Here is a 72,089-nt window from a genome sequence, read left to right on the forward strand (position 1 = left end):
AGTTACAGTGTAAGTGAAAATAAAAGAGAAGGGTAGAAGAAGGAAAGGAAATTACTGTCAGATTGTAGGCAAGAATTTGGAGGGGTATGGAAAGATGTAGTTGATTATCATTGTAATATACAGGAAGTTAGAATAGCCATCATAATTGTGGGAAAGGAAGAAGTAGGAAGGAAAGTGAGGGAGGAAGAAGAATAAAGGAGGAAAGAGGGGAAGGGAAGATTTCAAGTGGGGTGATTGCAGTGACATCTATATGCTTGCTTCATCCTCACCAATTTAGCCCCATGGGTTTGTATATTGACCTCTCAGTCCCTTGCAGCTGTGGAAAAAAACAGAATACCATTATGTATACCAGTCTTGCTTATATTCAGCTGTCAAGTCTTACAAGTACTCTCTGTAGTTGATATTTACACAAAGCCTAAATTCCCTGATCCATTGGTCGAGGGTATCCCTGTTCCTCCTCCAGAGGTCACTGTAGTGATGCCCACATTGTTCACCAGTGTGGGGGATACCAATAGCACTGGTTACAGCCTGGCCTAAACAATCTAAAGCTTCTGACTTATATTGGGTGCCAGAATAGGCCCCTTGCAACAGCTGGCACCGTGGTTCTTCACTAGGATCCAATAAAACTCTTGGACTCCTGGACACCTCATCTCTGTGCTCTAAATCTGACACCTTCCCCATAAATGCCTGCCATGTCTGTCATGGATCTAAAGCAATGGAGAATGATGCTTCCAGTCATCTCATTTACTGGAAAGGCAAGCACACTGTTGAGAATGTTGTATCCCACTTACCATCGCCCAAACACAGTATTCAGCAGTATGCACTACCAAGCACCAGTTTGCATGATGGTAAGAGGAATGCAACAGTGGTAAGCAAAGTAAATACAAGATTATTGGATGTACAGGCAGTTGTGTACATGTGTTAGACAAAGGTGAAGGCCATGGGAGTCCAGATAGCAGAAATACACTTACAGGGGTATACTACACAATATAGCGACAGTCATACATTTGAGAATAAATGTGATAATGCATAAATAAATGAATACATAACTGATACAATACTAGTGCCTCAGCCCTCATACATGTAATTAATATCAGCTACACCATGTCAAGTGTTATTGAGTGTGACTATAATGGGAAGTGAAACAACAGTAAATATGTAAGGATTATACTGTATTTGAACCCAGAACCATGTGTATGACAGTCCCAGACTTACACCTGTTGCCACAAGAAGGTTGAGAAAGCACTTGTCTATGTTTGAGTTCATTGCTATAAAATGCAATGTCACAACAGTAAAACAAATGTTGCACACCCTGTACTAGAACTCAAGACCATATGTCCTTCAGCTTTACACTTTATTTCAGTGGCAGTAGGTATGTTGCATGACATTCCCTATTTTACTAATCATTCTTAAGGTCTCACTGTCAACCATCACACAACATCACTTAACAGGTTTGCGCAATGCCCAATAGTATTAATTAAAGGCATCTAGTTTTTGTCTGGGTCCTGTCTGTCCAGTTGTCCAGATTGCACTAATCAGCACATTGTGCAGCCAGTGCCCCCCCCAAAAAATAAAATAAAAAGGAGAGGTACTTGAAATGAGGAAAAACAATATATGACATACAGACTAGCAAATGTTAGTACACATGAGATATTTCTAAATAGGTCTGGATTAGACCTCTCACTGTATTGCACCTTCAGAGCACAGGATGAATGGCTTATTCCTGTTTGACACACAAACACTTTTGCAGCAAAGAACTTAAATCAATATGCATACAACCAACTGCAACAGAATCTATACTGATATCAAACTATACACGTGTTATTTGTATATGTATTAGTTTTGGATGTAGTGCACCTAGTGATCACACAACCTGTAATGATTATTGCTTGCAAATATACAGTTATGCCTTACATTTCTGTGTTTGTTGACTATTCTTCATTTATATGACCAGTAATCTGACACATGCAGTGTGTAAAACATTCTATAGCATTGGCCTTAAAATGTGTGAGGATATTAAGTGGAAATAATATAATATGTAGTTTCCAACAATGAAGGGCAGGTTGAATGTTGGAACACTACCTGTGACTTGTGTGCTGCTTACTAACATTTCCAACATTGCATCTAACACTTTGTAGATCTAACCTGACACGCCCAGTGGAAGTAAGGCAGCCTGCAGTGATGCTGTGTTTTCCTTCTCCCAACCACTAACCAGTTACACTTGCAATCAATTAAAAACAAATACTGAGGGAGTGCCTGCACTATGTTTACATCTCCTACATGGATCCAACTTTCTGGGAATCAGCAATTTTATTGAGTTCACACTTCATATGCATATTTACCATGCTAACAGCCCTGAATCTACAGCATAAAGGCAACCATGTAGCTAGGCAAACTGATGGTGGGGACACTTATTTATGTTGGAAAGACTGCACATAACATTATTTCTTCAGGATATATCTCTACATAGAAATACTGCACTTCAGAAGGTATGCTTCCATTTTGTCAGCTGCATACTGCATATGTTGGAATGTATTTAAGAGATATCTGAAGCACAGACTTTTACACTTTTATCTGTATGCATTAGTTAGAAATGTACTGATGGTACGGGCATATTTGCCAAGTCATTTCAGAGGTATACATGACTGCCAATACATGAAAATGGAACGATGTGTGATAAATATGTACAAATATTTCAGGGACAGTTCCTTTGATGGGACCTTTAGCATTTCAAAGAGGGTTTGTTAGCAAATTGTGTCATTTTCCTGTTCACTTTGGGGGAATTCATAGGTGAGTTAATGTTATGGCACAATCAAGGATATGCTGCTCTATTAGTGTGATATAAGGATATGCCACTCATTCTTATTATTATACAATACACTCCCAGTTCAAGACTCTAAATGCAGCAGTTGACATTGTTCTGTCTGTGTAGACTCTTTTCCATAGCTGCATTCTAAAAGTTTTGGAATGTGCAGGACAAACCAGCAGAGAGGCTACATGGATGCTTTATAGCTTATTGAATAGATAAACCATGTTGGATTGATTAGCATGCAGTTCAGCTGCTTATGCTCTAATTAGCATGCCACAGTGTTTACCTTGGTTGCACAGAGATGCATACCACTACATGGCACTTATTGAATCTAAAACTTTCCACGGCTGTGTGTGCGTTATGCCACGATGTGCACATGGTGAAAAATGGCAGCAGAGGCTTTATTGAAACTCCCTGAGTAATTATACCAATATTGGCCTCTGTGGTACAGCATTAATCAGTTCTCTTTTTGGATACAACCACACTGTGCATCCTACCTTCCAAGCACTTCACAACCTGTTTCACTAATTTATAGTCTATATCCATTCTCTTAAAATTCTCTAGCATTCTCATTGAAGGCACATAATCAGGGCCTTGCCAGAGTCCACATAGAATGTTTCAACCAGATTGGCCTTATCTCAGCAATCACCTGGATATAGCTTTGCATCAGATCATCCTGGCTTGACCACCTTGCTGAAAACCTATCCTACTGATTATTCTGAAATGTATTTTTGACTAGACATCTTTTTGACTATTAACTGAAAGTGTCCCAACATGATGAAGCAGAAATAAAACAAATACCAGTAAATATCTGCTGAAAGGTAGAACAAAGACCACCAGGAGTAAAAAGTAGTCTTTAGTGAACACCCACCTTTAATATTCGCTTTCATCACAAAAGAGACTTTTTCAGAATACAACCAATACAACAGAAGACTCTTTTAAATACATACAGGTTCATTCAATTAAACTGTCATCATCCCTAATTAAAAAAGCATTTAAACAACCATTTAAAAAAATAAGACATATAAGTATAACTACTTTTGTCTAACCACACATCTTAAAAATACTACCACATACACTAATAAACAATAAATAAAGGCTTTAAACCAATCCTATTTTGTGACTTTTAACTTCCTACTTTTCAAAAAGCACGTAAAACTAATCTAATGTCTCTTGCCATGATCCAAGTACATTTACTTTACCTGAAAGGAAGGAAAGTCAGGAGAGCTAGACAAAGATTAGCAGTTGAAAAACACAACAGTACAGAACAATATGCTGTTAATTATCTGCACAGAGGCATTTGGAAAGCAACACAGCAGAACACTATATAGTGTGTGTGTGATACAGGAAACTATTACAGCTATCATAATTGTGGGAAAGTTCAGTTGATTTGAAACCTCAGCTCTACAACTCGATGAGTGATGACATTGTTCCGTCCAATGTGCAAGACAAGAATGTCAAGCTCAGGGTAGATGGAACACTTCTCTTCCAACTGCAGGAGTCCACCGCAATGCATACCTCTTCTTTCAATCCAGTGCGCATTCACTCAAACTGCTGATACCGCACTGTCTCATGACCTCCTTCAGTGTCAGCAGTCTGCCTTACCTCTGCCTTTTCCCTTTACATGTGTCCATTCAGCAATGAACATAAGGAATCAAAGTGGGAACTAATCTAATGTCGCTTGCCATGACCTAAATATAGTTACTTTACTTGAAAGGAGGGAGAGTGACAGGAGAGCTACACAAAGATTAGCAGTTAAAAAACACAACAGTACAGAACAATATGATGCTAATTATCTGCACAGAGGCATTTGGAAATCCACACAGCAGAACACTATATAGTGAGTGTGTGATACAGGAAACTATTACAGCTATGGCATTCAGTTGCAGTAATTCATAAAAATATGAGTCATATAACAACAATGGATACATTCATCTGTATCTTACACTAGAAATAATGGTAAAAATGAAAGAAAGAAACTGGGGCGGTACTTCTGTATGACTCCACATAGGCAGAAACAAAAATCTGGTATGTGCATTCATCAATGTGATAACGACTTTTAATAATGTGAATAATAGGGGCAGCTGCTGAAAGTTTTACCTGACAAATGATAAAAACTCAGTGTTATACTGTGACTGCAGATATTGTAAATTAATAATGTGATAATGGCTTACATTTCGTTACTGCAAGGTTCTGTATGCTCAGATAAAGGTGATAACTGCTGCACATAGCCTGTTGTGTAGACATTCATTACATTCCTGGTGCAGGTGTAATGTAAAACTGAGTAATTACCATCCGTTAAGAAAAGACCTGAGTAATTCAATAAAAGTAGCATAGCAGTTGTATATTACTGAGCCCTTCCTCTCACCTAAACAGTATATACAAATACAAGAAGTCAAAAATATTGCCCTATGTACTGAGTTGATCAGTGCCAGAACTAGTATAAAAGCAGTAATAAAATTTATATAACATTTAAATCACTGAGCCCTTCCTGTCACCTAAACTGTACAGACCAATGACAGAGCCAGAAGTATTGCCCAACAGTTTTGGTTAATCCATGCCAGAATTACTGTGCTCAATGTGAATGCTACAATGATAAATGCTTACATTCCCTAAGACAGCAGTTAATCTTTCAGTGAGAGCATCCCTCACATTAGTTTTGATTTTTTTTACTGAATACAATTGCTTTTTATATGACTATCATACATTCAATAAACATATCACACAGACACAGCTTCCCATAACATGTTACTCCAACTTATTCCCCTTGTGTTAGCATACATTTTTCTGAAGGATATGAAGTCTGAAACATAAATGTATGTCTTTATTTTGTGACTTCAGTCCTCAGATCATCTCAGTAATTTTCCAGAAAATATTTAATTTTATGAGGAACTTATCAAAAATATGAGGCAAAAATCTGGACATCTCTGACTCTCAAGAGCAGCTCCATCTGTGGTGACCCCCTCCCCCACAGCAGCCTCCTCCCCAAGCCATTACAATTTTCACTACTTGGCTATTTCTCTCCAGTTACCATAAACACTGGTCAAACCTGTTAGTGTACATACTGCTTTCCTATTTACTTCTACAATGATTACAAATATTGAAATAAAATAGCACAAACACTAATAGTCATTTGCTAAATAAACAATACAGTCTGACAGTGAAAACAGACAGCACAATCAGTAAACTTCTCTGTCCTTGAAAGTCACATTCAAATGGCATAAAACCCACATTCAAAAAAATGCATCTGGCCAGTGGAGGATTTTTAGGGCCATGCATACATGTATGTGTTCTTTGATTCATCTTCCTGATTGTATTAGATTATATTCCTTGTATAATACAACACCGTTTGTTAAAATTTGTTTTAAATTTGTAGCTTTGAACATTCTTCCAGTAAACAATGAAACAAAACTTTTGAGCCAATAATGACAAAGTTTCCCATTTCATAAAATTTGAACCATAAAAAGCCAGTCAGATAGCTGTCATTACAAGCCACCAATATCAGTCAATATGCACAATCTCTGCAGAAGTAAAAGTCATCTGAATAATTCCATACAAAAGAGATCTGTTCCTAATGAAAAGTTTGCTACTGACAAATAAGCACAATCTCTGCAGAAATAAAAGTCATCTGAATATTTCCATACAAAAGAGATCTGTCCCTAATGACAAGGTTGCTACTGACAAATATTACATTTCAGTATGTTTCATACACAAATTCAATGACTTGCCCATGAGGAATAAATTGCTTATGTAACATTAAAAAAAATGGTAAGCTGGTAATATTACAATAGGGAATGACTGACAAACTGAAAAGTTCATAGGTACGAGGAATCTCATACAAAGTAGAACAGACTCAGGAGTGCAGAACCCCTGCTCTCCTTAAACACCAAATAATCAGCAATCAAAAGGCCACTGCAATACCAGAACTCCATCCAGACAGTGTGGTCTGTGACGTCCGCGCACTGTCCCAGTAATCAAGGAGCTTCAATCCTCACCACTAGCACCAGCGAGGGTAGTGCACATCGGGAAGCATAACAAGTACACACACAGTAAAGTTCAATTTCCCTTAAGAGCACACAGAGATCACAGTCAGTCTGGGACTGGTTTCTCCCTTTCTCTCCAAATCCCCAATAAGCTCCCCACTGGCACAGCTGTAGGGTACAGATCTCAGACTAGTGGTCAAGCTAAAACCTACAGCACCTTCTCTGTCCAACCAGTACTTCGTGTTCATGCCCAAATAGCTGACACACACACACACACACACACACACACACACACACACACACACACACACACACACTTTAAGATATGATTTATATACAAGCACACAGACACTCCTGGAGAAGGCTGGCACATGTTTTCCAGCTATGCCCCTTTCTGCCCAGTCCATAAGGTAGTACTCCACTGCCACCAACCACTATTTATCAGCTACTAATAAGGCACTTACCAAAGAGTGTCCAATTTTACTGTGCAATAGTATTATCCAATTAGTGTGACGAACAGCAAGACTATTGAAGTGACGTTGTACAGTATCACCAAATACATGCAAGTACTCTAGAGCTTAAATTATCTCTACACAAAACAGCCACAGTTGAAAGGTTTAAAAAATATTTAATAATAATAATAATAATAATAATAATAATAAAAACACAAGACAATACTTATTACTTCAACACAATGACATTACAGAGTTTAGAGGTCACAGGAAACTTTAAACTAAGTAGGATACTCTGACATGAATATAGAAAACAGCTAGACTAATCTGGCTAGTTCTATCTATCGCTAAGAGAAATCGTTGTTCTAAATAAATTTGTTCTAAATAAATACCTTACTTACAGAGCAAGTGCTGGTGAGTGGATGTTCTTCAGACAAAATCCAAAATCTCAAATCTTTCTCGCTGAGAAAGTTTTAAATTGATAAACACTCATTACTGTGGAGTCATTTCTCATTACATAATTTTTAACACTTCTTTAATTCCCAGGCTAACAGAAACTCAAAATTTGCATTTCTTAGTAAGCTGCACCTGGTCAGGAAGCAACAGCAATAAAAGACATTATGCAAGTAAAACTTTAGTAATTCTCTGTTAAATCCAGACAATAGAAAGAATTTCCTGGCCCAGACACCCTGTCTCCGAACTTCGGATCAAACAGTCATACAATGCTTGACTTATCAGCTTTCTTCCAGCAGAGTGCACTGTGGTTACATTTTTGAAGCTCAGTACAACATAACATAACATATAGTTCTCTTTACATTTGTAAACCAAACCTGTGGATTACATTAATATTTACAAATAACATGGAATTATCTACAAAATTCTATCTAGCTGGCTTGGCAGCTTTCACATGGCCCACAGTTTTCTGCTCCAAATGCAATTATGCTATTAACACTGCTTTCAAATTCTACATCACAAAGAGTGACTGCTATTTGCTAAACAAGGCAGTTAGTTGCACACTGAAAACAGACTTAGCATGAGCAACAGTGAACTTGTTTTCCCTTGAAGCTCACAATTCCATGAAAATGCAGTAAAACTCATAATCCTTTGAAAATGCACTGAACCTCACAATTCCCTAAAATAAACTGAAAAATCAAACTGGCAAAGGGACTTAGAACATTGCTAGAATAACAGGATTTGTTTTAGCATGCATTTTATGAAGGTGAGGTCTGAAACTCATATGTAATTATTTAATTACTTCAATCCATGAATTGCCAGAAAATCACAACTTGTATGAGGAACAGGCCAAAAATATGAGGTAAAAATCTGGACATTTGAGAGGTATGCATAGGTCTCAACCTCTTAGTGCAAGAAATCTGGACAAAGCTGAACATAATGGAGATACAATCCCACAAAAATAGGGATAGATTTTGAATATTGTTTTTTTTTAACTTAGAAAGATGCTAGAATAACAGGATTTGTGTTAGCATGCATTTTATGAAGGATATAAAGCCTGAAACTCATATGCCATTATTCAGTAACTTCAATCCTCCATGAACTGCCAGAAAACCACAAATTCTAATGAGGAATTTGCAAAATATATGAGGCAAAAATATGGTCACACCTACACCTATTCTCTACTCTCACACAGAAACACACACACAAACACACATCTTCTTTCTCATACAGCAACACACACACTTTATCTCTCATATGAACAGATTGGCTACCTACTAGCCTATGTTGCCCAGTGCTGGATGGACTAGGAAGGACTTCATCCCCATGCCCTCCTCAAATTCATTGTCTGTTGTACCAGGGGTTATCCTCATTTCTATCATTTTCATCACCACCTTATCCCTACCACCTCCTGACCTTTCATGCTCTCTTTCATACTCCTCTTTTCATCTTATTATTCACTAGGTCATATGAATATGGGGAGATTCTTCAAGATTGGAGACATGCACTTATTAAACGTGTCTTTAAGGGAAAGGGGAGAAGGATAAACCCAGAATCATATAGACCCTTAACTCTACTTTCATGTTATGGAAAAATAATAGCGAAGGTAATACTGGATAAGTTAGTCAGAAATGGATAGTTTGGGACTTGAAACCATATATCAGCATGCATATGCTGAAAATAGATCTATTACCACCTGTAACATGATGTTCTATAACAATATAATAACAGCTATGAATGAAAAATTGTGCTGTGATGTAATTTATATAGATTTAATGTCAGCATTTGACAGGGTCATACACAAAACACTGATCAATAAATTAGTACAACTAGGTATTGATGTACTGTTGATAAGATGGATAACTGCATGGCTTACAAATAGGACATGGCAAGTATCACACAACAACTGGACAGATGAAATCCTTGGTTATAGTCAAGATGTCCCACAGGGCTCTGTCCTAGGCCCATACTTGTTTAGATTGTATCTTTCAGACCTTACGTTTTCATCCGAGGTGTTCTACAGTCTAAATGCTGACGACCTGAAATTGGGTAAACTGATTACAAGTGTTACAGATAAGGCATGTCTGCAAAATAATTTGACTAAATTACCACTTGGGTACAGGAGAATAATATGTTGATAAATACATCAAAAACTAAGCATATGAAATTTGGGAGACATAAACTGAAAGATGAATATGTAATACAGCACACAGTGATTAAAACTGTAGACTAATTTAAGGACCTGGATATATGGGTAGAGTCAGCTATGAGTTTTTCTAATCATATCAACCAATTGGCTAATGATAGTTACAGAACTATAGGTTGTATAAAAAGATTTATAAAGTTTAGGAAATCAAACATAACGAAGTCATTGTTTGTTAGTTACGTTAGACCCAAACTTGAGTATGGAATAACAATATGGAAACCCTATAGAAAAACAAACATGAATAAACAGGAAAGAGTTCAGCGGAAATATACCAAGGGCATCCATGGATGTGATAGTCTAAGTTATTATGAAAGACTAAAATATCTGAACTTGTACAATGTCTCTTACAGATATTTAAGAGGAGATTTTATTCAGGTATATAGGGCATTTACGGACAGCTACCTTTGGGAATGTTTGGTGTTATCAAAAAGTACCAGAGAATCATCAGATAACCTATGTAGAATATTCTATAAGAATGAGAAGTGTACTAATTGGTTTTCTGACAGAGTAGCTGATGCTTGGAACACACTATCAAATTACATTAAAGCAAGTACTAGTTTAGATATTTTTAAGAACAGCCTGGACATTTATTATGGGAACAAATGTTTTGGTAGAAGGGCATTAATGCCCATGCTTAAAATATTTGTATGTATGTATGTAACAAAACCCATAAAGTACCATCCACCAGCTTTCTCTGAGCCACATTAATTGCAGATGTAAAATATAATCTAAAGCCCCAAACCACCTGAACCCTTCTCTGACCACAGTCCATCTTTTCTGTGTGTCTGTTGGGATTTTTTTGGATATCCTCCAACACCTTTTCTTGTAGTGTATTGTGAATAGACCTCCCTGTATGTATAGTGTGAGCTTTGTACAATTATGCACTGCATCACTTCTTCCTCAAGCTATGCATTTTGCTCCACCCACCTACTATAAAGTATATTCTGCATCTTCTCCCCTTACTCAGTTTATTTTCCTTCACCATACTATACACCTGCAACCTCAAGTCTTCCCTCCCCACCTCTTGAGAGAATTAAATTTCCTCCCCTTCTTTCTGTAGTTGCAAAGCACGCATTCTCTCACACACACACACAGACAAAACAGATAAAAAGTGTGCATGTGTGTATGTCTATTTCTCTATTTCTTGTTTTACACTCACTAAACAGCTGTTTAGCAAGTGTAAAATAACATAATTGATCACTCTTTTACTCTCATATATGCATACACTCTCAGGGTCCTAGTGCTACCCCCTGCCCCCCCCTTTTTTTAAGCTTCTGTATATGCATACATTACTAGATGCAAATGTATGGATGGCACATCTGAAGAAAGACATATACAATGAGGTATAATGACATCTAAATGTTCTGAATGTTTATCCTATAAATTAATTTAATCAGATTATGCTGTTAATTAAACAGAACATATAGTATGCCTTCATAGAAATTGTCTGCATATGAGCATCAGAAAGATCCAAAAAAAATGATAATCTCTAAATCACTTTCACTCAAAAATGTGGAGCCTCATTTTGCTGGAGTCTGCTGTATATGATAACATTATGGTGCACTGTTCAGTGTTTTGTTCCAGGACCACGAGGAATCCTCCCAAAAACCTTACTGATTTGAGTGGTTGCTCAAAAATCCGAAATACTTATTAAAAAAGTTAAGCTGCATACAGGACATAATTAAAACAAAATAACTCATTCAAGGTAAAGTTAAAGGAAAGAAAGCATGAAGACATTGAAGATCAGGCAAGGAAACTAAAAGGGCAGCAGGGACAAGTGAAGGTTGTGTGTCCAAGGATGCCTGAAACAAATTAGAACACCTGAAAGAAGTTGCTGATATTTCAGAAATGCAGTACTAGCACTGATTTCTGTAACTGCAAGATTGCGGCTTTGAAAATCAATGCCAGTGTTGCGGTTGTGCTAATGGTTGAAGCACTGTGTGTGGTAATTTAAATATTGCAAGGTGTTTGCTTGATACAAGTGATAAGAGGTAATTTGCTACATTTTTTTTTCTGCTGGTAATGCCTTTGGTCAGTCCTGGCAGGATCTGCATTTTATAAGGGAGAACTTTCGTGTTGGCATCAGGATTAATGGTGCTGCTATCTAGTTGCTGCTAAATGCAAGCACTTTTGGCAGTCAGCTTAATGAATAAAAATGTGTACAAACTGTTGGAAATATCTGGACCATGCTTCTAATAATTTATAAAATTTTACTTCTTTAAATGTAAACTGCTTGTATGCCATAGAAAACCACAAAACAAAGTAAAATGTAAAGTAGCAAGCACTTTATTTGTATTTTGAATAGATGGGCTAAAATGTTCAGGATGAAACACTTGCAAAATAAAATGTTGATGGTATTCCGTGGTTGTCCTTTAACATATTGTTTATGTGCTACATTTACTGAAAACACTGGAAAGGAAAAATCTTAACAAAACCATGTGTACCGATCTTTTTATTGCACTTTATAGTCTTAGTGAATCTTTGCAAAAGAAGAAAACTGTGCCAGAATTCAAAGTAAACCTATGAAGAGTTCTGGCAAACTGCACAAGTAGAATAGATGGTAACAGATATGATGAAGCATGTGAGTGGTGGCTTGGATTGCAAGAATCCAACTGGCTACCACCACTCACTTCATGCAACCCATAGAGAATCAGATAGCTGTGATCACAAGAAAAATGCAATAAAGACTAAAAAAAAATCCAAACATATTCTTTTCTTAGAAAGAATACAGGCACATCTCATTCGGAGATTTTGAGAGCAAGTGTTGCTGTGGCAGCAGTATACTGGGAGGTAGGGTCACAGTCTGGACTGATCATAACTACTACAAAAAATACTAACTGAACACAAACCAAAACCAGGAGACGCACTTTACTAGACAAAATTACTAGCACGCTGAAGTTTGTAATGGAATGAAAGATCAGCTTCAAAAATTAGGAAATAATTATAAGCTTTATCGCAAAAAAAAATCACAAATGACAGTTCTGGATTGCAGTGAATGCAACTTTACATAACAGCCATACAAGGTATTAGTACTGCAAGCTGATTTTCTAAAAAAAAGTCCAATATGAGCATCACATAATTCCATGTTGAAACCTAAGTTAAGAAGGTAACTGTTAAAGGTCAGTAACTTTTTCAAATTACTTTGCAACAGTGGAGCTAAAATAGAAGTGTGGAAGGCACTTGGGTGCAACATCATTCAATTCCTATAATCTCACAGCGCTCTCAGATTTAAGCACAGGTGTGATGGTAGTCAGAGTTAATGTGTTAACTAAACTTATAAATGTATTTCTAAATGTTAAACAAATACTTTCTATAAGATCATTTAATTAAATTATAAACAATATAATTGGTAACTTTAAGATTATACAAGTTAAGATTTTTATTTGTTCAACCTTGCTTAATATGTGCATTGCTGGGTTAACTGAATGTCAGATTTTAAGTAATATCCTAATTAGAAGTGTTAAAGTGCTGGTGATTTTGTTTTCCTTGTTCCTGTGTAACATAATCCTTTCACAGGTCATTTATGAAGGAAGTAATACTTAAATAAAGCTTTAAAACAAAAAAAAATCCATTCTGTCAGAATGCTGGCTTCTTCTCACCTTAAGCTCTTCTGATAAAAATCTATGTTTGTGAAAACAGAAAGGAACTTTTTCACAAAAAGGAACTTTCTTTTTTGTGTTTTTCAAGTATATATGTGAAAAATGTACTCAAAACAACACCTTTTTTTCCTTAGAAGAGAAGAATTGGTAAGACAAAAGCTATAGTAATGGTTTATACTGAGATGTTGCTGACATATAATTTTCTTATATTTTGCATGTTAATTGCTTATGCTGTAGTGTTAACTATGCATATTAACTGTACATATTAACTGAAAAGTACAGTTAGATATTTGTTACTGACTACAACAGCTTAAAAAACTAAGAATGAGAAACCTACAGTGGAAATTAACAGCTGCTGTGTATTGTAAGTTGTCACATGCATTTTCACATGCTGTAGTCAAATTCTGATGTCAAGATGTGAAGATTAGATCAGAATAGCAGTTCACAATGGCTAAAAATATGCATTTGAATTAAACAAGCAGGAATTTGTTTCATATATAGTCAATATTGCTTGTAATACTAGAATTAAAAAGAGTAAATATCTTATGAATAATATGCAAATGACAAGTAATGAAATATTTGATATGTCAGATTAATAATAGAGCAGTATCAGTAAGTTAAGAAATATATACATGTACTATATAACAGAGAGCTGATGATTAAATAGCTCTTTGATGGGATATTTTAGAAATACAAGCTGTATAGAGTAAGGTAGAATGTAAGTGGGAAAATAAGACAGAAAAATATATTCAAATAAACTGTTTTTAAGAAAGATGTCTTTTACATATAACTGCATATGACAGAAATGTGAATGTACAAGATCTCATATAATTTACATGGAAAATCATTTAAAATATTTGAAAATCTGAATGCTGAAATTTGAAGGTTGGCCATGTGAACCTTGAAGCTTTTTACATGTATGCTATTAGATTCACTAAGACTACATGAAATAACTCATTTCATAAGTTAAATCTGAAATTTGAGTATTTCATTGCTGAATCAGTACATCCATTTTGATAGAAAGTAAAGTAGATTTCTCAATATATTTGAATCTATCGAGGGAAAATTGGATTTGAATTGAACACACTGATTTTTGAATACAATATGGACTGCAAATATTTTCTTGATTCCATAGAAATAGCAAGACATTCTCTTTCACCTCAGTAATGCACATATTTTTATGAAGTAGTTTAATAAGCTAAAGGATTTTAAATATTTTCATATTTGTAATGTTGTAACACAATTTTGAAATATAGACATTTGTACTTTAAAAATTAATTCAGAGCTTTTTGTTAGATTTATAACATATGTATGTAACTTTTAGCATGCTAAATATATACATGCATTGATTTCCCTTTTGACTTATATTTTAGTATGCTACGATTGCCTGTCACCTCTAAGTTTACAGATGTATTTATCTCTTCAGGTTCCACTCTGTTAGGCTTATTTATTTAGAGATTTAGTTATAATAATGTTGAATGAGCGATTAATTTAGGAATATTTAATGAGTAATTTATAGTACTATTACATAAACAAATAAATAGTACACTTTCTGTTAGACTATTTAATATTTGTGATTAATAGAAGAGGATTATTAAATGTTTACATAATAATGGAGAAACGTTTTAAATGGCAAAATATATAACTAAATTAATAGTCTCTTATTATTTTTGACTTGTATATAATAGCTTTTGGCTATTTTTTGATGATTTTTTTTTTAGGTATTGGTAGGTAGAACAATAGTACAGTAGCTTGTCTGTTGAATAGTCAAACTAGGAACTTTGGTATCCATGGTAGGTTATGTTTTATTAGCGGGTCTATATCCCTTCAGTGAACGCTTAAACTCATTAACCCCCGAGCACTCACTGAGGTGGTAGCAATCCTTGTACATTACATCCGAGGTTGCCTAGGAGTGCAGTTAAGTTTAGAATCACAATGTAACTCCACTGCTGAAAACTAAATTGGAAAGGTACCTGAATGTTGCCAATTACCTTCTCTACTTAATTTTTGCAGTGGAGTTAATTATGGTTTAGATAGAATGTCTTAGAGAAAACAGCTTGATGTGCTCCCTTTTTATGATTCTGATAGGTCATAGCTAGCTGATTTTCTCTGCTTTTTTATTGATTGCAAAAAGTAAAAGAAACTGAAAAAAATGTCTTTATATTTGTGTGTGTGTGTGTGTGTGTGTGTGTGTGTGTGTGTGTGTGTGTGTGTGTGTGTGTGTGTGTGTCAGTGAGAGAGGGAAGAGAGCAAAGAGTGAAAGCAAATGATCCCTGGCTGCAGCAGCAGCTATATACAGTTATGCAAATGTGTATAAATTCAACTTGTGCAAAGCATTGGCGTCCTGCATATACAGCACAAGTGAGCAAGTGATTCTGCTGTTTTAGGACAAGTAACTATAATATGCATTCTTTCTTCTGACTGCCTTTGACACCTAGTTCATTAAGGCAAAACAATAATATGAAAATAAACTTTTTCCCAGATAACATTTGTAACAAACTCCGAAGCAAGTAACATGAAGGAAAAAGTTGTTACGATCAGAAAAAGAGGGCATTCCCCTTGTGTAATGCAGTAATGACATCACAAAATGGGCAGAAACTGGGTAGGACATGGGTGGGTTATGGGAGGTGCAGGGGGTGCGGCCTAAGTCCAATTTTAGCCACAGTGATCAGTGACAACCCTACTGTATTCCTTCATGCAACTGTACTGACAGTAGTTGTTTTTGGAAGAAGCAGCTCAGGAAATACCTTCATATCTTTAATTTATGTTATGTTGCAACATGAAGAGACCAAAGCAATGCATTATCTATAGGCAAGCGTACTGAATAGCTATACTAGATGCTAATTTATTCAAGTAAAACTACAGCACAGTATTGTTTATTCTTGCAATAAATTCTTGACGTTCTTGCTTTCAGATGTTGACATCTCAGAACTAAGCTTGTTCATGAGGTTTTTTTTTTATCATTCTGTCTTTTACTTAGATCTTAAACTGTAATTGAAGGTTTGCTGGAACTAAACATGTTGTCATTATTTTGTCATGTGTGACAAGATATTCAGATATTATGCCCTTCCCTTCTTACAGTGTAACATACATATTTTTGTAAACCCACATTGAACATGTTTGTTGATATTTCAGTTACTGTTTCAGGAAAAAAGTTATACATAAATAAATAAGTAAATAAGTAGATGAGTAAATTCCACACCAAAAACAAGAGGAAATGTTCAGAATGTTTAACAGAATTGCTAAGGAGAAGAGCATAGAGACATAAGGACAATAAATGTAGTAATTTTGCCCTAAGAAGAAAGAGAGGTAAACGACACAGGACATTATCCCACCCAACCCCCCCCCCCAGCTAAAATCAAGCTAAAAATCTTCTCAAAAGCTGACTAAAACCTCCTAAGGGAGGGTATCTGTAGCTTCACACCACTGACCCCCAGAGGATGCAGACAGCTATGCTGAACAGTACGGAAATGCAGTTTACAAGCACCTGTACAACTGCATGGACTCAGCCATACCCAACAGAACCTAAACCTGCTCCTCAAGGAAACACAAACCTGTTTTATGGACATCCTCTATCATAGGTTCATAGGTTGATACTAGGCTATCTGCCCTAAGACATTTATAAGCCTAGCCAGAGTGTGTTTGGCTTTCACCACCGTTTTAGATTAGTTGACTGTGCCTCTGTATAGTAGGTCACAGAAGATAGCCCTTTTAAGGTTAGTTTACTGTGCCTCTGTCTAGTAGGGACACAGAAGAGATCCCAGGGGTAAACCTATGATCTCCCATCCACTCGTCAAGATTTCTCTTGAAGAGGGTCATTGAGGGGCTCCGCCTAACATGGATTGGGATTTTGTTCCAGAGTGAGGGGAGCCTCTGGGATATGAAGCTGTCTCTCCAGCATGTCCTATTTATTTCTGTGCTGAGGTTTAAGACCCTGGAGCATGTAGCTATAAGGGATTTGGATTCCCTGAGGTGGAGCATGTCCATTAATTCTGGGTTGTACATGGCTTTATACATCAGGCACAGATCGCCTCTGAGTAGGCGGTAAGCAACTGAGTAGAGATGGAGTTTCTTTAGCCTAACTGCGTAGGGCATCCTCTTGGTGAGGTACTTTTGGGGTCTTTCCAGTTGCTGCAGGTATCGGGTAAGGTACATCCCAAATGGCACATTGTATTCAATTATGGGCCTGATAAGTGATGAGTAGAGGGGCACAATGACCTCTCTTGATCTAGATGTGAACCCTTTCGTGATAAGGTGGGCTATATAGAAGGTCTTTCTAACCACTTTGGCAACATGATTGTCAAAGGAGAGATTGCTATCTACTTGGGTCCCCACATCCCTAATTACTTCTTCCGTACTTAATGGATTACCACCTATGTGGTAATTTGTGGGCACTTTGTTTTTGCCAAAGGGGATGACTATACACTTTTTGGCATTTAGCTTTAGGCCATGGCTCTGGCACCAGTTATCAGTCTCTGTGAGACCCTTTTGGAGGATGCTTGTGTTGGCGAGTCGATTATGGCACCCAGTTTGCAGTCATCTGTGAACCTGGTCAGCCATAGTCCTCCTGTGTTAGCCTGTACCTCAGAGAAATATATACCGAACAAGAGAGGTCCCAGGACTCAGGCTTGTGGTACGCCACTTGTAACTGATTTAGAGTCTGACATGGCATCTGCAATTCTGACCATGTGGGTTCTATCCCTGAGCCAGTTTGCAACCCATCTTGTGACATAGGGGTTGATATTTAAGCTGGTTAGCTTACTTATGATGCCCGAGTGGGGTATTGTGTCGAAGGCTTTTGCGAGGTCCAGGTAGGCTGTGTGGACTACCTTCCCTTCATCTATGGCCTTGGTGACTGTTTTAAAGAAGTCGACCAGGTTCAAGAGGCAAGATCTGCCCTTAAAGCCGAATTGGGTAGGATCCAGTGTTTGGAGGTTCCCAATGTCTTTGTTTATGAGTTCCATGATGATACGCTCTATAGCTTTGCAGACCAGGCTAGTCAGGCTTATAGGGCGATAGTTTCCAGGGTCCATTGTGGCACCACTTTTGTGGAGTGGGACCACTGTTGCTGTACGCCATTCCTTGGGTACATATCCTGTAGTAAGGCTTAGATTGAACAGTGACTTTATGTGAGGGTTCAGTTCTTTTTGGAGCTCATGTAAGATGCAGCCTGGGACACCGTCCAGTCCCATTGATGCTGTGTTTTTTGATTTGTAGAGGGCAGCTCTCACCTGTGCATCTGTGACATAGGAAGGCTACACTCTGTTGGGATAGACATTTGCTCTTTTTGGGGGGAAGGGGGGGGAGTTTGCACTGAACCTGTCTGCCAGGATGTTGGCAATGTCTGTGGGTTCAGTGTATTTTTTGTCATTTTGCACTAACTCAGAGCATACCTGGGAGTTGCCACTCAGGTTCCTGACATAACTAAAGAAGGCTTTGTGATTATCTTTAGCGTCTTGTGCAATTTTTCTTTCGAAGCTGGCCTTAGATGATTTTATGAGGGATCGCAGTTTCTTGCTAGTACTGATCAGAGATGCCTTCCCTTTTTGGGATTTTGCTCTATCATGTAGTAGCTTCCTCCTCCTTCTGTTGTATAACTTATTTATGGCTGGGGTCCACCAGACAGGTCTCCTGCCTTTGGAGGAGCGAGTCTTGGTTTTATTTGGGATAGCATGATCCATGCATTCCTGTAGATGTCTATAGAATGCGTTTGTAAAGGATTCTGCGGTTTGGGCTGTATTTTCCACTGGCTCGGGGGGCTTTGAAGGATTCCACCTCGGTTTTGAGAAGTGTGAAGTTTGCTTTTGAGAAGTTCTTCACCGTGGTTTCCTTGGCTGGGGGTGGGGATGGGATATGGATGTCCAGTGAGATTAATTTATGGTCAGATCTTACCAATGAGGGGTATACTTCTGGTATGGAACATAGAGTCCCCATGTTGGTGATGAACAGGTCCAATATGTTTTCCCCTCTTGTGGGAGTGGTGACCAGTTGTTCCATAGCATTTGAGTTTATAAATTCTAGGAATCGTTGGGCGAGGGTGTTGGGACTTGAGTAGTGCTCCCAGTCTATGTTTGGGTAGTTGAAGTCACCCAATATAATGGTGTTTGGAGAGATCTTCATATTCTCCAGTGTTCTCAGGAAAGCCAAGTGGGGTTCCTGAGTTTGGGAGGGTGGTCTGTAGCAGGCTACAAACTGAAAGTCAGTTTTGCCCACTGTTAGTTGCACATGGATGGTCTCTGATGCTTTGTGCAGTGCCACTAACCTGGAGGTGTGGGTATCTTTGATGAATATGGATACTCCCCCTCCTTTTGTGATTCGGTCCGAGTTTTGGGGCCGAAAAGCATGGTATGAGGTATAACCTGGTAGTGCTGGGGTGCTCTCGGGAGCCTTGAACCAGGTTTCTGTTACTGCACAGATATCGATATTCTCCATACTGAGGAGAGCCTCGAGTGCATGCATCTTGAGGTTTAGACTTCTGGCGTTGAGCAGCATTACCCTTAGTTTCTTTTTCCTTGTGTTGTCTATGGAGGAGAGTTTGTCTTTTGAGCCTTGCCTAAAAAAGGCACTATGGGGGTGGCAAGAGCCTTAGCCAGTATTCGAAAGCCCAGGGGTGACAGGTGCAAGCCGTCCCTAGCAAAGCAATGTGGCTTGTCTAGCATGTCATCCCAGGCTGACAGACACTGGATCCCCTTTGAATGACACCAGTACTTTAGCCAATTGTTAAAATTGATCATTTTGTCTTTATACTGTGGCATCATTCTTGGTGAGGGTAAGATGCTACTCAAGGTCAGGGTCATACCGGCCTGGGCTATATGATCAGAGAACTCCTCTATATCTCTTTTCATGTAGTCCAGGGAGGTACATCTCAGGTCATTCACACCAGCATGGACAATGACGGAGTCATATTTGTACTTGCTTTGGAGTGACCTGAGTGCTTGTGTTATGTGGCGGATCCTGGCACCAGACAGGCAGCTTACAGTGACCTTCTCCTTGTTCAGCCTGGTGAGTAGGATGTCAGTGTGTCTGACAATAAAGTCACCTATTACAAGTGTATTAGGTGTGTTGTTTAGCCTTAACGGCTGTGACTGTGTGGCACACTGACTTTGTGAACTATGTGATACGTGGGTATTGTTTTGTGGGGTAGCGGTTGCTTGGATGTCTGCTTTGGAGGTCTCTGCTGCTTGGGCAGATTTTTAATTAGCGCCTCCGAGTATGTTTTTGTGTGTTTATGTGTTTGGTCTGCTGTTGCGACAGGTCTATGTGAGACTGGATTTGTGGTGTGTGTGGTTACCTTCTCCTCCTGACTGACTGCACCAGTACTGGGTTGAGAGAGATCAGTCTCCAGTTTGGCTATATAGTTGCATCTCTCACATATATTTGAGCTTGTTGGGAGGAGGAGAGAGTGGTCTGTGTACATAAGGCAGTTGTAACATTGCCTCAAGATTCCCAGATTCACCAGCTGGACTGGAGAGTAAACCTGAAACTGACTTTTGGACATGACAGAATAGTATAAGGAACTACTTTTTGACTGATCAAAAAGGACCAATAGGGAGCCAAGTACTTAAAGGGAGTATAAGAGGGTGTAGTGCTTTAGTTTATTAGTGCTTACTTATAAGATTACTTATACGAGCAACTGCAGGGCTTTAGAATGAAAATAGAGTGCTTGCTTTGAGATTTAGAACAGTTCTAAGGGAAAAAGTGAAGAGCAGATTTTGTGGAGCCGGGAATAGTTTAAACCCATTAAAGCGGCGCTGCCTGATGCTGCGCTATGCACAAAATTGTGCAAAACCGCACAAATGCGAGTTTTAAAACAAGGAAACTGAAAGAGATAGGAATTGACCCAAAATGGCCAATAAGCTACTAGTTTCAGGGCTGAGACTGCTCCTCCAGGGACAGATAGGCTGCTCAAAGCTCCCTACTCTCACTGGTGAACAGAGAAGCCTCCTCCTATCCAAGTAAGGATATGGGCAACACAGGAAACTGTACCACAGTCCGGAATTCAGCAAAACCTGAAATCTGGACTAATCTAGTTCAGCAAAGGTGGGAAAAGAGAATATTTGTTTTTGTTTTTTTTTTTTGTTTGTTTTTTTCAGGAAACTTCAGGAAACAGCAGAAAAACACACAGAAAACACTGTAAATGCTATAAACAGGCTAGCGTACTTTAGTGTGTAGCTACAACAGTTATACAATACAAAAATTATTTAAATTGATATAAAACAAGTGCAAAAACTGTAAAAAGCAGAAGGCAAATGCAATTTAAACTTTTTAAAGCACAGATCAGTTAGAAATTTACTTTTTAGGCGTGAAAAGGCGGTCGGAGCAAAAAAAAGAGAAAAAAATACTTCAATCTGGAAAAGTCTCTCTTGGGTCTCTCTGTTGTCTGTATCACTCTGCAAGACACCACGAGGAGCTGTGCGGAGTTGTATACAATAACAAACTTTTTAAATCACAGATTCACTAAAAAAACTGGCATTTTAGGCAGAATTAGTTAAGACAGCAAGAAAAGCAGAAAAGTGATACTTAATCACTCCAAAGTCACTCTTTTGTCTCTCTGCTGCTGTAGACTCTGCAGAACACCCAGAAGGCACTTGCTGAGCGGAATACAAGCGTAAAAACTGTGCAAATGAGGAGGTTTTTATACCAGGGAAGTGAAAGAGATAGAAATTAGCCCAAAATGGCCAATAAACTACTAACTTCTGGGCTGAAACCACTCCTCCAGGGACAGATAGGCTGCTCAAAGCTCCCCTCTCTCACAGGTGAACAGAGAAATGTCCTTCTATACAAGTAAAGTAATGGCAACACAGTAACTTGTAACACAGCCCTGGATTCAGCAATAACCTGAAAACTGGACTATACTAGTTCAGAAAGGCGGGAAACAAGTATAAATATATATATATATATATATATATATATATATATATATATATATATTTTTTTTTTTTTTTTTCCCCAGAAAATAGAGCAGATACAATCAAAACAACACTTTACCCAATTAACTAGTTAAAAAGCTTAAAACTGAGCCCTATTCCAGCAGTCTTTAATCAGACAAGTTGTAATTGCACAGTCCTGCCACTAGGGTACAGAGAAACATTCTCCAAAAAAGACGGCCTGGATCAATGCACAAGTTATACAAACAAAGCTAGATCCAGCCGGCCTGAATCTAGTCTATGCTACAGCAAATAAGGCGTACCAATTTCAGAAATAAACAGTTCAAGTAAGCATGCGCAATAAGCCTTTAACCAGAAATTCCCAGCTCAGAAGGACAGAATCTAGCCTCTCCTCCCACAAGAGTGCAGACCACAAACCTTCTTAATGTAAAATAACTGGCCTGAAGCCCAAGTCCTTAACCCAGAACTAATACACTTTTAGAATAACAGACACTGAGCCTTCAATCAGCAGTTCCCAACTTAGAAGGATGTACTCTACCTGTCCTGCCACAACAGTGCAGACCACAAACCTTCTTAATGTAAAACAACTGGTTTGAAGCCCAAGTGCTTAAACCAAGGGCCTTAGAATAACAGTTACAATTTAATCAGGCTACTAACAAGCAGTAATAAAGGCAGCAGAATAAATTCAATTGAGTACTTTTAAGAAGAAGCAAAAGCAAAATAAGGTAATAAAGTAGGAAGAAACACAAATACAGTAAGGCAGATGAAGTGCAAATTTTTTTTTGAGATGGAGGAAACAGAGCAGATTAAGATACTATAGGGGAATGCCCTTCCCAAGTGCTCTCTCTGTACACCACAGAGGAGATGGGACTGGTAGGAGTATCCAAAATCAAAATATGATCTCACTGTACTCAGTTGAGTGAGCAAATGAGATGGGTCCAGGAGGAGTGTGCAAAAAGAGATTTACAGCAGGGGCGGGCAATGCCAAAGCCACCAAGATTAACACCACAACAAGAAACAGGGAGGGGGGGTGGGGAACTAACTGCAGAGAGACAGAAACACAATATTTACTAAATCAAAGACACACAATATTTACTGACTCAAATCTTAAATAAGTGCAGAAAAATATACTTAAATCAGCTTGTGTCCAGTTGATATATGCAGACAAGTCTCAGTAGCCAGCAACTCGATTTAAAATGATTACTAGAAATGTAACCAACACAGATTTTAATGCTAGCAGAAACCCCCAAGCTAACTAACACTAACAAAGAAATTTCAAAGCAGTCTAACAGCTTTCAGTGAGCTCAGATAGCTGCAGAGAGACAGAGACACAATATTTACTGAATCAAAGACACAATATTTAATGACTCAAATCTTAAATAAGTGCAGAAAAATATACTTAAATCAGCTTGTGTCTAGTTGATATATGTAGACAAGTCTCAGTAGCCAGCAACTCAATTTAAAATCAGGTTTTACAAGGTTCATAGGTTGGTACAATTACCTCCTTTATAGGTTCATATAAAGACAACAAAAGGAAGAAACTGCTGTCCAAGGGTAAAAGGGAACAAATTCCAAATTGGAAAAACCCTCTCCTTTGCCTCAACAAGCAAATTAGATCACTAGTGAAAACCTCCAAGGCCAATTATAAATCAGAACTAGCATTCATAACAAAGGTAAACCATAAAGTCATATTCAGTTACATCAGGAACCTGCGTAGCAAAGCCCAGGTTTGTTCTGAATTAGTACTTAACTGTATCACTTACACTGATCCTGTTGACTTAGCTAACCTGCTAGCAAATAGGTTCAGTGCAAACTTCACCCCCCCTGTTCCCTCAAAAGCCCTTTTGACATCCCTGATCCTTGCCCCGCACCTCACATCTCCACAGATCAAGTGTTACAGACCCTATTAAAGGCAAAAAAACACAGCTTCCATGGGATCTGATAGTATCCCAGGAAGTATTCTGCACAAGAACTGGCTTTGCCATTGAGCACTCTATTCACCCACAGCCTAAGTACTGGCATCATTCCAGCAGAGTGGAGAACTGCCATTGTCATCCCCTTGCAAAAAGGTGGTGCTACTACTGGCCTTGGAAACTATCACCCCATTAGTTTGACAAGTCTGATCTGTAAAGCTATGGAGCATATTATTATGGATCTCATAAACAAGGACATAGGCAATCTCCAAGCACTTGATCCCACCCAGTTTGGATTCGTCAAGGGCAGATCTTGCCTGTTGAACCTGGTTGACTTCTTTGAGACCATCACCAAGGCCCTAGATGAGGGAAAGTCAGTATATACAACTTACCTTGACTTGGCCAAGGACTTTGACACAATCCCCCACTGAGGCATCATCAAAAAGCTAACACAACTTGGCGTAAATCCCTATCTCATCAAGTGGGTGGCCAACTGGCTCAACAACAGGACCCTCAATGTCAAAATAGGCACCTCCACCTCCGATAGCAGACCTGTCACTAGTGGAGTTCCCCAGGGATCTGTCCTGGGACACCTACTGTTTGTCATCTATTTCTCAGAGGTACAGACAAAGACAAAAGGCTTGTGGCTGACCAAGTTTGCCAACAACTGTAAGTTGAGTGCTGTCACTGACTTCCCAAATGATGTTAACATACTGCAAGAATGTCTCACAGCAACTAAAGACTGATGCCAAAGTCATGAACTCAAGCTAAATGCAAAAAAAAATGTATCATCATACAGTTCGGCAAAAACATGACCCCTACTGATTACCACATCAACGGCAACCCCCTAAGCGCACAACCTGTTGTGAGAGACCTGGGCACTCAGGTTGATGATAACTTCACATTCGACCATCATGTAGCAGCAGTGGTCAGAAAAGCCTTTTACTTGGTTCATCTCATAAGTAAAGCGAGTACATCCAGAAAAAAGGAGGTTATTACCTTTCTGTACTCCTCCTTCATTAGACCAATAATTGAGTATAATGCCCCATTTGGGATGTATCTCTCCAAACATTTGCACCAGCTTGAAAGGCCACTGAAGTACCTCACAAAGAGAATCTATGGCCTCCAACACCTGTCCTATGCAGACAGGCTCAAATCACTATCACTTTACTCGGCATCATACAGATTGCTCAGGGGGTGATCTGTGTCTCGCCTACAAGGCAATTTTGGATCCAGCCCTAATAGAGATGCTCCATATCTGTAAGTCTAACTCCTCATGCACTACCTGCTCAAAAGACCTGAACCTAATATGTGACATTAACAAAACCTGCTGGAGAGACAGGTTTGTCTTCCAGAGGCTGCCCTGTTTCTGGAATAGACTTCCCATACATGTCAAACAGAGCACCTTGCTGACCATCTTCAAGCTCAACCTTGATGAGTGGATGGGAAACCACAAATTCATCCCAGGGTTCCACCTGTGTCCCTCACTGACAGGAGGTGACAGGTGCTGACTGAGATTTCTTTTTAGGGATAAACTCTTGGCTAGGCTTGTAAGGGCCCCAGGTCCAGCTATGTTATGTGACAATATCGGAAGACATATCTCTCACTCCAGCATATTCCGTTGAAGTCACATGCTAGGTTGAGATCCCTGGAGTGAGTGATTCTTGTTCCATTTGATTTGTGGCTGTGCAGCATTTCCATTAGGGAAGGGTCAGACACTGTTCTTACAGACCAAGCACAACTCACCTCTCAGCAGCCTGTAGGATACACAGTACAGTGACAGGGCTTTCAGTCTTTCCATGTAGATCCTGTTTTGGAGGCCCTGCATTTTCTTGGTGAGAAACCTATGTGGACTCTCTAGCAGCTGCAGGTGTCTGGTGAGATTCATGCAAAATGGAGTGTTGTACACTTAGTGGTCTGATGAAGGTTGAGTATAGAGAAATTCTAACACCCTTAGTCTTGAATGCAATGTTCTTACTTATGATTCTGTTTTTCTAGCACCTATGATTCTGTTTTCCTAGAACATCATATGTTGATAGGTTTACAGTTTCATAGTAACATATGGCCATAGGATCATCAAAAAGGCTTGAGAGATCATCTGAGTAAGGCTTCCTTTCAATGACCATTGCATAGTGATTAAAATAAAAATTTCTGTTAACATGGTACCTAAGTTCATGATAACCATTACATGTTTTGATAGGGTATTGTCCATGTGGTAAGAGAAGGAGATTATATATATCCCAAAGGTAACTGTACTGTATTTCATTATTTGCCACTTGAAGACAGCTCAGAACAGACATACAATGAACTGAACTGGTCCAGGCCCTGCTGGAGTTCTTATGATTCTGGGTGGAGTTGACAATTGCACCAAGAATTTGCTAAATGTAATATAAGGAGTGGGAAAGAAAGAGGAGTGCGCATGATGTTCATAGCAGGTGTATGTTGTTATACTTGATTTGTCCTGTTTCAGACCAAGCCCCTTCCCTGGGCAAGATACTTTGATACATGTCACTGCAAGGGTCACAATGATTTCCCTGTATGAGGGCATATTGCACCTCAAAGGCATTTTTGCATTTGCAAGTGAAATGCACAAACCAGGTCACTTCTGTGTTTGCACTGTCTAATCTGGGGGGGGGGGGTTATGACACCATTCCACCAGGATCAGCCCTCTTCTCCAGAATAGGCACACTTGTCTTCTCTGAGACAGCTACAGGAGATGCCCAAGCCACTTATGGAACCTGAGTTTCCTGGGTCATAGGCAGGCCATCTACACCAATAGAATTGGTACTAAAAATGCCACAGTAATAGGGTACTAATCTGACAGTGCCAAGTGGATAATTTACATATATGTCAAAACATGTTTGGGTGAGAAGAAAAGGCTTAGTGAGATAAATGTTATTACTTATACACTAATTCTGGCTTGGAGCAAACATATATTTTGGACAATATTTCTGGCTTTGTCAGTCATGTGCAGAATTTGGTTGAGAGGAAGGGCTCAGTAATATATGTGTTATACTACTTTTACTGAATTACTCTGTTTTTATTTCCTAACAGATGGTAATGACTCAGTCTTAGATTACACATACACCAAGAATGTAACGAATGTCTACTCAACAGGTTATGTGCAGGAATTATCACCTTTAACTAGAGAAAACAAATCCACCACCCCAACATGAAAACCAGTAAACTTCAGAAGCAAAAATGTGATGTCAGGACTAATAAAACACCACTAACACCAAGGTGTAGTTTAGCGCTTTCATTCGATTTAATATAATGTACTTCTTTAGAACTTACCAACTCCACTGTCCCCTACAGTGGAGAAAAGGGCAAATTCCTGATGATGGCCAACAACATCCTTGCCCTGGGAAAAACTTGCTTCAGTGAGCATTTGCTTAATTGAACTTTTGCTTAATTCATTTTGACAAATAGCAATATGCTCAGTTAAATGATATAGAACCTTATTAGCAATTTATAGAGTTATAATTGCAGACTTGTCTTTGTTATTTATGAGTTTTAGTAGTTTAGTTTGTAGAAAGGAAGAATTCAAAAACGTGGAATTTTAAGATAGTGTTGGAGGAATGCATTAGAGTTTTTTATATAATTAAATGAATATGGTGGATAAATATGCCAACAAAAGGAAATCATTAAGATATCTAAAATAAAAGACAGGAGACATTATATTCTTGCAAGAGACTCAGTTAAATGACAACTTAGGTCATGAACTTTTATCATCTGCTTCTCTTACAAAAAGAGGACATCAAATGCTATACTTTGGAGAAAATCTACTGTAATGCCTAAGGTTGTGGAATCCATTAATGATCCCAAAGGAAAGTATAAATTTGTAATAATTAAATACAATGGCAAACTCTATAGTGTGGCTAATATTTACTGGATCCCTGAAATAGCTGCAAGAGTGGCTAAAGATCACTTAACCTTACTACACAGTCACCGGAAGAGCAGTTTAATTTTAAGGAGGGGATTTTAACTGCATATCTAGTATAGAAGATACACATGAACAGAATAAAACAAATACTGGCATCAACTAAAGCACTAAATTGATGGATTAGGAATAATAATTTATTTGCTTTACTAGTAAAAGTAAAAGATAAGTCATTGTTCTTCACTCATTATTCTTATGCATGTAAGACCTAAACAACAACTGATAGGATGTGACTTATTTTAAAACTATTTCTTGTCCTTTATCTGATCATAATGCACTAAGTATTAATATATCAATTGATATAAGGAAATTTCACATTATTTATAGAATCACAGTATATACATGATGAAAGTAAAAGAAATTAAAAGTTACCTTAAGGAACACATCGAGAATTTTTTTATCTTTGAATGATAATGGTCAGGTTAGTAAAGTCATACTATGGGACTCCTTAAAAATGCAAATTAAAGCCAAAATAGGAAGATGGGACAGTAATAAAATGAAAGACTGGGAGTGAGGTTTGAACAAAGAAATTAGATAATACTGAACCCATTAAAATAATGACAAAATATAAAAAAGTTTAATGCATAAAGTAGAGATAGCACTAGAAAAAATAAAATTGAACAGTTATGCAATGACTTCAAAAGATCTACATAAATTAGTTAACAAAAAGGAGGATGTTAAGCAAAAAGGTATACATCAATAATATCCAAAATCCTGACATTAATAAGCTTACTTCAGACATAGAAGAAATGTTTAATATTTTAAAAAATCCATGATGATCTTACGAAAGATAAAATAATAATACTGATGATTACACATTTGACAAGTATTTAAAGAGAAATGTTAGTAATAAACTTAATGACCATCAAATATTTCTGTTAAATAAGCCTGCTACCCTGATAGAAGTTAAAAAAGCTTAAAAAAGGGAAAACGGTAAAGCTCCAGGTTTAGACAGCTTAAGTATGAAATTACATAGTCTGCTTCCATTAAATATTTTAAAATTACTGAGTGACATTTTCAGGATAATTCAGAGTGACAAAATAAATCCTCTCTCATGGAAAATTTTTGTAATCTCACCTATACTTAAACAAGGAAAGAATAAGATTCCTGATATAGACCTAGTTTGTTATTAAATGTAGACTTTAAAATATTTACTTCCATTTTGCTACAAGATTAAGAGATATAGTAGATAAATTAGTAAAGATGAAACAGGATTTATAGTCAATAGATTAAAGTACAGTAATATAAAAAGGATGAGAATGATCTTAGATTTAGAAAAATAAATGAACAAGTAATTGGCCCTAATTAGCTTAGATATCAAGAGAGAGAAGAGAAATTTTGAGATTGTAGACTGGAACTACTTGTTTAAAACTTTAGAAGCATTTGCATTTCCAGAACAGCTTATTGGAATATTTAAAAAAAACTGTATAGAGAATCCAAAGCATATGCTAAAATTAAATCATACATTTCTCAAGGATTCACTTTAAACAAAGGCACAATTTCCCTTCTACTATTTGCATTAGTTATCAAACCTTTAGTTAACAGTGTAAGAAGCAATGAAAAAAATTGATTCTCTGAGATTCTTTTTGCAGATGATATTTTACTAACTACAGGAGATTTAAATTATTCAAATAAATAGATGAAGAAATTGAAAAGTTTCGAGAAGTATCACTGCTAAAATTTAATTATAATAAAACTGAAACCTTAGTGTTAAATCAATTACTAAATAAAAAGTTTAAAGATAAATATAATCGGGAAGGAAAATAAATCAAATATTTAGGAATAAAAGTCTATCAAGATGTGAGTAAGATTAATAATTTTAAAAGTTAAATTGAGGAAGTGTTACTACTTATTAAAAATGGAATTTTTTTTTTTTTAACTTTTGAGGACAGGTTAGTATTTATTGAAATTATTATATTACCCAAGATTATATGTTGCTTTCAATAGCTTTAATCTCTGACAAAAAACTTTTATGGTATCCTAAAAAGCTGACAATTGCTTATAGAAATCATATATGATTATGGGAGTATGGTGGTATTAACTTCCCAGATGTAGAATTTTATTCAGTTGCTACAGATTTTAACTTAATTATACTTTGGATAGACTCAACTTACACTAGTAAATGGAAAAACTTCCAGGAGCAGATTATACTAAATTCTTATAAGTTTATTAAATATGATAAATTAGAAATGTGCAACAATCCTTTCATCTGGTTAACAAAATTTACCTTAGAAGGAAGTTCATTTTAATCTTTCTAGTCCCTGTATATATGAAATCAATTCTTAAAATAGTTAAGAAATGTGTTTTTAAAACTTCTTTAATATCAAAATGGAATTTTTTGTGCTTTCCTATTGCACACACCTCTAGATTTAAGGAAACCCAGAACAATATTAAAATGAATTTACTAAAAAGGAATGGATTAGTATTATGGTCTGATTGCTGTAAAAAAGGAAAAGCTAATCCCCTAGAAAATTTAATAATTTTGATGCAAAATATTGTAAGTTTTTAGATAGTGATGGATTGACTGGTTCAATAGATGGCAAGAATAAAACCTTGTTACTTATATTGGTTAGTCAAACTTCCTTAAGATATTAAAAAGTTTTTATGTGGAAATACACACAGAATGTTTGTTACTCCCTGTAAAATCTATAAGTTTAGTAAAATGACTTCTTTGGTTTGTTGGAGATGTAGTAAAAACGTAAAAGTTGATTGAATACATGTTTATGGATTGTGAAAAATTAAATGTATATTGGGAAGAGATAAGTAGGTTTTTAATGGGTTATGGTCTGATAATAGCTCTTTAACTTGATCAGTAATACTAATTAATGTTCCACTTCCTGAATCTGTAAAAGCAAAATAATATTTTGGGCTCTCTTGGCAGTTGCTAGAAAAAGTTATTACAAAAAAAAGGAAATTGAACCCAGTTTTTTCATTCAAATAATTTTTAAATTTAACAGTAATGCTGTGTAAATCTGAAAAAGAAGTGATCAGACTAAGATCTATAAATCACACTACGATAATTAGTGGTTGGGACAGTACCAAGACACTCAATGTGCTAATTGTATAAGATTACCTTAATAATTCAATGTATTCTATCATTGTATATCAATATATGATGTTGAATTTGTTCATGTGTATATTATTGCAAATATGTTAAATTAATAAAAATGTTTTTATTAATAAAAAAAAGAAAAGCCACATGGTCATCTGTCAAATATCACATTAACTCACTTCTGTAGAGCAATCCCATTCAAAACATTGCAGGCAGAAATTCCTTTGAACAGAATGTTCATTCACATGAGCTTTCACTTTTTTCCACTAAAAAGTGTTCACTCATGTTAGCATTCACCTTTTTAGATTGTAGCCATATATACATGTGCACGTGTGTGTCTATATATATATATATATATATATATATATATATATTATTTGTTTGAAATGGTTACAACTACACTTAGATTAATGAATCACTGATTTAAATTGTTTTCAGTATTGAGTTTGTTGCCTATTAGTCTCTCATTATATAGATAAATAATTGCTAGTAGTAGTGTCATTGAGAATCTGTCAGTGTCACAATAAGCAGCACTTGACCATGAGAAGAATGTTTTAATTAGTGTGTTCTGCACTCAACAGTATCTGAAATATATCACATGTGGAACATTTCATTACCCTGGTCAATAACTTATAAATAAATGTAACACATGAGAACATAAATCTATCACTTCTCTCCCATCATTTTTTGTCTTATCGACCTTTTGCTGGTACCTGCTGTCACTGCTGCCAACCCGTGATTTTCTTCATCTTCATATCCCTTCTCTTTCTTAACCTTGTAACCTTCTAATGATTATTTTGCAGCTACATCCCCTACCTCCATCCTCAGTATTTTTGTCACTAACTTTAACTTTTCCATTCCATTATAGTACAGATATTACTTACACCACATTTTTTGCACTCTCACCCCTATTGTACTTGTAGCCCTACTTCCTCCTGAAACTCCATGCTCCATAATCCCTCCTAAGTGTACATAGCATTCCCAGTTGACCAACCTCACTTTCTGTTTAGATGTCTATGTCCTGCAGGGTACTTAATTTTTTCTTTCAGACTGCAGCTCCAATGATTTAGGTTAGTTTATCACCGCTGACTTCAACCAAGCTTTAACATCAGTGAAAGCAACGGCAGCATTCTTAATGTGCATGGAACTGTGGATCAACAACTTAGAACTTTCAAGGACTTAGTTACTAAATACAAAAAGCTGCAGCTCGAAAATGGATATTTGCAGGAGTATATTAATAGGGAACATGTCCCTAAAGGAATTCGGATGTGGAGATACCCGACTGGGCTTATTAAAAACTTTCAACTACATCAAGATTTACTGGCATTCTTTAACAGGCAAGGACTTGAACTTTTAAAATGTTTCATCTTATTTTCATGTTTCTGAATATCCCTTACTAGTATTAAATGCCTTCCACTACAGCTAACACCTATTCCTTATTAATATTAAACAGCAACCACTACAGCTTCATTACAGCCAACAAACACATCTCTTAATATTCAGCAGACATTCCAACAAACTCAACCAATCAAAAATGTATTGGAGTAGTCCAAAATACATTCCATTTGTTTCATGTAGTGTATATATGGGTTAGTAACCAGGTTTTCTAACACAACATAGTTGTTAGCAGCTGTATTTTAATTCACATATCTTTTTCCCTTTTGCAAATGTTCTCAGTACTATAAAGCCTTGCAGTTCTCTTTTACAGCATATTACCTAGAAAACCTAGCAATATAACACACAAAATTAATGCTCAGAGCTACTAATAATCTTCATCCAGCAGTCTTGTATTTGGATCCTTTGATCTCAATTTGCTTATTCTATGACTTTGAACAACTCACTTAACCAGACAGTACAATCCCAGGTTGCCTGTAGAAAGAGACCCTTGTATTTATTGGGTTTACATGATATATACAATAGCATAGAATAAAAAAGAGCTAGCAGACTTCAGTTTCATAACTGCTTCCTTGTAGCTAGCTTTTATTTCATAGCCCTTTACTTAAATTTTTCCACTACGACAAACCTGCTCAATGTTACCTATAACAGATATGTAACATTTTCTAGACTGTCAAGCAATGCAATGTACTTCATAGGCTGCTCTCGCACCCACTGTATCCCATTTGTTCCTCTCAGCCATTCAGGAGGAGACACATGAGGATTTTGTCTGCCATTCTCTGGAGGGGTTACTGTTGACAATGAGCATCTGTATTTTAATGTGTGCTTTTCTAACTGCAACTACAACTCAGGCTGACACAGGGTAACCATGCAATACCAAGTATTCTTCAGCTTGTATTAAATATACAGTGCAAATTCAGATGCATCAAGAAAAGTGACAAGAAGCAGTTTTTCTACATAAAAGATCAAGTTTATGCTAATCAAAAGATTCTAGGTTTGACTCCTGGCTAACTAGCTATTGCTAGTCTGACATAAAGAACTGGGTATATTGTACTGTATGATAATATTCAAACAATAAAAGGTAGTATCAATTTCAAAAGATTAATGTGGAAAAAATATTCATTCATTCATTCCACAGTTTGCAAGAAACATATTAACTAGGTTTCACCAAGAATTTCAACGTCAAGGAATTTATGGACAACTGTGTGAAAACCTTCATTCTTTGAAAGGGTTTAACCACTGTGCACCGCTAATTCATGCTACATTTGCTGAGGAACTACAACTTGTAATTATAACTAGACTATTTTCCACATCTTCCTACAGAAATTGTATGCAATGTATATCAACATATTTGTACATTTTTACACGAACATTTTTCTCCTGAAATTACAAGAAATTACAAAAAAAGGGAATGGGTGTGTTGCCAAGGAAATGACAATCTGACTCAAATGGTTTAGTCATAGCTTAGGCCTAGTTGCATGTAGATTTAAACATAAGAATTTCAGAGTTACTTTTCTACTATAAGTAATTGAGTCTGAGATAAGAAGTAGTGAGACTAGTGTATCATAGATGGTTAGGTTTCACATGAATGGCATTTTATGCCTCTGCATCCAAAGAGATGTCCACTTAAGAAAAACTGAATGCTTTTAGTGATCATATTTTTATTTTACAGTGATACTGATCTGATTAGGGGATTGAATCATTTGTTATTAGTATTTGTTGCTGGTATCTTTCTTCTCTTGAAAATATGGTATCAGTGATTGTGATAACATTACCAAATTCAAAAAACAAAACAATTTTATTAGAATTCATCACTATTTTAAATAGTATAATATATTACGTTTAGATCGAAATTAACTGTATAGAACTACATTACAAGATATGGTGTCCACACAATGTACAGTGTGTGTGTATATATAAAAAAAACAGACTTTACAACGATAGTTAAGAAATAAGAAGTTACTCAGTGGTATGCAAGATATGATAACTTAGGTTTCATTTATTAAAGAATTATGTGTATATTATTTAATGGTAAATGACCATGTGGCATGGGAAATTAGAAAACACAATGTCTAATACATATTTTGCTTGAATGAATAAAAGCATAAATATGGAGTTATATTGTACAATCAAGCAAATAATCATTAAAGCAGAGGATATGCACAAAATTATGGTTTGCACCTTACCAGATGGATTAAATCAAATTTTAACACAAGGTATATTATACCATCATATCTGTACATGTCTGAGTAATAAGATTTGAACTTTGATAAATATATGTCTCAATTAAATGTTTTTGCTGACAAGAATATCTGATGTAAACTTTGGTATTTAACAGATGCATCGTGACATGTATAAGAAAACATGGTTTAGTATTTGAAACAGAATATTAAATATCAGAATCCTATCTTCAGAAAACATCAGTTGACACAATTAAGATCAGTGTAGCTTTTCTTGGTGGGGGAGGCATTTTTCTTATAACTCAGTCAGTATAGCAAATGTAAACAAGGATGGGATTGAGGTTGGCATAGTTGTTAAGTTGTATAACTTAGATATACAAAGTAAAGGGTTTGGGTTTTTATCTCTATGACACATGGTTAGGCTTAAAAAGGCCCCCTGGGTCATTAGCCTAGAAGTCACCTATGAACTGTCTGTTGGTTAGTTAGATATATAAGTTGTTCTGACACTTGCATCTTTAGAGGTGGAATGTTGTTGTCCATGAGCATATCACAAACATATTATTTGTATCTGTATTTTAATGCCAGCTGTTCTAACTGCAACTACAAGTCATGCTTGCACAGGATACCTATGCAATACCTGGCAATCTACAATTTCTAGTGAATGTACAACACACATCTTTTTGCATCAAGAAATGTGAGAAGCAGCAGTTCCTGCTGACAGTGATCAAGGATCATTATCCTAACAGCTTTAGTATGTCCAATCTGTGTGGAATGGAATGAAAAATTCTCTTTAGCTAATATAGCATGATTTTACTTGATTTGTTATGAGAAGACAACATGATAACTCCACTTCAGGCACTCCTTTTTAATAAGGACCAACAAAACCATTTCCCAGTAATGTAGCTATGTCACAGTAGGCTGTCTTTAGAAAAATGCTTGCATTTCCTGGTTTTACAAAGAATCATTACATAAAATGCTTGCATGCTATCCATGTAAAAATGCTGCCTAAGTTACTGCAGTTACTCAAGAATCTTTTGACTCTATAGTGCTTAGCCAATTATGAATAATTAGACAACAGTTTCATTTTTGCTATGCTTCTAAAACCACCATTCCCCCTAACTCCACTTTTGCTGGAAATCTCAGCACATTGGGTACAGCATTGTTCCCAATGTATGTATTTATGCACACCTGTGATTAACAGCTGATATACGCTTGCACATCTCTTGGTGAGATTGCTTCCCGAGTCCAAGTTGAAAGACCTGCGGAAAAATAAAACAGAATTGTTGGAATCCTGGACTGTAGCCAAGGCTTCTAGCACCCAGAATTCTAATCAAGTCAAGATTATCTAGAGACATAATCAGGGATGAAGTCTTGGAAACATCAGTTTGTCTTTAAGCATCTTTTTCCAGTTTCTCTGAAGTTGTTTTGGAGGTAGCTCCTAGTTCTGATTGGAGAAGGGAGACTGTGATTGACATTTTTTTCCTTCCAAAGTCAGTGATATGACTAAAATTTTTGGCTCATTCTCTAACTCTTACGGAACCTTTTTATTGAGAACTGAAGACTATGTGAATGAAGGCCAACCTCTGCTTCTAGTTAACACAATAGTTTATAATTGCACACTTGGGAGAAGATTTAATTCAAGACCCTTATCTGTGAGTTCCACACGGCAGAAAATTGGATGTTGGCCCATGCCGTCCTTCAGAGACATTTTCCATTGGTCACTTCCTTCATGCTCTATAGAACCAGTGGGTTAGACAGAAAAGTTGAAATGAAGGCATACAGTCTAGACAGTTTAAAATAATTAGTCTCAAAAGTAATACAAAATTGGACTATCTTTCATTTATTTTTGGAAGTGGGTAGACTGAATTATTTCTGTCCATTATAGGCATGACTTCATTATAAACACTCTCAGTCTCACACCAAATCCTGCTAAACAAACTAAACCAATATCATCTATCTAATTCCACTCTTACCTGGTTCCAAAGCTACTTAACTGACAGGTACCAAGCTGTGAAATGGGAACATTCTCTCTCTCCTCAGCTGCCCATAACTATAGGAGTCCCACAGGGTTCTATCTTTGGACCACTACTATTCACAGTCTTCACAAATGACCTCCACACCTCCACACAGCATGCATCTATAATTCAGTATGCAGATGACACTACCTTAATCTGTGCTGCACAAAACATTCCCACCCTCCTACAAACAACTCAACTAGCATTCTCTGATGTTGAAAACTACCTTACCAAAGCCCAACTTATCCTCAATCCAAAGAAAACTCAGCTTATGATTATAACCAGTTCTAACAAAAACACTAACAGTCAGTTCACTATCTACTCCACAAATGCTACTCCAATTGCTCCAGTGGCACAGGCTAAGCTATTGGGAATAACCATGGACTCCCACCTAAAATGTGATAGTCATCTGAACTTAACTATTAAAAAAGTACATGCCAAACTGGGGTCACTCTACCGTATCAAACCATTTCTTACCAACAACACAAGATCAGCCATTGCTCACTCCCAACTTCTATCCACCCTACTCTATGCATCTCCCATTCTGACTAATCTCAACAAAACTGAACTAAGCAAAATGGAAGCTTGCTATAACAGAATTGCCCGCTTTGCTGCAAATTGCTCATATAGAACTCATCACTGTACTGCTTTGAGACAGCTCCACTGGCTTGAACTGCCCAACCTCCTAACCTACAATCAGCTCTGCCTCTGTCATTCTATTACCTCCCCAATAAGTGTCCTGCCCTCAAAAACCTAGTACAACATCACTCAGCCAAAAGGCCTCTTAGATCATCAAGCAAACTACTACTAGAAGTCACCAACAACAGCTACAATAGCTTTGGAGATGCACTATATAGTAGTTCGGTGGCTAAAAAATGGAACTCTGCCCCTACTAGCATTCAAAATACATCATCCAAAGCCTCCTTTAAAGACCTCATCAGGCAACATCTCAAGTAAAGTTGGCAGTGCCATGATTGCTCCCCAGGCTAGTGAAAGAGGATAACATATACATACTAAATCTAGAGCAATTGATAATAGTTTTTCAATCTTACTCACAAACACTGGCTAATCTACAATGTATGTACTGTACCTGTGTACTATGTATGTATTCTACCTACATTCCAAAGTTCAGCCATACACCACAAATCTATTACTTACCTTTATTTTTAAAATTAATATTTTTTTGATTGTTCTCTCCACTGTAACTGTTTGTGCCGCATACCACTGTGAGAACATGTCTCTTGTAATTTGTGTGTATACTGATCATGTCTAAATAACTAAATGTGTCTGTAATTTTTCTTTGTGGAGCTTTTCTCCCCGGGCCTCTGCTGAAAAAGGGCCTTTTCGGCTCAGTCAGACACCCCCGGTTAACAAATGTAAAATAAAATAAATAAATAAAAAAGGGAAAGATAATCACAATACTAGAAATACAACACACTGTCTTTGGAATAACAACATTATGGCACAGCTTCAGATATATAACAGAACTTGATAACATTTCAAAACAAGTCAATATAGAGGATAACATTTCAAAAGTCAACCTAGACATTAAAAGCAGCATGGTAAGGAACTTGATAATGCTGTAAAATGAGTCAAAATAGTTAGGAGATTAAAAGCAGTCTAATAGATATTATCCCACACCAGGCTTCCTAGACTCGGAAGATTTAACAGAAAAGTACCTACTAATGAAAAATGTAGGCCACAGTTCCTAAACAAGCATTATCTGTCTTTAGGAAACAACTTTAAGGAATTAATAAGCCTATAACTTGGGTACTGCTTAAATTTCTAGGTGTACATTCTAAGTGATTGACCCAAAGACTAAATAAACAATAGAGGTACAGAGAAGTGTTGGGGATTGTTAGAGTTTATTAGGTCAGAGTTGCAGTGCATAAATGTTTTTCCAGTTTTTGTTTACTTCTAGAATTTTTGCTGTGAGCTATACTAGTTAATATATATTATGTGGTATATAACAGCATAAAAGCACCAATACTGAATTTGGAGCAACTTATAATGACTGCGATGCAGCCATGTTTCATTCATAAACTAACAGTAATTTACCAATATGTTTTGACTTGGATTTGTCTACACCTTATTTGATAACATCTACCAGACAGGGTGTATTCCAAAACAGTGAAGAAAATGTACCTCTCTGGCCACTGTCAGTGTAGCCTAACATTCTTCTAAGTAGGACAAAAACATTTTGACAAGCTACAAAAGAATACATAGGTTTATACAGTTGCTTTTTTTGACTGTGGTTTATATTTTGTACTACCGAAGCAAAATTCTACCTTCTAATGTATTAACTCATTAAAGTCTAATGACTCATCCAAACATTTCTCTAGGATCATTCTTGTGATACCTCTAAGCATCAAATCTTACCTGTTCATATATACAGTAATAATTCCAAAATCATTCTCCATAAAAACTGTTAGATTTCATCTTAAAGCTTACATTATGGTGAATACAAGTACTGATATTTGATCTGTCTAATGCAGCCAATGAGATACTAAAACTTATTTACTACTTATTTGTATTGTAATAGTTTTCACAGACTTCTCTAAATATCTCAACAATCAACTGACACAGAAAGAATGTCTCAGCCTCGCATGAAAGCTCACAGTCAGATAAAATTGACACTGTGAGTGCATTTTGAATAGTCACTGAGATACTGTAATCTGTTTATACAACTTCATAACAACTAACATTTCCTCTGTTTATACAACTTCATAACAACTAACATTTCCTGTATTTATTGTGGCTTATAAAATCCACTAAGACCAGTGACTTAATGAATGCAGTGACTGCGAATATTACTTTATATAGATTAGTTTGCCGTTTACATTTTTTTAGTAATATGTATGGGTCTAGAGATACAAACATATATTTGAGTTGTGACACTAACTTAATTTTTTTTTGTTTTTTCAAAAGGCTCAGGCTACACCCTTTGGAAGTTACAAACCTAAAAGGCCTGCATTATAGAGAATGGGTTAAGCCTGTATGACAAACATTCTTCTCACTGGATGATCCCTTTGATGCAAATTATTTTCCCAAAACTTCCCAGTACCTTTCTCCTTTTCCTTTACATGATGTTTTGCCACAGGTTCCACCATCTTTTTTCATCTTACTACCTCATGTTGTCCACAAATTAATTTGTCTAAGCCTGCATGACATAGGAATAGGTAACATTTTTTGTATTTTTTTTTCTTCAAACAAGAAACATTTTTATTAAATTATTATGTATGACATAAACAATCATCCATTTATATAAATGAAAACAAAAAAATTGACATAATTTTAGTTGAAAACATTATACATCACATATAATCTATCCAATAGTCAGTCAAACATGAGATAGCTCATTCAAATCCTGCCTTCTTTTAAACCTCATTCTTTCTCTGCATGCATTTTCCCACAATTCCCATTTTTTTCTATGCAATTTGCTTCTACCCTATTCTGAAGATCCAAATTCCGGTTGTTTTATCACTGTTACTATATTCAACACTTATAGTACAGTTAGTTTAGATTTTGACTTCCCTTTTCTAGTAAACTGCTTTTTTTTGGCAGTCACTACAATTAGACTCAGCAAGGCCTTACTACATCTAGCAATTCCGATTCTGTATAATAGATCAAAAAAATCATTTCCTTAGTTACACCAATTTGCTCAACCAGTATCTCTGACAGAGTAGTTTGTAGGGAATCTTTAAAGTCTGCCAACTCATTACACTTCCAGAAAATATGCTCCAATTACCTCTTTCTTCCGCATCACACTTCCATTTACTGTTAACCCTAGGAAAAAAATCTTTGCAGTCTACTTGGAGTCTATGTAAACAATTCCAAGAAAAAATTCTAAATCTTCTAGACTTTGATGACCATTTTGTAGACACACATATATCTCCCCATTGTATCTTTGTAAATTGTTTATCCAATCTCTCTTCCCAATCCTTTCGAACCTCCTCTGATTGATTCTTATAGTTATCATGCAATATTTTGTATGCTCTACTAATTATTCCTTCTTAACAGCTGCTTCTCTTCTCGATTCTTCTAAAAACTCTTAACAGTGTTGGCCTTTTGCTTAGGATCCTGTTTCTTTCTCTTTCCCTCTACTCTGATATCAATCATTGATAAGGAAGGCAATCTCTTTGCCTGCAGTCCAAATAAATTCTTGACGTCTTCCCAATCTATTACCTTTCCCTATTCTATTACATTTCCCTCTCTAATTATTTTCTCCCAATACCTTGGTTCTTTCATCAGTTTTACCCAATAAATTCCAGCCCCCTCTTGCCTATTGTCTGTTCAGTGGGACTGGAGGCATTTAGCTTCCTGGTAATCTTACGTTACTTATTCACCAGCTGAGTGCCTATGTTCCACCATCACAATTAGAAGAAAGAGCATATTTCAGGAATGTTGAAATGAATTGTATTGACAATGATCCTTTTTCAGGTACTGTTAGTAATAATTAACAGCAGTCTTCTTCTCATCAAACCAGAGAGTGTGCTGATTTTCAACAGTGGTTACACAATTTGCCTAGTTTTGGGCAATACAATGTGACCCCAGTTAACAAAACTGTTACACAACAACTTCATTTGTTTGAAAAGGTATTGTTCAAATACAATACTTTGGCTTTAGACAATAATTTGATGTTTGAGAAACAAGAGTCCCTAAGGAACTCAGAGTTTGGAAGTTTCCGAATGGTGTGTCTGATACTTACATTGCCTATCGGAGACTCATTGATTAACTTAATAGAATGGGACTGGAGATTGTGGCCATTCTTATTGATCACAACAAAGAAATTTTATTGAAGATAGAATTATGCAATAATTTAACTTAATCAGCAATCATTTAGTATTGTCAGAAAGCTTAATTTATTTCTTCTTTTTTGGAGATAACATTCAGTTAAACAAATTTAACACCGCAAATTATTTTAGCTCCACACTTCCAGCAGTTTCACAGGAGTTTGAGAATAATGTCTGTTCTCTTAATAAATGTAGAAACTTAACTACAAATGAAATATTGGAATGTAGAAACTTAACTACAAATAAAATATTGGAACTATGTAATCTAGCTTATGACAAATCTTTAAGGTTCATGAAACCAGTCAAAGGTGGAGGGTTGGTAACAATGAACAATATAGACTATTCCACCAAGATGTTTGCTTTGGTGAATGACACTAAATTATGAGAAAACTTCTCTGAATGTTCTACACACTGTGTACACTAATATAAGGTATCTTTTAGAGTTGTTGTTACAAAACAAGAATACTTATAAGACTTCCAATTTTTAAATGTTTATTCTCCCAAAGTTTCAGTGATCTTTGGTATATTCAAAGTTAATACTGATTGCAAGACACCCCCCCCCCCTTTTAGACCAATAGTGTCAGAAAGAGGTCTATTACTGAGCCATTATCTGTCTTTCTGGACAGGAAATCAAAAGGGGCTTTGGACATTTTTCTACCTCTTTTGAAAGACTCATGGCATTTTTTGCATCTAGTCAGGGAGCCTGAGTAAATTGAAGACAGTTATTTTCTTACAGCGGATATCAAGAGTTTATATATTTTTATTCCCCATGAAGAAGGAATGAAGTGGTTTATACAAGCAGCTATTAAATGTCCTTGGTTAGATAGCAATGAGGTGACCATTATTGAAATGTTTAGGACATTGTTCTAAAGAATAATTTTATGTTCTCTGAAGGGGCATATTTTAAGCAAAACTCAGGTGAAGCAAAGGGTGTAAGATATAGCTTCATTATGTGCCCATTTAATACTGACAGAGTTGGAGTCTTTGTATGTATTCAATAGTGAATTTTGTTCACACATTAAAATGTATGCAAAATACCAAGATGATATTTTTTTTATTACGGGCAGGTGATTGGTCAACTTTAGATGAGTTTTTAAAGCCTTAAATTGTTGTACCAGTTTTTTGAAATTTTCAAATGTACAATATGCTTAGTGACCAGACCACTTATAAAGAGATAAACAACCTTGAGCTATCTAAAATCTTAGCCAGAGTCAGGGATGATATATATGATCTCCTTATGTGTGGCCAGGTAACAGAAGAACTGTATGATTACTTTAATGTCGAAAAACCTTTTTTACCGGCCATTAAAGGCCTGCCAAAAATGCATAAAGAAGTGATACCCCCCCCCATTAGACCGATAGTAGCCAGCGAAGGATGGCTAACTGAAAAGATGTCAGTATATTTAGAGAAAACTTTAAGACCGATAGTCAATGTAATTCCAAATATTTTAAAGGACACTTATCATCTTTTGGAGTCCCTAGAATCCTTAGATAAAGATTTGATCAAAGGACAACATTTATTAGTTACTTTAGATGTAACTAGCCTCTTTACTTCCATACCTAACATAGAAGGAATCCAGGCAGTGAGAGAATTCCTATCCTCACACACACATCTCAAGAATAATGATATCATTCTCCTTTGTCAGTTATTAGATTTAGTTCTCTATAACAATGTATTTTGTTTTGAGGAACGACTTTTGCAGATATCAGGGTAGCCATGGGCACCCCAATGCTTAACACTTATGCCAACTTAGTGATGCATAAGTGGGAAAGGGAATTCATTTTCACTCATCCATGTTACAAAAAAATCTTGGCTTACTACCGTTTTGTGGACGATATTTTATTGATTTGGGAGGGTTCTAAAGAGGAATTTTAGAATTCAAAAATATTTGGAGTCCACAACAACGATTTGAAATTCTCAGCCCACATGTCATATGAGGCAGTAAATTTTCTGGATGTAAGCCTCAGTATTATTAATGGTAGGCTAAGTTCAACCCTATTCAGGAAAGCTTGCTGGAGAAACTCCATTTTGTGTTATGACAGCATGCACCCTCGGCATGTTTTTAAAGGGATAGTTAAGAGCCAATTCCTTAGAATATCCAAGATATGTAAAAACAGAGAGGATTTAGTCCGTGAAGCAGACACACTAGAAAAAATCTTTGGTGATAGAAAGTACAACGAAACAATGGTGAAAAATATTAGAACTCAGGTCCTAGAAGAAGAGAAAAGTATAATTCTACCTTCAGTCAATAAGTCCACCTGTCATGCTAAGTATATGAATCCAACTAGTCAAAGAAAAACGTTGAGTTTCATGACTACATACACAAATGACAGTATGAACATTAGGAGAATTATTAATAATAACTGGAAGGTGCTAATTTCTGACCCTTTTACACAACAATTGGTAGGTGCAACCCCCCATTTTGTCTATAGGAGTAATCAAAATCTTAAGAGAATGTTATGTGACAGATCTGGTAGAAAGGAGCAAGTTCTTACAGAGAATGCAGGCACTTACCCTTGTCATAGATGCAGTTACTGCAAATACATTACAAATGACCAAATCTTTATACACCCAGAAATCAACTATGTCTTTAAACCAAGATTTTCAGCAACTTGTGAGAGTTCAGGTCTGATTTATTTGGCGACTTGTACAAAATGTCCAGCTTTTTATGTCGGCCTGACTAAACGAAAACTTAAAAACAGGGTGTATAATCACACCTATGACATTAAAAAACAGAATGAGCTAAATGCCTTAGCGAAGCATGTATTGAACTGCCCGGGACATTCTTTTGTTTTTAGAGTATTAGAAATAGTTGAACCTAGTTTCAGAGGAGGAGATTACATCAGCTTATTGGAACTTAAAGAACTGAAATGGATTTTCAGATTAAGAGGGCATCATTTTCCAGGCCTGAACCTCTATGTCTCTATTAAACCCCACCTTAATGCACGAAGGTAGTATGCCCTAGAGACTCATATAGTTAGTTTAAAATAATGCAGTTTAGCTTACATATTTCAGTTTCATTCCACCCAGTGTAAGGTCTAAATATTGGTATTGCATTTGTTAGAAAAGGTACAATTGTTAGTGTCTTTCATTCAAATAAATATCCTGCTAGTTCACATATATTTTCATCTCCTCGGTTGTTTCAGAACTTTAAAGTCTTATAGTGATAGAGTGTATTAAAGTATAAGAAATGTATTTTAGAAGGGTTTTTAACAATTGTATATACGGAATTTTTAGAGCAGACTAGATTCTGAAATGCTCCTGAAAACATTTAAACTATTGTTACATGTTTTCCAATGAATTGGCTATTATTGTATTTATATTTATATATATATTCATATTAATACTTAGTCTATGTATTTACACTTTTAGATGTTTATATTTTTATATTTTTATATAGTGTTATAAATCTAGATTAGGAAGTTTGTTCTTTCCCCAGGTTCCTACTCCCCCCCCCCCTCCCCCCCTCCTTTCCTTCTTCCTTTTCCCTTTCTTTCATAAATTCAACAAATGATTCATAGTTGAAGCTTTTAGAAAATGATATGTATTTATCATATTTACATGTCTTCAACGTCTTTCCAAGCCAGAGGAGAGCTGGATAGTTTATATAGCCTATGACTAGAAATTATTTTGATGTTTAAGTAACTTTGTAACAATGAACTCTTCAGAATCAAGTTTATACAATGTTCTAAGTGAACTGCTCTAACCAAGGTTTTTAAAGTCTAATTAGTCTTATTTAAATAATTGATTTAAATTGATTACCTTAATTAATTAATTATAGGAAAAGCCTGAGTATATAACAGCTTGTTTCATAGCATTGTTTTATGGTCTGATGAAGCGTACAGGAGTACGCGAAAGCGCTCACCACTAATAAATTCTTTGTTTTATTATAAGTCGTGCAGAGTCCGGAGTTTATGTTTTATCACAACTATGTAATCTAGCTTATGACAAATCTTTAAGGTTCATGAAACCAGTCAAAGGTGGAGGGTTGGTAACAATGAACAATATAGACTATTCCACCAAGATGTTTGCTTTGGTGAATGACACTAAATTATGAGAAAACTTCTCTGAATGTTCTACACATTGTGTACACTAATATAAGGTATCTTTTAGAGTTGTTGTTACAAAACAAGAATAATAATAAGACTTTCAATTTTTAAATGTTTATTCTCCCAAAGTTTCAGCGATCTTTGGTATATCCAAAGTTAATACTGATTGCAAGACCCCCCCCCCCACTTTTAGACCAACAGTGTCAGCAAGAGGTCTATTACTGAGCCATTAGCTGTCTTTCTGGACAGGAAATCAAAAGGGGCTCTGGACATTTTTCTTCCTCTTTTCCTCTTTTGAAAGACTCGTGGCATTTTTTGCATCTAGTCAGGGAGCCTGAGTAAATTGAAGACAGTTATTTTCTTACAGTGGATATCAAGAGTTTATATATTTTTATTCCCCATGAAGAAGGAAGGAAGTGGTTTATACAAGCAGCTATTAAATGTCCTTGGTTAGATAGCAATGATGTTACCATTATTGAAATGTTTATGGACATTGTTCTAAAGAATAATTTTATGTTCTCTAAAGGGGCATATTTTAAGCAAAACTCAGGTGAAGCAAAGGGTGTAGATATAGCTTCATTATATGCCCATTTAATACTGACAGAGTTGGAGTCTTTGTATGTATTCAATAGTGAATTTTGTTCACACATTAAAATGTATGCAAAATACCAAGATGATATTTTTTTTATTACGGGCAGGTGATTGGTCAACTTTAGATGAGTTTTTAAAGCCTTAAATTGTTGTACCAGTTTTCTGAAATTTTCTTATGGATTTTCTAAGGAAAGCATTCATTTTTTAGGTGACAAACTGTATAAAGACAAGTTTTTGGGAGCATTTCAGTCAATGATTTATAGAAAACATACATTTTCTAACAGTCATTTGCATTGATCCAACAGTCATCCATTTTTTCAGAAGGCAGCTATTGTTAAATGGCAGATGATCAAAATATTGAAAATGATCTTAGACAATGACTTATTTGAGAAAGAAATTCAGAAATTGGAACAGATATTTTTGGCAAGGGGTTTCCCAAGAAAAGTTATACACTAATGCAGAGAACTTGTTTGTCCTAAGAGAAGCTTCAACTAAAAGCCTATTCCTTTAGACAAGTCCAATCACTCAGATAAAAAGAACACTGTTGTTAACATTAGTAGAGCATTTATTTGTACATTTACAAATGAAGCTAATGAAAAATACTACTAAAGAACTGGAAAATAAGTTTCTCAGAGTATTTTTAGTAAAACTGTGTTTTGAACCTAAAAGTATTTTTAAAAGATGAGCCAAAATTAAACAAAGTTTAGAGTCTTTGCCTAGATCAGTTGACATTACTTAATCTAAAATGAATAAATGTAGTATGTGCAAACAATGTCACTACATACTAGATACTAAGAGCACCTTTGTTAAGAATTACCACAGATGTTTAATTTGCCATGGTAAGTTTGATTGCAATACCAAGGCAGTTGTTTAAGTCAATGCATCTCTTGTGATGCATTCTATGTAGGCAAGACTGAATGCCAATTAAAGAAATGTATCTACAAGCACTGTCTTGATATTGAGAGCAGTAACCTTAACAGTGTGGTCATATAAACATTCTAAGGAATGCAAGCATTTGTAAAAGTTTGTGTTTTTTATTTTAGAAAAAAATTGAAGTTTTAGAACAGGGTGGACCATGGAAGGAACAATTAAACAAGAGCTTATTTAGCAGTTAATATGGATGCACACACCTTTCCAGGCATCAGTGATGACTGCTCTGCTGTTCCTATTATAAACAAAAATTTATTGACTAGATGTTGTTTAGATTATAACAGCTTTTACACAAGTTGATGTATGGTTACTATGACATTTTGGATTTTATTATTATTATTTTATTATTGGTTGGTTCAGGATATATTTGAATACATTAGATTTGTGAATGGGTGGAACAGCATATATTATTTTTTGCATCACCAAGGTGAGCAGTTTTGAAAAAGTCCTGAGATAGGATGAAAGTGCTTAACTGCTTATGGTTTGTTGTGTTTTTATGGAAATAAATGGTTACATTTTATGTAAGAACCGAGTACTTCCTGATTAATATCAGAGGAAGAGGTGTCTGTTTTTTCCTCCCACATTCCAAAGACATGCAGTGGGAGTACTGGTTACTCTAAAGTAGTCATAGGTGTGGATGTGCATACACATGTGTGGTGTGGAAGACCTACTGTGGCAGGGCTAGCCACCTGGTGTAAACCTTGGCTCTAGATAATTGTCACTGTTGAACTGACACCCCAACCCCATGTGCAAAAATTGGATAAAGGGGTTTTGGATGGATGGATCTGGGCACTATCTTGCTGATATCAGCAAAATGCTATAAAACTGGGTCACAGGTAGAACTCACAGTGTGAAAGTAGCTGGCTCCAAGTCAGACTGCCGACCAGTCATGAATCGAGTCCCACAGTTTTCGGTCCTGGGTCCTCTCCTGTTTATCTACTTCTCTGAAGTTCAGGCCAACACAAAGGGACTCTGGCTGACAAAGTTCACAGACTACTGCAAGTTGGGAGCTATTATTAATACCCCAAGTGATGTTGACATCCTATAGAAAGGCCTCACTGAGATCAATGACTGCTGTCAGAACCATGGCCTTAAGCTCAATGCCAAAAAAATGTATCATCCCCTTTGGGAAAAACCTTGTTCCCATGAATTACCACATCAATGGTAGTCCACTGAACACATAAGGCGTTATAAAAGATCTGGGAACACAGGTTGACAGCAACCTCTCTTTTGACCACCAAATTGCCACTGTGGTCAGAAAGTCCTTCTATGTGGCACATCTCATTACTAAGGGTTTTGCATCCAGGAAGAAAGAGGTCATAGTCTTCCTCTACTCTTCCCTCATTAGGCCAATCATCGAGTACAATGTCCCATTTGGCATGTACCTCACTAAACACCTACAACAACTGGAGAGGCCACAAAAGTACCTCACAAAGAGGATCCTAGGCCTTAAACATTTGTCCTATATGGACAGACTGAAAAAACTCCTCTGTCTCATATCACCTACTAAGAAGTGATCTCTGCAAGTCTGACCCAGCTCTGTTAGAAATGCTACATCTAAAGAAATTCCTCTGTACCACACGCTCCAGAGATCTCAACCTCATTACCACAATCAACAGAAGAGACAGGCTCATAAGCTCATAACCCAGAGACTGCCCATGCTATGGAATCGACTTCCCATACATGTCAAGCAGAACACCACACTGGCCCTCTTCAACAGAAATCTTGATGAGTGGATGGGAAATGGAAAATTCACCCCAGGGAACACTCCAGTGGCTTTACTCGACAGAGGCACTGGGAACTAAGGTCAGGTGGCATGATGCTAGGGTAATCCTATGGGCTAGGCATGTAAAGGCTCCAGGGCCATTAGCCTAGTACACACCTATGAAGTATACAGAATATTATATTCATAAAGTATCTCCAAAGTATTCTAAGAACTAAGCCAACATGAGAATGGATAAAGGAGACTTTTGCCTATAGGGATGACTGCAAGTAGGGGTGCAAAAATAGGCAAGAGGGGACTGAGATTTACTGGAGAAACTTGGCAAAGGAACCAAAACTTTGGGAAAAAATAACTAGGAAAGGTAATAGTGTGGGATGAGGCCAAAAAAAAAATCTGTATTTCAGGCTAGAGACTGCCTTCCATATCAGGGATTTATACTAGAGTACAATCAATGAAAAAGGTATATGGCAATTTTAAGTGAAAGATCTGTTTTGGTAGAGTTTTTAGTTGAATCTAGAACAGGTACAGCTTTTAAAAAGGGATAATTGGTAGGCCATATAAAATATTACATGATAACTACAAGAATCAATCAGAAGAGGTTAGAAAAGATTGGGAAGAGAGACTACAACAGAACAATGGGAAGACATATGTATGGCTCCTAAGTATGCAACAAAGTCCAGAAGGTTTACGATATTTGCTTGGAAGTGTTTGCAAAGGTATTTTTATATCCAAAGCAGACTTCAAATAATTATTCCTCAGGTATATAGCAAATGTTGGAGGTGTGATCAAGAAGAAAGCGATAACTGGAAACATATGTTTTGGGAACGTAATAAGTTGGCAGATTTCAAAAGTTCCCTACAGAGTACTCAGTCAGAAATACTGGGTGAGCAAATGGCTGTAACTTAGGAAATGATTCTTTTGAGCTGAGACATAGGATCTGAACTATCTAGACACAGTAAGGCCTTATTAAGTTTAATTCTGTAGGCTAACAAAAAAGCAATTACTGGAGAATAGAAAACAAAGTCTACACAAACTGTAGTGAAGTACTGAATATTATAAAAGAGACAAACTGGAAGAGGGATCAATAGAAAATGGAAGAAACAATTACAAAGAAATAAAGAAATTTTTGGGACCAATACATCTAGAATAATGTTCAAAAGAAGAGGAGGGAGTAAGGTTTAAGGGAAGGCAAGAATTCAGCAATTTATGCAATGCTGGACTGATGAGAGAGACAAAGAAAAGATGTGATTATATACACGCACACACATATATATATATATATATATATATATATATACATATAATGTATTTAAATGGACAAATGTTAAATGATTTATTTTCTTTTCTGTTAATTATGTTTTCCTATGTCTTAAGTGATAATTTAAAAGTGTATTACTTAACAAAATTGGCTGTGGAGATAAAGTACATAACTTTACATTTGTTGATGCTCACAGACTAGCTAGCGATCACAAATATAAATGTTCGCCATGGATACATGGGAAGAAGAGAGGGTAGTGTTTACACTGTGCAATCTTCTAGGTGAATTCAGATTTTTGGCTGCTTTCCTTTATGCTAAACATGAAGAATGAAAGGCTCAGGTCCATTTCAATAAACCAAGATAAACAAAAACTAGTAAGGACACAAGTAGCCATGTGGGTTGAGGAAGAACAAAGTATTTAAATAGTTGAAAATGTTAATATATTGATTAGCAATTTCATCCAAGTTACTTTATTTGAACTTCATCAGATTAAAAAAAAAAGTAAAAACTCAGTTGGCACTTTCGTCCAAGTTACTTTATTTGAACTTCATCACGTAAAAAAATGTTAAAACCCAGTTTAAAAACCCTGCATTCAAGTTGTGTGATTAATTAATCTCCGACATAATCTCACTAAACCCTCCCACTCTTAAAGTGACTGAGCATACCACTCTAAACCCTAAAGGGCCATATGTCTAAATAAATGTTGGTAAAAATACATAAGCTTACTTACAAAATCATTCAGTAGCCTTGAAAAATTCCATATAAAAATATAAAATTATAAAAATATTCACATGCATAAATGCTTATCTTTTTAGGGATTTAATCTTCAAAATACAATTTATTGAACAATGTTTGTTCAATCCTGGCCAAGCATATGCATTTACTAAAATCTGCCATATCAGTTCTTTACATTTGAGGAGGAGTGTCATTGTTCCCTCTCATTTCCAACACTGACCATTACCATGTATTTGAAACAGTGCCCCTCATTATTATTAACATGCTTAGCCAAAGCATTGTTCATTTTCACTTTCTTAATACTGTATTCATTGATTTTAAGATCAGTTTTGCCCATGTAAAAACATGGGCATTTTTGGCAAACCCTTCTAGAGCCATAATTATCAATTCCCCATTTTTTATTGAAGTCCCCTCACATAAAATGTCTCACCCATGACAATCAGCTTACAATAGGGGCAAAACCCACATTTTATCATAACTGATGGTTTCCTGTTGAAATTCATTTTAAGAACATGTTAGAACATCTTAATTTTAAGGCCCCTGTAAAATACTATTTTTGGTTTTCACTCAATTTGGTCTCTCACAACTGTGTCCACATCAAAGAGAACCAAGGTCCATTTCAACACAGAACAGACAGACAGACAGTGGTACCTTCTGTCTTCAGCAATAGTCTTGGGGGGGGTGCTTTGATCTTGATTTGGTTAGTAAGATGCCCTAAGTGAGAGCTGTCCTTTGAAAATCTATCTAAGCAATACCTCAATAGACAGGCACTGGCTATAACAGCAGACTGAATCTACTAGTACGTCTTGAAAGCAAACTGCTGTGCACAAAATTGCACATTGAAAACAGCATGTTACTAGCAATATGAATACATGTAACAGTTAAACATGTTTTGTTCAATTGCAATTTGCATAAAAGCAGAAAAATACAAACAATTCACTCTCGTATCCCCTTACTTTAATATTATCACTAAGGCATTGCTCCAAGGCACAGAAAGCGTGATTAGTTAAAACAGAAGCAATCCTGCCCTGTTCTTTCTCTGAGACACTGTAAGCTTACAGTAAACACATTAAGTTCAAGTTTACACATATTACTGCAATGAGTGGAGAACAAAGAAATGTCAGCAAACATGGACTCAAGTAAATATGCCTAAAGGAAGAAAAAAAAACAGGTTTCCAGATCCTAAAGGGCAGCCTAAGAAACCAGTCATCACCAGTGTAGATTACTCAGAGTGAGGGATGATGGATTCCTATTAATATAAGGAGACAGACATGCATAACTTTGTATAGTGTGGTGCCCATTACAACATCTTGTCTGGCTCTGACACCATAGAACAACACACTTTCTCATACTCACTCCATCCCCAAAGGACATAACTTAAGAATAATTCCACAGTATAACAGACAGCAAAAAGATATTTCAGAACTGACCGTACAGTATACTGGACTCCAAAATCATAATTCAAAACTACCTTGAAAGTATGTAAGATAATATACATATAAGATTATAAACTACTTTTGTTTCTTAAAGTTACTCTATACACAGCAATTAATGGTAAAAATAATAAAAAATAAAAAGGGAAACCGAGGAGCAGTGGTCTAATAACTCAGTATTGCACAAAATACAGATATTTACTGTGGAGATGCTATATTGCCACACTACCAGCCACAAAGCAAATCATTTTATAACTTTTACATGGGTGAAGACAATGCTGATGGGCATGCAACTGCCTGGACTTTTTCTAGAATAGTGTTTTGGACAAAGGTACTTCCAGCAATGCAATATCCAGTCCTTTTTCACAGACCTAATTTCTAAGAACATAAAACGATTTTGGTCCATAGTTTACTGAGCAATTATCCAGTACTCTCAACTGCAGAACGGGAATCAGTTCCTAAGGCCTTCTTAACTGCAAACGTACTATTTTAACCTAATCTCTCCCTATTTTTATCAAACTGAAGCCTTGCGCTCATTTTGTCAGTATGGAGATGCACAAAAAATCATTCATCCAGTAACACTTGTTTGCATACATCTTCACCTTCTTATCCAGAAATCAGTTTCATGTGATTTTTGTCATGTACCTCGGGCACATCTCACCCATGTGTACACTAGTCACCTGCCTACAAATGTACATCATGATACCCCTTCCATAGTGAGGTCCTGGTTATACATTATAAAGCACAGAAATTAAAGTAACCCAACCCACAGAGAAAGGAATGATTTAATCTACCCACCATGGTTCACTGATAAAAGTACTAAATTAATTTCCAAAAAAAGTAATTACAAGAAGTTCAACACAGCAATGATCAGAGAAACTGCAAGATTAGTTAAAGCTCAGGATACTGACAAACTGAAAAGGGAACATCTAAATTTACTTAACATTTCCAAGGAGCGACACTAATACCACCAGAGTATTATTTCTGTTTTTCTTTCCATTTTTGCACTTTATATTTAATAGTTTGACAATGGCTTCAGCTCTTTTGTTACAGAGTGGTTTCCTGACTTGAAAAACCTTTAGTCAAAAAAAGCTCATTATAAACATTGCAATTTATGACAATGTATCTAAGTAACCTATCTGTTCTTAAATGTTTATTGTACAATTTTAACATTCAAAGTAAACCAACTTTCTAACATATACACGTGTATAACATATTATATATGCATAGATATACACACAAACATCTAGTCATCAATATACAACTCATTGATTGGTTTTAATCAGAAAAGAAGAGGTCACTACTTTTCTTTTATCTCTCTGTGTGTAATTTTGCCCCAGTGTGTCCATTTTGACTTCCTGAATCTTACTGTGTCTCTAGCACTTTTTCTAAAACTCTATTTGATTAATTTCCTCTTGCACCTTAATAACATCTTCACCTCATTGGGGAATCTTCTGCTTCCACCTACAGGCAATAGCAATTTTAGCCACTAACAGAATCCCACTGTATAAGGCTCTAACTTTTCTTCTGTATTTTCCAGTATTTTTTGGTTTCCCTCTTCATGATTTTTTTTTGTTCCCTGTCTTCTGATATCCATTCTTGCCAATGAACCCATGTAGAGTTTCATACTACATCTTATCTGACCCATGTACTGTTGTGAATGTTTAATCAACATAATTTTAAAAGCCTTTCACTTATGTCAGTGGGTCTGTAATAGCCACTTCACTGCCCCACTAATACTTTACTTGGTGCTTAAACCAACACTGAAACACATTTCCTGAAAAAGGAGGAATCTCCAGTTCTTTCATTTAGATCTGCATTCTTCTATCAACTTTAGCAGTAGTGGAGTATGGTCCCATACTGCAATAAGCTTCATCTCCAACTCCACTGCCCCATAAACAAACTTGTTTAGTATCATAAACTTATATTCTCCAGAGTATCTACAATATACACAAGAAAAACAGGTAAACTCAGACTGACCCATCTTGCTCATTGTGTCACATGTGACAGGCCCACAGCTGCTGCTAATTTGAACAAACTGGTTGCCCTGTTTTGCCACAGAAAACCTCTTAGGCCCCTTGGTGACATCCTTAAGATCCAAGACCACATTCAAGTCTGCTGCAACAATTACAGAACCCTTTACATGTCATTATGCTGATTAGCACCACTCTGAAGTCTGTCCAAGCACAGGCAAGGGGCTTTTTTTGTTTTGTTTTACAGAACCTGCATTTACCTGCTTGTCCAGCATTTTCCATGGACTTTGTAAACCAATGTATACATAGTCTACTCTCCTGAGTCAAGATTATTAATCATTCATGTTGTGGTTTCAATTCACTTCTCTGTAACCATTACTTGCCAAATCTTAGTCGACATGAGGTTGTTCTAGGAGATCTCTGTACTTACCACTACTTTTGTGGATTTTCCAATTTTTTCCTTCTTACCTGATCCTTTTTCTTTTATGTTTCTTTCTTTTTTTGGCACATTCAATTCCTGTCTGATTTCTATGTACAGTTTGATTTACATTTTACTTGATTCTGAAATGTTTCTGCAAAGATGTCATCATAGACTTTTACTAATGTTTTAAAACTTTCAATATGTTTGGATCTGATGAGGTCAACAGATATACATGTAGTCCCATGATTGCAGATCTATACATATCGTCAATTTTGAGAAGCCAATACCTCCTTCAGAACAAGGAATATATCATCTTGGTATACACTGATTATTATGTTTCATTTGATAAACATGAAGCATGTTTCTTGTTTTTGTGCTCAATTGATTCAATATTTTTGGGGCCAATCAATCATCCCAAAGTTATAACTTGGATCAGGAACAGCAAATTGATTTATAACTAAATTTATTTCTAGATTTCAATACATTTCTTTGAATTTTAGTCTGTTGAAGTATTCCTTACATTTATTCTCATTTGTTCAGGATTTATTGCAGAACCTCCATCTGTTCCCAAATGATTAAACACCCTCTCCTACTCAAGTTCAGGTTGATATTTTCTTGATGCAGCTTTCATTTGTTTTTAATTGTTACCTTTGCACACTTGCCAAGACCAAAGGTCATTCTTAGAACATTAGCCATTTGTAGCTGTGCTTTCAAATCCTCATCTGATGAACAAGGCTTGTTTTTGTGAGCCAAACTGTAACCATAGACTGATCTATTAAGTAAAAAGCTTAATGCATTAAGAACAAAACAAAAGTAATGACAAAGTATCATCCTGGAGTATCTCCCTTTGAATTTTTATCCCTGGGATAATAGTTTGCCCTTTGTCATGGCTTAACTGCAAAGTGGTTTTCCACTATTTCATGATCACTGCAATGCAACTGTCATTGTAGGTTGTATCTTATACATCTGTAAGCATTCCATAATCCTTGAATGCGGGATACTGACAAATGCTTTTCTGTAATCTATCCATGCTATACTTAAAACTTTCCCCTTTTCACAATTTTTTTATTATGACTTTATTTAGCAAAAATTATTCTTCGTTCCACGACTTCTTTTATTACTTTTTATTCTACTGCCATAATAGATTTTTTTTCTTCTAAAAGATTATATTCTTTGTTGGTGTCAAATCCAGTATATAATTAGTATGTTGTCAGAAGGCAAGCTATTGGTATGCAGTTTTTAGGATAGGTTGTAGTTTCACTCTTAAGAAGTATAACTTTTACTGTTGTTAACCAGGATGGTGTCTGTTCAGGATCCGCATATAAATAATTCACAATCAGGGTTGAAAATCTTTGTGTAGACATGTTAATATCTTTACAAGTAACTCACAATCAGGGCTGAATCTCTGTGTAGACACGTTAATATCTTTAACCCAAAGATGGGTACTGCGTCTGGACCAGTGTTTTCTATTTAAGAGCTTTTCATAATTTGGTCTCAATTTCTATGGTTGTTACTTTATCCTATTTAATATCATCTACATTACAGCCCTTTCCCATCTCTTAATTCTTCCATCCATTCTATTCATGTTCAACAGGGTCTTCGTAAATATTTTTCTGAAATGTACCTACTGCAATTGCTTTGGTGGTGTGCCTGTTCCTTTTCTTTGTTTCTCAATTCTGTATAAAGCCTTTCTAGATCATTAATGAATTGTCTACTTTGTACATCTTTATCTAAATATCCCTTAAGTTTTCTGCTTGTGTTGAAGTTTTTAGTTTATTATTGGAAGCAGTTTATGATAACTTTTGGTCCATTTTGATACTCTGCATTGCTTTTACCACATCTTCTGTCTTTCTAAGAATTTTTGATGATCTGTTCCCTTTTCTGTATTCTTCTAACAGTAATACTTGTCCTAATGGCTTTATAGTTTTCTCTGTTCAGTGTTTCCATGGCAACATTTTATTTCTTCCCCTCCTTTCCTTTGTCACTCTTCATTTTTGTGGTAACCTTTTATGCTTTATTGGTTTAGACTCATGGTAATACATCATATTTCTGTTACACCACATGAATTTCTATTATTAGCTGACCTACAAAATAATATATTCTGTTTATTTTTGTAACATCACATGAATTTCTTGTAATAGTCCTGATTACTGTCCATCTGTTTTGCCAGTCTTCTAAGATTTTGGGTCTTATTTACTTTCTGTAATCCAGTACTTTCATCTAGCTCAACAGGTCCTTCATAAACAAGTAGGTCTTCCCTTAGATCATTTTCCTCTGGACTAACAACATGTTCTATTCTCCCTTTTTCATCCGAGTACTCTGCAAAAAGTTCCAAAACATCTTCCTATGACATATCTTCTTCAGATGCACCCTGCTTCATCTGTAGGTCATTCATAGCAGGACCCATTAGCCTATCAATCTACAACATCAGAGATGCCATCAGTCCCCAACAGTAGGCTCCAGTACATTAAAATGTGGCAAATCTTCAGATGCCCCCTGCTGCTCCTTAGTTTAGGGACCCATTGTTCTATCACACTACGACACAGCCTGTACTGGAGTCTCCACACTATTTCACAGATATTCCATAACATTAGTTTCTATATATTTAACTTCTACCTTACAATGACATGCTTTAACTTCTCAAAGTCATTTGTGTCTCTAGTACCATGATGGGAATGGATGCCATTCCTGAATCAAAGTATGATTGAAGTTCATGAAATTAGTATTGTTTCACTCTTTCATTTTAACCAAAAGTGCTATACGCAGTACCCAGAACTGACTATTTCTGCAATTCTATTTTATTTCTTGTATTGCAAAATTTCCATTTGCCTGTATCTCTCACGTATCTTGGGTGCTATTTTTTTTTAATCTGGTTAGTTTTGCTTTTTGCTTTGTATAGATATTGTATCATATTAGATCCCTTTTTTCTTTTCCACGTCCATATTTCTTCTTCAGACGTCTCCCACTCCACCTGTGTCTCCTTACCTTGGAGACTCATCATTCTGTCATGCTGTGACATAACTTGTGTTAGATGTTTTACACACAGTCTTTCACTTTGCAGGTAATCCACTACTTCACCTTCTATCTGTTTAACTTCTACTACACTAATGTTCTGTTCTAAATCTCTCCTTTGTGATCGGACTTTTTTAGTGACATTTTCCATATCTGGGTGCCTTTCCCTGTATTCCTCTTCAGAGCTGCTTTTTTGTATTGATTAATTTGGCTTTCTCCTTTCCATAAATATTACACCACACCAGCTCTCTCTTTCTTTCCCATGTCCACATTTCTCTCTTATACTTTTCAAAAACCTCAAGGTTTTCTTGTTTATATCTTCACACTTCCTCGGTCATTTCTTTTTCCAAATGTCCCAAGGTTTTTTGGTCTACATAATGTTTTCATGAATTTGTTTATTTAATGAACACAACAAAAAATTGCATTTGAAGCTTTTAAAGCTTTTGCCAGTTTTATTATAGAAATATTTTTATTTCCTCTAATTTCTCTCAATCTTTTTGCGCAGCTTTTATCCAGAAATTCTGGGGTTCTTGCATTACATCAACAATACAAAATTTGTTTTTTATCCTAAACAATCCACTCTATCATCTTTATGACTGTTTTTTGGCCTATTAGGTTATTGCGGACTATTTTCTTATACAGCAGGAGGGCCCATCCTCTTCCAGAACCTGGCCTAACCCCATCGTATGACTGTTTCTGTATTTTGAAGATTCTACACTGTCATTTTTTTTTCCAAGTCCTGGCATCAGTGAACCTATGATTGGGCACCAATCTATTTTTTTTTAACCTAATTTTGCGATGACATATGCTATATAAAATACAATCTATATAACAGTGCCTTTTGGTCGGATTTTGTAAAAACAGGTTCCTCCTCATAAAAGTACTCAAGACTTCAGGAAGAATTTAATTCCAGCAATACTATTCTCCTTTGCTTGCCAGTTTTATAGGGCCTCCATCTGGATCCCTGTGTGAGAGTACTGATGGTGTATTAGATGTTGCTTTTGTGTAAAATACTTCTCATATTCAGCACACTTATATGGTTACCTTATTATTATTTTTTTTTTTATTTCAACAAACATTTTTTATTTCTTACACCATTATAGGAATGGACCCCATTTATAAGTCAGGGTATGATTAGAATTACTGAGTTTAGTACTGCTTTAGTGTTTGTTTGGCATAAATGCTGTTCTCCACAGACACAATGTACACACAATTGCCTTCTTCTACAGTTCATATCGTGTCGTTACGATTGGTAGCATTTTTAAATACACTTGAAAATTCATTTTCATTAGGCCTGCTGCTCCTGCTACTATTGGAAAGGACTAGTTGTCTTTATCCCACATTGCTCTAATTTCTACTTGCAAATCCTGACATTTTATGACTTTATGTCTCTCAGTACAACGGGCACTATAATCACTGGGTGTAGCTATTTCAATGAATAATGACAATGTTGTTGTTTTTTTGCTTTGATGACTATATCTGGTTTTCTTGCTTCTATTTTCATAATTCATGATAATGCATGACTCCATCTAATCAGAACTTCTTCATTTTCACTAGTGCTTTGCTGTTCATGTTTCTAGTGCTTCTCACCTACTTGTGTTGTAGTGTTTGCACAATCTTCAATGCAGCTTCTTGCCACATTGTTCTGCCTCATTGTTCTGCCTCAGTACACTGATCCTCAGCTATGAGTGTACTGCAATCACTAATAACATGTGCATCTATCTGTAGCTCTTTATCACAGAATCTGCATATTTCCATTTGTCCCATTTTTTCTATAAACTTTGCAAACAAACATGTACATAGTCTGTGAGAGTGGCATGATACCCAAGATTGCTACAGTGTTTGAAGCATTTACTGGATTCAGTACATTTACATCGTTTATTCCTTTTTTAATTTCTCCACATCTTTTGGGTTTCTAATAATGCAATGTGAATGGACCCCATTCCTAAATGAAAGTATGATTAAAGTTCATGAAATTAATATTGTTTAACTCTTTGATGTTATCCAGAAGTGACTCCTTCTGCAGTTCATATAGAGCTACATGTATTGGTAGTGTTTATAAGTATGATTATAAATTCTTTGTAAGACCCATTGCTCCTACTACTCAAGGGACTGTCTGGGTATCCTTCTTCCACATTGCCCTTGTTTCTGTCTGCAAATCCTGGTACGTTATGCCTTTATGTCTGTCTGTACATAAAACACTGTAGTCAGTGGGTGTAGCAATTTCAGTGATTAATGCTACTTTTGTCATCTTTTCATGGACTACTATATCTGGTTTTCTTGCATCTATTTTTTGAACTGTTGGTAACTGGTGATCTCATGTGATATAAACATTTTCTATAATGCTTTATGACTTATGTTTCCAATATTTTTCAGCTACTTCAATATTATATTGTTTGCACAATCCCCAATGCAAAAGTCTTGCCACATTATTATACCTTTTAGTATATAGCCCTTCTGCCATTAGTATATCACAACCAACAAGACATGCAACCATAAAATCTACATTTTGTCAGTTTCTCCCACATGTTTAATATGTATGTAGTCCAATATTAAGCCTTCAACTTTTAGTTTAAATTCACCTCTCTTTAACCATTCCTGTGTTTGATCCTGATCACCATGAGATTGTTCCAAGAGTTTTATGTACTTGAAACTATATTGATGCATTTTCCACATTTATTGTCTTTTCATCTGATCCTTCATCTTATATTCTTCGTTTTGTTTTGTTGGCACGTTCAGTTGGTGCCTGATTTTTTATCTACTTCTGTTTAGATTTCCATCCCCAGTTTGCTTCCTGTAAACTAAGGAGGTAAGCCATCTTAGACTCCTCATGTTTTAAAACTTTCACTGTGTTTGGGTCTTGTGAGTTCAGCAGATATGTATGCAGTCTTACGATTGCATAGCTAGACATATAAATCAATTTCGAGGATGCCCATACCTCCCTCAGAATGGGCAATAATATAATCATGGTATGCACTGATTTTTATAAATCATGTCATAAGCATGAAGTATAATATACTTGTTTGCCTGTCAAACTGATCCAACATTTTTTGGGTCCAATCACTCCAAAACCGTAAGTTAAGACAAGAGCAAATTCATCTATAACGTGGACTTTGTTCCTATATGTCAGTGCTGTTTTCAGTACTAATTTTAGTCTTCTAAAATATTCTTAAGTTTTATTCACATTTGTTCATGTTTTATTGTTGATCGTTCATCTATTCCCAAATGCTCAAACACTCCCTCTTGCTCAAGTTCTTTTATATCACATTCCTGTCCCAGGCTGATGTTTTACGGGTGCTGCAGCTTTCCAGCTTTAAAGATTGCTTTTGCACATTTATAAAGACCAAATGACATTCTTATATCATCTGAAAACGTTTTTACCACTTGTAGTTGTGCTTTCAGTTCTTCATCTGATGAACTATACAGTTTTAAATCCTCCACAAAAAGAAGATGAGAAATCTTTACACTGCTATTTTTGGGGAGCCAAACTGTAGCCATGACCTAATCTGTTATGTAGACAGTTTAATGGGTTAGGGGCAAGGCAAAAGCGCAGCAGTAACAAACAGCCAGCTTGGCCCTTTCAATTTTTATCCCAGTAATAATTTGTCCTTTAGCATGGCTTAACTGCAAAGTGGTTTTCCACTGTTTCGTGGTTGCTGTAATGTAATCAATCAGTGTAGGGTGCATCTTGTACATTCTTTTATCCATGAATGTGGAGTACTGTCAAATGCTTTTTTGTAGTCTATACATGCCATACTTAGAGTCTTTCCCTTTTTACAGTTCTCCATTATGAATTTAACAAATTATCCTTTGCTCCAAATGACTTCTGATACCCTTTAGTTCTACTGCCATAACCGAGATTTTTTCTAAATGACTATAAACTCTGTCGGCATCAATTCCAGTATATAGTTTATACGTCGTTGTAAGGCAAGTTATTGTTCTACAGGTTTTAGGGACGCTTGCCGGGTCACTCGAGCAGGAGTACTGTTTTTCCTGTTGTTAACCAGGTTGGTGTGCGTTCTGGGTGCACATATAAATAGTCCTTACTCATGACTAAATCTTCATGTGAAGATGTGAATACCTTTAGCCAAAAGTTAATACTGCATCTCAGCATGTGGTTTTACAGTTAGGAGCTTTTCTTAACTGTGTTTCAATCTCTATGGCTGTTACTTCACCTCATTTCATATCCTGTACCTTTAAACTTCTTATTCTTTCTTTTACATTTTCTATCCATTCAGCATATTTGTTTTGTTCCACAAGATCATCTTAGATATTTCTCCAAAATGTATCTATTTCTTCTTTTTTTGGTTGTGCTTCAATTCCTTTTTCATTATTTCCAAATTCTCTATGAAATGTTTTGGGTCATCAGTATACTGTTTATTCTGTACTTTTCCTTTATAGGTATCTGCATATGTTCTAAGTTTTTGTGCCTATGGTGATATTTAGTTTATTTGCAACAGTGCATGACAGAGCCTCAGCTGTTCTGATACTGTGCGTTGCTTTTATCACGTCCATCTTTCTGAGTATTTTTGTTGATCTGTTCCCACTTCTATACTCTAACAGTGGCACTTCTTGTCTTAATTGATTTATAGTTTACTCTACTCAAAACTTATATGATGGCATTTGATTTCACCCCTTCCTTTCCCTTATGGCCCTCTGTTTTTGCGGTAAGACTTTATTTATTAATTTAGCTGCAGAGTAATATATCCTATTTGATTCTGTTATATTGCATGAATCTCTGAGAATAGTCCTAATTACTGTATTCATTTGTTTTATCAAACCTTTAACTTTTTGGGTTTTATTGACTTTTTGTAGTCTACTTCTTTCATTGATCTTAATAGGTCTGTCCATCTCTATTAAAGCAAGCAACTCTCCTCTTAGATCATTTTCTTCTAAACTGAAGGCACATTCTTTGTTCTTCATTTCCTGTGGGCATTCTACAGAAAGTTCGAGTATCTTCCTGTGGCACATTCTCTCCAGTTTCATCCTGTGTCATCCATTTCTCTTTGATATGGGAACAGACTGGCCTATCACTCCACAATACTGACTGTGTCACAGTTGCCAGTTACCTGTTCCTTCTTTTGTTGTGCAACTGCAACTGAACTTTTGTACTGGTTCCCTATGGAAGGCTCCAAAGTATCTTCATATGGCAACTGATCAGACATTTCCTGCTACACTGGTTTCTCTTTAATTTGAGTATCCATTGCTCTATCCTGCTGTGATGTTATCAGTGTTAGATTTTTTTCACTAAATCCTTTACATCGCAGGTAATCCATAACCTCAGTTTCTATTTCTTTAACTTCTCCATTACTAATCTCCTTTTCTACTTTTCCTCTATTTTCTTATTTTTCTATTGTAAAATTTTCCATATTCGGATGCCTTTGCCTATATTTGTCTTCAAGTATCTTTGGTGCTGCTCTTTTTGTATTAATTAGTTTTGCCTTCTCCTTTCAATAAATATTACAGTAAATGAAATCTCTTTCTTTCCCATGACCTTATTTCTTCTTCGGATGTCGCCTGCTCCTCCTGTTTCTCCTTATTGGGGGACTTACTGTTCCATCATGCTGTGATATAACCTGTTAGTCTTTCTGCACTAAATCCTTCACTTGCAGGTATTCCGTAACTTAGCTTCTATTTTTTTTAACTTCTACTTTACTAATCTTTTTTTCTGTGTTCCATCTTTGTGATCTTATTGCTTGTATTGTGAATTTTTCCATATTTGGAATGCCTTTGCCTGTGTTTCTCTTTGAATATCTTTGGGCTGCTTTTTTATTGACTAATTTGCATTTCTCCTTTGCATAAATATTTCACCATCAGATTTCTCTTTCTTTCCCATGTCCATATTTCTTTTTTATAACTTTAAAAAAATCTCCAGATCGTGTTCTTTATATTTTTGCACTTCCGCAGTTGCTTCTTTTGCAAACAGCCAGAGGTTTCTTGGTCTATATAATGCTTTTCATAAGTCTGTTGCATTAATGAACTCAAATTTTAATTTGAAGCTTCTGACAGTTTTTCTTGTGCGAGTACTTTTGTTTCATCTAATTTCACTCAATATTTTTTGCTTATCTTCTGTCTGAAAATTCTTGGTTTCTTGCATAATAGTAACAAAATATAATTTATTTGTTATCTTCAACAGTCCACTCTATCATCTTTATGGCTCTTTTTTGGCACATTAGTTTTTGTGAATTTTGTGGACTACTACTTCCTTCTACAAGGAGGGGGAAGCATCCAACCCCTGTGCCTGGGCTAGCATGCATTTTAGGAATGTTTTTGTGTTTTGAGGATTCTAGACTGTCATTTTTCCAGTCCTAGCAGCAGTGTACTTTACAGGATTGGGCACTTTCTTATTCTGGGTCTTGTGCACCCAGCTATCTTTTTTTATTTTTTTTAGCCTACTTCTGTCCGTGATATATGCTAAAAAAACTACAGTTAATATATCACTGCCATCTTGGTGCAATTTTGTAAAATAAACAGGTTCCAGTTCGTGAAGGTACTCACCAAGACCTGATGATGAATTCAATTCCAGCAATACTACTCTCCTTTGCTTGATCATCTCTCCATTCGGACCTCTATGTGAGTGGCACGATGTGACTGAAGACTGCTGTAGTATTTGAAGCACTTTCCACATTCAATACATTCATAACGTTCTACTCCTGTGTGAATGGCATGGTGCTGTCGAAGATTGCTGATATCGCTGAAGCACTTACTGCACTCAGAACATTTATATGGTTTCTCTCCTAAGTGAATGACTTGATGCTTTTTTAGGTTACTGGCCCATGTGAAAGACTTATTGCATTCAATACATTTATGTGGTTTCATGCCTGTGTGAGTGGCACAATGTGCCTGAAGACTGCTGAGATGTGTGAAGCACTTACCACATTCAGTACATTTATATCGCTTCAAGCCTGTGTGAATGGCATAATGCTGTCGAAGATTGCTTAGATATGTGAAGCACTTATTGCATTCAGTACACTTATATGGTTTTAATCCTGTGTGAATGGCTTGATGCTTTTTCAGGCCACTGGCACATGTGAAAGACTTATTGCATTCAGCACAGTTATGGGTTTCTTTCTTTGTGTTAAATCTCTTAGTTCTGTCACGTTCAGAGCTCCTGTTGCATCCATGTCCTGAGTGAAGTCTTGGAGTAGGAGTAAGAGACAGCTCATCATACACCTTCAGTGGCTGAGCATGTGGCTGTAGATGCTCTGTCAGGTAATGTGCCACAGGTGTTCCAGTGTTACACTCAGGGGTTTGGTGGCAGTGATGCTCTGATGGAAGCTGTGGTACAAGAGTGACATAAACCTTGTCAATGTCCTTTCCAGACTGAGACCTCTGCTGGAGGTTCCCTCTAGGGTCATGTAACTGTGATGTCACAAGTGTTGGCTGCTGACTGCCATTCACATTGTAGTCTGTACTCTTCATACCTAAAACAGATTTGAAAATATTTTATTGCAAGAACAAAATAAATAGTCAATGTGTTTCATCACAATAACATGTGTACAGTTTAGCAATTTAAACATTTTTGGATTTATTTTTGTTTAGTAACTATTTTACTCTGTTGTTATTAACACCACTAATAAAATAAGGTTAGGTAGCTCTGTACCACCTTTTATCAGAATTTGGTAACCGCGAGTAGGTGTTTAGCTTATTTGGATCAGCTGCTGTATCATATTAAGCAGTATAAATCCCAAACGTAACTGCCGCTTTACAATTCTGTAATATTGACATATGGCCCCTTTCTCGCCTTTCTTCTCCCTATTTACTCTTCCTGCTCCAATAACCATCTTCCTCACATCTAACTTATGGCAATCATAGTTTTAGGTAATCTCCGATACAGGCTTTTTAGCATGTTCTATGTTGTTTCTCCATGAACGTCTCTTTTTTTAATGTACTGTCTACTACAGTACTGTTCATACCTTGTCAAGTAGCTATATGTAACCACAGTCTTTACAACAAATCCTCTTCATGCTCACCCAGTTTTATTAAGACTCAAAAGGATATAATACTGCTTTTGCCACCTCTCTTTCCTGATACAGCTTTGGAAGTCTTCCCATATGTCAAGAATTTTACTGCAGCAATGATCCATACAATAAAATATATGTATTACAGTTTGTGAACCACCCACTATTAATGTAGATGTTTGAGTAGAATCACTTTTGTAGTTTCAGCTCCAACACCTTTAGCAAGTTTAGTCCTGCTGCATCCTAGGACAGAGAAAGCATACATCAGGCATGGAGACTGCCCTTATACTTACATGTACATAAATCCGGCATGGAGACTGCCCTTATACTTACGTGTACATAAATCCGGCATGGAGACTGCCCTTATACTTACATGTATCTGTCTCAATCCATAGCTTTGAAGGGCAGGGTACTACAGTTTGAATGCTCCAAAAATGATTTATGATGTAAGCTCTCCATCCACAGAACACAACTTTCATCTTTACTGGCAAACATAAAAACAATGATGAGGGCTGACTGCCTCCTTAACAAGGATTTAGGTCTGCATCCTTACGTAAAGAGGAATCTGTTTGTGTTCATATGTTTACAGAGCTTTGGGACATGGGCTGGCTGGGCACATACCTTCCTGCAGGTAATCCCAGTATGTTAAGAATTGTGCCACAGTACTCATCGTACACACAAATATAAATAGTTCTTGACAGCATTACAGGAAGAGAACATACTGCAAAATGTACAAACTGGCTAGTATTTAAATACATATTATCCAATGACAAAATTATCTAATTTTTGTACTAAGGGATTTAATAAGGACTCTAAAAATACAGAAATGCCATCTCTGATTCTCCAGCAGCTGAAACTATGGGTCTAACAGGTATCAGAGCTTGTTTAGTATGTAATTTTGATAGAACTATTAAGATTTTTGAACGTGTTAATTGCAATGCTGTTGGTGTTGTCTATGCTGCCTTGTGTTTGCAATGTGATGTCTTTTATGTTGGCATGACAACTCGTACGATATTTAAACACATCAAAAAGCATTTGTATTCCATCAACAATAAAGACAAAATATAAACATATCTCTCTCGTACTTTAAAAACGTATTTTACTGTTACAGAGTATGTACCTTTAGATTACAGGGGTTGAAATTGAATTCTAAGAATCTTTACAAATGCATGAGACCATGTGGCAAATTAAAATGCAGGCTGATAAATTTCCTGGCTTAAATGAAATCATAAATATCAATTTTTTTTTACGTAATATTTATTAACTATATTACATAATTATTACTTTTTTTACCTAACTATATTAGATACGCATTAGATAGCTTACATTTAATTATTTGGTGTTGCTCATTGGATAACATGTATTTAAATACTAGCCAGTTTTTGTATTTTGATGAAACTGCATAATCTGTTTAATTAAAAAGCTTCAGATTATTTAGTTGGTGCCTTGGATAATTATTTGTTTGTTTTGTGTATTTTTTCATCCTACCTTGCTTTTTAGTTTTTTCATGTTGTGAAGATAACATACTGTACAAGATTATTGTCGTGTTTAACACCAAAAATGAATGGACTCCCCCACTTCAGGAAGAAATTATTTCCTTAGAATACCCACCCCTAACCTGCATTACTGTGCTTAGCAATCAACTTCTGTATGTCTCTCAGGTGTTTTTTTATTGTGCAGTCCTGTCATTTTGAAGGACGTTAGTCCAAAAAAATAATAGTCCATTTCTTGTTTATTTCTAATGGAAACTTTTATGTATTGTAGTTTCAGAAATAGCTGAATTAAGTTAGATCTTGACTTGGTTGTTCTGTCTAACAATAATCTATTCAGGTGTATCTCTTTAAATATAATGATATAAAAGCGGACACTAGGATGTGCTCTAATGGAATATTTTGTTGCACTGAGGAAGGCTTGAATCTTCAGCCCAAACCGGTTTGCTTATTATTCTACATGGAGTTGCCACAATAAAGCCTTTATTTATTTTTACCTTCTCTTTGTGCTGGATTACTTGTTCATAGTATGGATAAGGAAAAGGTCACAGTCAGCTGTCTGTCAGAAGTCGGGATCCAACACATGCACATAAGTCTGTCAACAACAGGCACTGTTACAACTCTGTCATAGTCTATGTTGGTGTGAATGACTTGAGACATAGCTCACTGGACTACAAAGAGAGAGACATAACTGAGCTCTTGGACTATATGTCTCAGGCTTGTACGTCCTTAGCTTTAAGCAGCATTCTACCTTCACCTAGGACGATGCCTCATTACAGACAAAAATGACTGCAGCAATTGGCTTAGTTTCTGGGGTCATTCTAAGGGAATCCAGTACCTGGCAGGCTGGGATGATATGGCTTATAGAACATGATGCTTTGCCACAGATGGAATCCACCTGTCACCTCTGAGCTTTTGGCTATTGGCTAAGGCTCTTTCCTCCTCCATAGTGCCTTTTTTAGGCAATGTCACAAAAACAAAATTCCCATTGTAAAAATACCTTCAAAAAGCAACCTTAAAGTTATGCTGCTAAACATCAGGAGTCTAAATCTGAACTGCACTCAGTGGAAGCACCCTTCATCTAGGAAGATGTGAACATCTATGCAGTCACAGAAACTTGGTTCAAGGCCATGGAGAGCACCCCGGCCATATTGAAATATACTACCTTCCACACATTCAGACCACAAAATGAACATGTGAAAACTAAAGGAGGAGGAATAACAATATTCATTAAAGATGAATACAACTCTAGACTGGTTAAACAGAATGATTCCCTAGAGTTACTCCATGTGCAAATAACTATAGCAAAGACCCCTCTCCAACTTATCGCCAGCTATACATCCCCCTCCATGAACCATGATATCCACACTGTCTACCTGATCTACCTGAGTCAGTCAAAATACAACCAAACACCCTGGTTATGGGTAACTTTTAACTATCCATCCATAGATTGGGTAAATTATACATGCACAAGCACACTTGCCCAAACGTTCTTGGACTTCGTTAACTCAAATGCCTTGGAGCAGATAGTTAACATCCCCACAAGGGACCCAAACATTCTAGACTTTGTACTCACCAACATGGTAGAACAGTGTACCACTACAAGTGTGCAGCCCTACTAGGTGAATTCTGATAATAAATTAGTCTCTTTCAAAGTAACAATAGCATCAGACCCCCCCCCCCCCAGGAGAAATTAGGCCAAAAGATTTCTCCAAAGCCAACTACAGACTCTTACGAGAAGGCATTAATAGCTTCAAAGCTCCTGTCCCCATTGATGGCAAGGACACCTATACTGGGATATACACCAATGCATTTTATAAACATCTATACAGTTGTATTGACTCAGCTGTTCCTGACAGGACCAAAGTAAGATCCTCAAGAAAAAAACAAGCCTGCTGGTGGACATCCAACCAAAACAGGTTATACAATCACAGGAAGAAATTACTGTCTAAGAGCAAGAAGGAATGATGTCAGAATTGGAAGCACACCCTTCTCAGCTTGAACAAGCAAATAAGACATGTTGTGAAGTCCTATAAAGCTAACTACAAATCTAGATTAGCATACCTAGTTAAGGATAACCATAGGGAATTCTTTATCTACATCCGAAACCTTAAAGGAAAAGGCCAGATTTGCACTGAACTGACAGTAAATGGTACCACATATACTGAACCAGTGGAAACAGCCAACCTGCTAGTGGACAGTTTCAGTGAAAACTTCTCCCTCTGTGCCCACAACATATACCCCAAAACATTCCTACCACCTATTCCCCACCTAGTATCTCTGAAAAGCAGGTCTTAACCACTCTCTCCAAAGCCAAAAAACACAGCCTCTATGGAATCAGATAACATACCAGGCTTTGTTCTCAATGGTTAGCAACACCAATGGGTACTTTTTTCAACCACAGCCTAAGCACAGATTTTGTCCCTTGTGAATGGAAAATAGCTACTTTCATCCCCTTGCACAAGTAGGGTACATCCACCCAAACCTGGGAACTATAGACCCATTAGCCTAACCAGCCATATCTGCAAGGCTATGGATACAATCATCATGGACCTTATCAACAAGGATATAGGAGACCTTCAAACACTTGACATGACCCAGTCTGGTTTCATTAGAGGGAGATCCTGCCTGTTGAAACTATTGGACTTCTTTGAGACTGTCACCAAAGCCCTGGACGAAGGAAAATCTGTCAATATTGCCAACCTAGACTTGGCCAAGACCTTTGACATAATCTCCCACTCAGGCATCATTGAAAAACTCACCCAGCTGGGGGTCATCCCATATACTGTCAGGTGGGTTGCAAACTGGCTCACCGGCAGAATACACACAGTCAAACTAGGGGACTCCATCTCCACCAGCACACCCATTATCAGTGATGCTCCACAGGGATCAGTGCTCGGGCCCCTATTGTTTGGAATCTACTTCTCAGAAGTACAAGCAAAAAAACAAAAGGTCTGTGGCTGATAAAGTTTGCTGATGATTGCAAATTGGAAGTATTCATCGAGTCCACAAATGATGCTGACATTCCACAAGAAGGACTTACGCAAGCCAACAACTGGTGCCAAAGTCATGGTCTTAAACTCAATGCAAAAAATGCATTATTGTCCCCTTTAACATAGGTGATGTGCCTGCAGATTACCATATTAATAACAAAACCCTAAGCTCTAAATCAGTGGTGAGAGATTTGGGCACATAGGTTAACAGCAAACTTACTTTTGAACACCACGTCTCCACGGTGGTAAGGAAGGCCTTCTACATTGCTCACCTCATAAGCAAGGGTATAGCTTCCAGACAAAAGAGGTTATAACCCCCTGTACTCTCCCTCATCAGACCAATAATAGAGTACAATGCTCCCTTTGGTATGTACCTAAACAGGCAGCTGCAGCAACTGGAGAGACCTCAAGGGTTCCTCACAAAGAAAATTCAGGGTCTTCAAAACATGTCTTACATGGACAGACATAAACCACTGTCACTACACTCTGTTTCTTATAGATTACTCAGAAGTAACCTGTGCCTTGCATACAGAGCAACCTCTGATCCTGCTTTAATGGAAATGCTGCACATTCATAAATAAAATGGCACACAATTCACTCGCTCTAGGGACCTTATCATAGCATGTGACATCAGCAGGACTTGCTGGAGAGACAAATACGTCTCTCACAGGTTGCCTATCCTCTAGAATAAACTTCTGAAAAGATTAAACAGAGCCCCTCATTAACTATTTTAAGCTTAACTTGGATGATTGGATGGGAAACTGCAAATTTACCCCAAGAGTTTCACTTGTGTTCTTCTTAAATAGGGGCAGTCAGTGCCGATTTAGACCTACATATATCATAGACCATATCTCTAGACCCTTAAGGGAACAAGAAATGAACTTCACTAAGCTTGTAAGGGCCCTAGGGCCATTAGCTTATTAACCTCCTATGAATATAAGAACCTATGTATGTGTTAAGGCTGAAAAATAAATGGGAAAATAAAACTCTGTAGGAGGGCACTTTCCTTGCAGCCTTTTAATCTTTCAGTGCAACACAGACCAGGCATGACTCTCCATAATGCAGAAGGATTTTCTAGGGCTCACAGCTCATCTAGTGGCCTGAGACCAATGATATCAAGGGGGGGGGTTAATGTAATAAAGTGTGGTGGTCCTCACCAGGATGATCTATACATATAGTGCAAAAACATACAAAACTGCTGCTTTAAAGCATGATATAAATAGTTTGAAAATGTAAAAAGTTAGCTAACGATGTATTAGCAGATGAGATTCCTCCATAGATTACTTGAATGTCCAATTATATAATTATGTTGCATAAACAACAGAGGTCTGTAGCTCCTCTGGTTGGAAACAGTGTTTCAGTGATGGAAACTGACCTTGATCGGGGTGGAGTAGTGCAGGAAGCAATGAGATGCTGATGACTATGTGAGAAGACCTGGACATCTTCACTAGAGGAATCCAGAGAATCACATAAGAAGGGAGAACACTGCTTCTGAGTACCTGAACTTAAAAGAACTGCTGGAATTGAATTTCTGTGAAAAATGTCTGCACTGGCACCATGACAAGCTTTTGACTCACTTGTGGACATCTCGTACAACTATGATCACAAATGAGTGAAAAATGTGAGCAGCATCCAAAACTAAACAACAAAAAAGTATTTTTGCAGGGGTGCAAGCCCCCACCTTTGATGTTAAAGGCTGCATTACCCACATCTCCACTATACACATATACCAAACCCAAGGTTGCACCACCGTGGGGAAAGTAAGAAATGCTCAGTACTCAGGCAATTACAGTTTGCGAGGAAAAGTCAAGCAGTTACATATTACAAATTAGTACCAATCAC

This window comes from Protopterus annectens, chromosome 10.part0 (assembly GCF_019279795.1).
Source record: "Protopterus annectens isolate FY-2018-M chromosome 10.part0, PAN1.0, whole genome shotgun sequence".
NCBI classification, from domain to species: Eukaryota; Metazoa; Chordata; order Ceratodontiformes; family Protopteridae; genus Protopterus; species Protopterus annectens.